Consider the following 72,089-nt stretch of genomic DNA (forward strand, 5'->3'; position numbering starts at 1 on the left):
ACTATGACACAGGATTTACACTAGTGAGAAGGTTTAACAGTAATGTACGGTAAATGTTGGCAGATACCATGAAAATGAGTTCACAGAAGTAAGAAGGTTTAATAGTGATGTACGATTAACTGTGGCTGATACTGTGACACCAGGTTCAGAGTTCGGAGAAGGTTTAATGTGATGTACGGCAGAATGAGGCAGATACAGTTACACCGGGCTCTCAGTGGGGAGAAGGTTTAATGGTGATGTACGATATAATGTGGCAAATACTGTGACACTGGACTCACAGTTGAGAAATAGATCAACGTTGAGGTCCAGCAGACTGAGGCAGATACTGTGACACAGGATTCACACAAGTAGGAAGAAGGTTTAACAGTGATGTACAATATAGCAGAATCTGTGGCACTTGGTTAACAGTGTAGAGAAGTTTTAATGGTGATGTACTGTTGACTGATGCAGATTCAGTGATACCGGGTTCGTAGTGGGCAGAAGTTTTAACAGTGATGTTTGGTGGAGTAAGACAGATTCTGTGACATCAGGTTCACAGTTTGAGAATGTTTTACAGTGTATGATAAATAGTATAAGATACTGTAAAACCAGGATCAAAATGGGGAGGAGGTTTAATTGAGATATATGGGAGATATACAGTAGACTAATGCAGATACTGTGACACCATGTTCACAGTGAGGAGAAGGTTTTACGGTGATGTATGAAATTGAGGTAGATACCGTGACTCCAGGTGCACAGTTTGATTCGTTTTAAAAGTGATGTACGGGAGACTGAGGCTGATACTATGACACTTTGTTCACAGTTGGGAGAAAGTTTAACAGTGATGTCCAAAAAACTCTGGCATATACTGTGACACCAGGATCACAGTGGGGAGTAGGTTTAATGGTGATATACAGGAGACTGAGGAAGATACTGTTACATCGGGTTCACAGTGTGGAGAAGGTCTATGGGTGATGTAAGGTATATTGAGGCAGATATTGTTACTCCAGGTTAACAGTGGGGAGAAGGTTTAACATTGTACAGTGAGCTGTGACCTACTGTGAGACAGGATTTACATTCATGAGAAGGTTTGACAGTGATGTTCTATAAACTGTGTCAGATACTGTGACACCAGATTAACAGTGGGAGGAGGTTTAACGGTGATGTAAAATAAACTGTGCAGATATAGTAAAACAGTGGGGAGAAGGATTACTGGTTATGTATGGGAAACTGAGGCAGATACCGTGACACTGGGTTCACAGTGGGAAGAATGTTTAATGTGATGTACGGATGACTTTGGCAAATATGGTAACACCAAGTTCACAGTAGTGAGAAGGTTTAACAGTGATGTACAATAAACTATGTCAGATATTGTGACACCAGGTTCACAATGGCAATAATGTTTAAAGGTGATGTAAATTAACTGTGGCAGATAAAGTGACACCAGATTCACAGTGGAGAGAGGTTTAATGCTGATGTATGGAAGAATGAGGCAGATACTGTGGCACCGGGTTCACAATGGGGTGAAGGTTTATCAGTAATGTACAATAAACTGTGTCAGATACTGTGACATCAGGTTCACAGTGGGAAGAATCTTTATCAGTGATGAATAATAAACTCTGGTGCATACTGATATACAGAGTTCACAGTGGGGAGTTTGTTTACATGATGTACAATAAACTGTGGCAGATACTGTGACACCGACTTCACAGTAGTGAGAACGTTTAACAGTGGTATACAATAAATTGTGGCAGATAAATTGACACCATGTTCACAGTGAGGAGAATGTTTAACTGAGATGTACGGTGAACTGAGACAGATACTGTGACACCGGGTTCAGAGCAGTGAAAAGATTTAACAGCGATGTATAAAAAATTCTGGCATATACTGTGTGACTAGGTTCATGGTGGAGAGAAGCTTTAATGGTGATGTATGGTGCAGTGAAACAGATATTATGACACCGTGTTCACAGATGGATATCCAACTGCACGAAAACCAACAAGGTTGGGTCAGATACAGCAATGAGCTCTCCGAACCCTTCTCCATTAACAATGGCGTGAAGCAAGGCTGTGTTCTCGCACCAACCCTCTTTTCAATCTTCTTCAGCATGATGCTGAACCAAGCCATGAAAGACCTCAACAATGAAGATGTTGTTTACATCCGGTACCGCACGGATGGCAGTCTCTTCAATTTGAGGCACCTGCAAGCTCACACCAAGACACAAGAGCAACTTGTCCGTGAACTACTGTTTGCATACGATGCCGCTTTAGTTGCCCATTCAGAGCCAGCTTTCCAGCGCATGACGTCCTGTTTTGCAGAAACTGCCAAAATGTTTGGCCTGGAAGTCAGCCTGAAGAAAACTGAGGTCCTCCCTCAGCCAGCTCCCCACCATGACTACAAGCACCCCCACATCTCCATCGGGCACACAAAATTCAAAACAGTCAACCAGTTTACCTATCTCGGCTGCACCATTTCATCGGATGCAAGGATTGACAACGAGATAGACAACAGACTCGCCAAGGCAAATAGTGCCTTTGGAAGACTACACAAAAGAGTCTGGAAAAACAACCAACTGAAAAACCTCACAAAGATTAGCGTATACAGAGCCGTTGTCATACCCACACTCCTGTTCAGCTCCGAATCATGGGTCCTCTACTGGTATCACCTACGGCTCCTAGAATGCTTCCACCAATGTTGTCTCCGTTCCATATTCAACATTCATTGGAGCGACTTCATCCCTAACATTGAAGTACTCGAGATGGCAGAGGCCGACAGCATCGAATCCATGCTGCTGAAGATCCAACTGCGCTGGGTAGGTCACGTCTCCAGAATGGAGGTCCATCGCCTTCCGAAGATCGTGTTATGGCGAGTTCTCCACTGGCCATCATGACCGAGGAGCACCAAAGAAGAGGTACAAGGACTGCCTAAAGAAATCTCTTGGTGCCTGCCACATTGACCACCGCCAGTGGGCTGATATCGCCTCATACTGTGCATCTTGGTGCCTCACAGTTTGGCGGGCAGCAACCTCCTTTGAAGAAGACCGCAGAGCCCACCTCACTGACAAAATACAAAGGAGGAAAAACCCAACACCCAACCGCAACCAACAAATTTTCCCTTGCAACTGCTGCAACCGTGTCTGCCTGTCCCGCATCGGACTTGTCAGCCACAAACGAGCCTGCGGCTAACGTGGACATTATCCCTCCATAAATCTTTGTCCGCGAAGCCAAGCCAAAGAAGAAGAAGAAGAAGAAGAAGAAAGATAATAAACTCTGGCATGTACAGTTATACTGAATTCACAGTGGGGAGAAGGTTTCAGTGTGATGTACGGGAGACTGAGGCAGATACTGTGAGACCTGGTACAAAGTGGGGAGAATGTTTAACATTTATGTAAGAAAATTTGTGGCAGATAGGGTGACACCAGTTTCTCAGTTGAGAGAAGGTTTAATGGTGATGTTCGGTAGACTGAGACATATACTGTGACACCGCGTTCACAGTGGGAGGTTTGTCACTGATGTACAATAAGTTGTGGTAGATACTTTGACACAAGGTTCACAGTGGGTTGAAGCTTTAACTGTAATATACGGATGTCTGAGAAGGATACTGTGACACCGGTTTACATGTGTGAGAAGGTTTGACAGTGAGGTTCAATGAACTGTGGCAGATACTGTGACACCAGGTTCACAGTGCGGTGGGGGTTTAATGGTGTCACGCAATACGTTGTTGCAGGTACAGTGACACAGAGTTCACAGTGGAGAGAAATTTTAATGGTGAATTTCGGGAGATTGAGGCAGATATTATTTCACCGGGTTCACAGTGGGCAGAAGGTTTAACAGTGATGAACTGTGTCAGATACTGTTACACCAGGTTCACAGTGGGGAGAATGTTTAACAGTGATGAACTGTGTCAGATACTGTGACACCAGGTTCACAGAGGGGAGAAGGTTTAACAGTGATGAACTGTGTCAGATACTGTGACACCAGGTTCACAGTGGGGAGAAGGTTTAACAGTGATGAACTGTGTCAGATACTGTTACACCAGGTTCACAGAGGGGAGAAGGTTTAACAGTGATGAACTGTGTCAGATACTGTGACACCAGGTTCACAGTGGGCAGAAGCTTTAACAGTGATGAACTGTGTCAGATACTGTGACACCAGGTTCACAGTGGGCAGAAGGTTTAACAGTGATGAACTGTGTCAGATACTGTGACACCAGGTTCACAGTGGGCAGAAGGTTTAACAGTGATGAACTGTGTCAGATACTGTGACACCTGGTTCACAGTGGGCAGAAGGTTTAACAGTGATGAACTGTGTCAGATACTGTGACACCAGGTTCACAATGAGGAGAAGAATTAACAGTGATGTACAGTTGACTGAGGCAGATAATGTCACAGTGGGGAGAATGTTTAACAGTAATGTATGTTAGACTTTGGCAGATAATGTGACACTGAGTTCACACTAGTGAGAAGGTTTAACAGTGATTTACGATAAGCTGTGACAGATACTGTGACACCATGTTCACCACGGTAGGAAGAAGGTTTAACGATGATGTGAAATGAACTGTGGTAGATAAAGTGACACCAGGTTCACAGTGGGGAGAGGTTTAAAAGTGATGTATGGAAGAATGAGGCAGATACTGTGACCCCAATTTCACAGTGGGGATGAGGTTTAACAGTGATGAACGATAAACTGTGTCAGATATTGTGACATTTGAACAGTAATATACAATAAACTGTTTGATACTGTGACACCAGGTCTAGTGGTTTAAAGGGGGAGAAGGTTTAACAATGATGTATGGTAGACTGAGGCAGATACTAAGATTATGGCTTCACAACAGTGAGAAGGTTTAACAGTAATGTACAATAAACTGTGGAAGATACTGTGACACTGGGTACACAGCACTGAGAAGGTTTAACAGTAATGTACAATCCTTGGGTCGTAGGTTTTATATCGGAGTATACTTCTCCTATCCAGGTTGCTTAACCGGGCTGGAGAGGCCTGCCTCCCCTCTTCGGCTGAACCATACCTGGAGATCCATGGCCGCTGTCCTCAGTCATGGGGTGGAGCGCCCTGGGCTCGGCCTGATTGCTCTATGCTTCCAATCTATATTGGTTCTGCTTTGTGTTCCAGGCATTAATTAAATGGCCCAGACCGGGGCCTCCGCTTGCTTCTCTCTGCCGAGGCCGGGTCCACTGCCTCCACCTCCCCTCTGCCTGGACCAGGGCCGCCGCCTTCCCTCTGCCCGGACCGGGGCCACCGCCTGTCCCTGCCCCTGGCCCAGAGCCGCCGCGTTACACTGCACCCGGAACAGGGCCGCCGCCTGTTTCCTCTCTGCCGAGGCCGGGGTCGTCGCCTCCTCCTCCCCTCTGCCCGGACCGGGGACTCCGCCTGCTTCTCTCTGCCGAGGCCGGGGCCACCGCCTCCACCTTCCCTCTGCCTGGACCGGGGCCGCCACCTTCCCTCTGCCCGGACCAGGGCCGCCGTCTTTCCCTGTTCCTGGACCAGGGCCGCCGCCTTTCACTGCACCCGGACCAGGGCCTCCGCCTGTTTCCTCTCTGCCGAGGCCGGGGCCGTTACCTCCTCCTCCCCTCTTCCCGGACCGGGGCCGCCGCCTTCCCTCATCCCGGACTGGGGCCGCCGCCGTTTCTCTGCCCTGACCGAGGATGCCGCCTCTTTACTTCTGCCTGAACCGGGGCCTCTGCCAGCTTTCCCTCTGCCGAGGCCAGGGCCGCCACTTCCTCCTCCCCTCTTCCCTGACTGGGGTCACCGACTTCCCTGTGCCCGGACTGGGGCCGCCGCCTCCTACTCTTTGCCCGGACCGGGGCCGTCGCCTCCTTCCCGGTACAGGGAAGGTTTTAAGGCCAAACAAACTGCTTTACCTGCACGGACGGCCGCACGGGCGCCGCCATCGAACCATGGGTGTAAAGGGTGGGGCCAGTACTGCGCACACTGTACTCTACCTAAAAGCTCCTTTGCGCAAGCCCAAGGACATATCCACGTCCTCCCCTTCCATGTCCTACCCTTCAAAAGATGCACACAAGCTCAAGCTAGCATGCTGGAACATCAGAACCATGCTAAACAAGGATGACAGCTACCGACCTGAACGTCGGTCTGCCCTCATTGCTCAAGAACTCCTCAGACTTGGCATTGACATAGCCCCTCTCAGCGAAGTCCACCTTGCAGATGCAGGCAGCCTCCAAGAACGTGGCGCGGGCTACAAGCCTATGGCTGAATAACGCCTATCCGGTGTAGGCTTCATGGTCAAGAACTCCATTGTCTCCAAACTCGAAAACCTCCTGACAGGCCAATCTGACTGGATCAGGTCCATGCGACTCCCCCTTCAAAACAAGCGACACATCACCCTCATCGGGGTCTATACCCCAACACTCCAGGCGGAGCCAGCAGAAAAGGACAAGTTCTACACTGATCTGCGCAACCTCATCCAACACACCCCAACAGCTGACAACGCTCGAGTCGGCAAAGACTCAGAAACCAGGCCAGGAATCCTGGGCAAGCATGGTGTCGGCAAGTGCAATGACAACGAGCGCTTCCTGTTGCAGCTCTGCGCAGAACAGTGGCTTGTCATTACGAACACCCTTTTCCAGCAGAGGGAAAGCCTGAAGTCTACCTGGATGCATCCCCGATCCAAACACTGGCACCTCCTGGACTACGTCCTGGTGCGAGAAAGAGACAAACAAGATGTGCTCCACATCAGGGTCATGCCCAGCACGGAATGCCACACTGACCACCGGCTTGTCCGCTGCAAGCTCAACCTTCGCTTCAAGCCAAAGTTCAGGAAGAGTAGAGCCCCCAGAAAGAGGTTCAGTGTTGGAAACCTGCAGTCAGACGAGGTGAGAGGAAACTTCCAGGCAAACCCCCAAGCAAAGCTCGAGGGTCCAAACTGCCTCACGGACACGTCCCCTGAAACCCTCTGGGATCAGCTGAAAACGGCCATACTGCAATCCACTGAAGAGGTACTGGGCTTCTCCTCCAGGAAAAACAAGGACTGGTTTGACGAAAACAACCAGGAAATCCTGGAGCTGCTGGCAAAGAAGCGAGCTGCCCACCAGGCTCACCTTGCAAAGCCGTCCTGGCCAGAGAAAAAACGAGCCTTCTGTCTCACATGCAGCCATCTTCAGCGCAAACTCCGGGAGATCCAAAATGAGTGGTGGACTAGCCTCGCCAAACAAACCCAGCTTAGCGCTGACATTGGCAACGTCAGGGGTTTTTATGAGGCTCTAAAGGCTGTGTACGGCCCCTCACCCCAAGTCCAAAGCCCACTGTGCAATTCAGACGGCAAAGTCCTCCTCAGGAAAAAGATCTCCATCCTCAACCGAAGGTTAGAACATTTCCAATCTCATTTCAGTGCCAACCGCTCAGTCCAAGAATCTGCCCTGCTCCAGCTCCCTCAACAGCCCTTAAGGCTAGAGCTGGATGAGGTCCCTACCCGGGAAGAGACATGTAAGGCAATTGAACAACCGAAAAGTGGCAAAGGAGCAGGTATGGACGGAATCCCCCCAGAGGTCTGGAAGGCTGGCGGCAAAACCCTGCATGCCAAACTGCATGAGTTTTTCAAGCTCTGCTAGGATCAAGGAAAGCTTCCCCAGGACCTTCGTGATGCCATCATCATCACCCTGTACAAAAACAAAGGTGAGAAATCAGACTGCTCAAACTACAGGGGAATCACTCTGCTCTCCATTGCAGGCAAAATCTTCGCTAGGATACTCCTTAATAGAATAATACCTAGTGTCGCCGAGAATATTCTCCCAGAATCACAGTGCGGCTTTCGCGCAAACAGAGGAACCACTGACATGGTCTTTGCCCTCAGACAGCTCCAAGAAAAGTGCAGAGAGAACAAAACAAAGGACTCTACATCACCTTCGTTGACCTCACCAAAGCCTTCCTTACCGTGAGTAGAAAAGGGCTTTGGCAAATACTAGAGCGCCTCGGATGGTTATCCAACTGCACGAAAACCAACAAGGTCGGGTCAGATACAGCAATGAGCTCTCCGAACCCTTCTCCGTTGACATCGGCATGAAGCAAGGCTGCATCCTCGCACCAACCCTCGTTACCATCTTTTTCAACCTGATGCTGAAACAAGCCATGAAAGACCTCAACAACGAAGACGCTGATTACATCCGGTACCGCACGGATGGCAGTCTCTTCAATCTGAGGCGCCTGCAAGCTCACACCAAGACACAAGAGCAACTTGTCCGTGAACTACTCTTTGCAGACGATGCTGCTTTAGTTGCACATTCAGAGCCAGCTCTCCAGCGCATGACGTCCTGTTTTGCGGAAACTGCCAAAATGTTTGGCCTGGAAGTCAGCCTGAAGAAAACTGAGGTCCTCCATCACCCAGCTCCCCACCATGACTACCAGCCCCCCCCACCCCCCACATCTCCATTGGGTACACAGAACTCAAAACGGACAACCAGTTTACCTATCTCGGCTGCAGCATTTCATCTGATGCAAGGATTGACAACGAGATAGACAACAGATTCGCCAAGGCAAATAGCGCGTTTGGAAGACTACACAAAAGAGTCTGGAAAAACAACCAACTGAAAAACCTCACAAAGATTAGCGTATACAGAGCCATTGTCATACCCACACTCCTGTTCGGCTCCAAATCATGGGTCCTCTACCGGCATCACGTATGGCTCCTAGAACGCTTCAATAATCATTGTCTCCACTCCATCCTCAACATTCATTGGAGAGACTTCATCACCTACATCGAAGTACTCGAGCTGGCAGAGTCCAAAAGCATCGAATCCACACTGCTGAAGATCCAACTGCGCTGGGTAGGTCACGTCTCCAGAATGGAGGACCATCGCCTTCCGAAGATCGTGTTATATGGTGAGCACTCCACTGGCCACCGAGACAGAGGTGCACCAAAGAAGAGGTACAAGGACTGCCTAAAGAAATCTTTTGGTGCCTGCCACATTGACCACTGCCAGTGGGCTGATATCGCCTCAAACCGTGCATCTTGGCGCTTCACAGTTCGGCGGGCAGCAAGCTCCGTTGAAGAAGACCACAGAGCCTACCTCACTGACAAAAGACAAAGGAGGAAAAACCCAACACCCAACCCCAACCAACCAATTTTTTCTTGCAACCGCTGCAATCGTGTCTGCCTATCCTGCTTCGGACTTGTCAGTCATAAACGAGCCTGCAGCTGATGTGGACATACCCCTCCATAAATCTTCATCTGCGAAGCCAAGCCAAAGAATGTACAATAAACTGTGGCAGGTACTGTAACACCAGGATCACAGTGGGGAGAATATTTAACAGTGATGTACGAAGACTGAGGCAGATACTGTGACACTGGATTCACAAAGGGGAGAAAGTTTATCAGTGGTGTACGCTAAACTGTGGAAGATACTGTGACACCGAGTTCACATTAGTGAGAAGGTTTAACAGTGATGTACAATAAACTGTGGCAGGTACTGTTACACCAGGTTCACAGTGCGTAGAAAGTTTAATGGTGATGTACAGTAGACTGAGGCAGATACTGTGACCCTGGGTTTACAGTACAGGGAATGTTTAAAAGTGATGTACAATAAAATGTGGCAGATATTGTGAAACCAGGTTCACAGGGGGAAGAATGTTTAAAAGTGATCCACATTACACTATTGCAGATACATTGACAGTGGGTTCACAGTAGGGAGGAGATTTAAGGGTGATGTATGGGAGACTGAGGTAGATACTGTGACACTAGGTTTACAGTGGGGAGAATGTTAAACGGTGCTGGACGGTAGACTGAAGCAAATACTATTACATCAAGTTCACAGTGGGGAGAAGGTTTAACGCTGATGTACTATAGACTGAGGCAGAAACTATGAGACAGGATTCACATTCGTGAGGTTTAACAGTGATGTACGATTAACTGTGTCAGATACTTTGACATCAGGTTCATATTGGGGAGAAGGTTTAATGGTGATGTACGGTAGAGGGAGGCAGATACTGTGACACAAGGCTCATTGTATTGTTCATTTTTCTTAATTACAACATCTAATTTATATCTCCATTTTTTTTTGTGGCAACTTCCAAACATTCCATAAACTTCAATTCTAATCAGATTTTGTTCATTTAAATAGGTCACCACAAAAATCCCAAATCATTTGGTCTCTTAAGTACGCTGCACAAAATTAAATTCTTTACCTGGGTTTGGTTCAATGGCAATTCAGTCTCTTTCATTATTTTTTCAGCCCCTCGTTTTGTGCTTTCTGCTTTGCCCAGCTGATTTACCAAATGAGCATCCAACTCTGTCTTCTCATCTTGACCCAACATCTCCTCTGTAAACTTAAGCAAACCAAGATGACTAAAGTTAAAATTTTCACATCTGCATTTTCAAAAGCAAAAATCACGCTGTGACTTGCAGTTTCACATCATAATCCCACTTGCTAAACTTGCAAGCAACTACACCACATCTTACAGCTGGAAAATTGCAAGAAAACTGCTTGGTTAAAGCAAAGATTCCACCCAGTCACCCCATTAAAGGCCTCCAAGTTAACAACAGATAGCAACCTGAAAGTTAAATACAAAGATCTGTATCAGGAATATTAACAGGGTTTTAAAAAAAATCATGTACATTATTGAAAGAAAACTCCTCAGGGAACACCAGACTCTTGTTGAACAATTCCTGTTGTATTCCTCAAAATGGTTTGAATCTTGATTTCAAGCAGAGTCAGTTGGTGAGATTGTTGGTCCAGAAAAAACCCTGCCCACACATTCCCTTAAATACCTGCAAAGTCCTGGCTCAGTTCTGCTCCATGCTAAAGCTATCAGAGCTTTTCTGAAGAGATAACGGACTTCAGATCCTGGTACATTGAGTCAAAAACACCCTAATGTTTCCCTGAACAACACACCTCTCTCTGAAAAACAACAAGAACCTTCCTGAGCAGTGCTCATTTACCTTTCAAGCACCAAATCCTGGTGAACTTTATACATATATTTTTATTTATATCTATATATATATAGGTCTTTATTCTTTGGAGCGTAGAAGGTTGAGAGGGGATTTGATAGAAGTATTTAAGATTATGAAAGGGATAGACAGAATGGATGTGGATAGACTATTTCCGTTAAGAGGAGGAAAGATTAAAACAAGAGGACATGAGTTAAGAATTAAGGGGCAGAGGTTTAGAGGTAACATGAGGGGGAACTTCTTTACTCAGAGAGTGGTAGCCGTGTAGAATGATCTTCCGGGAGAAATAGTGGTGGCGGAGTCAATTGTATTATTTAAGAAAAGGTTGGACAGGTACATGGATGAGAAGAAGATTGAGGGTTATGGGCATTGTGCAGGGAGGTGGGACTAGAAAGGGGTGTTTGGTTCGGTGCGGACTAGAAGGGCCTAATGGCCTGTTTCCGTGCTGTAATTGTTATGTTATATGTTATGTTACATGTTAAATTCTGTACACAGTATGAATGGCCTGAAACCAGTGAAGTTGGAGGAATGAGAAGTGAGATTGGACTGTGAACCAAAGAACTTTTCTGAACTTACACACACATTACACACACGTGCACTTAAATTAGAAGGTGGGTAAGTTAAGTAAATTAAGTTAAAGTAGTAAAATAGTGATAAGTTAACATGTAAATCCGTGTTCATGTTGAAAGATAATTAAAATCAGCTTTTGTTTAAGTCACCATTTGTCTTGGTGAATATCTATTGCTGCTGTGTTTTGGGATCCTCTGGTCTCGTAACACAGCACCAAGCTTCAGGTAATGATAATAGTCCAAAAAAGGGACCCGGCATCTTTTGAAAATTATTAATTGACTCTTCAATAATTATTGTAAATATTAACAAGACATAATATCATTTCACTGTTGTGTTTGTGTCGTTGGACAATTCCCTTTCCATTCAATCAGAATTAGAGTTTTGGGTGCCGTATTTGAGAAAAGATGTGCTGGTGTTGGAGAAGGTCAGCGATGATTTACTGGAATGATATCAGGAATGAAAGGGTTAGTGTATGAGGAACAATTGTCGACTCCTCGACTGTACTAGTTGGAGTACAGAAGGAGAAGAGAGACCTCAGCGGCATTTCAAATGCTGGAAGGCTTGGACAGAGTACATATGGCAAAGATGATTCCCATGGTAGGAGATTCTAGAACAAGGGACATAATTTCAGGATAAAAGGGTGTCAATTTAAAACAGATGTGGAAAAATTGATTTTGTCAGTGGTTCATGGATCTGTGGAACTGAGGTCATTGGGTGTATTTCAGGCAGAGAATGACGGGTATTTGATTAGTCAAGGAATCAAGGGTTAAGGGGAGAGAGCTGGGCAGTGGGGATGAGTGGAAGAATGGTTGAACAGACTCAATGGGCCTACTTCTGCCCCTGTATCTTGTGATCTATATCCTGCGGAAGACCAAGACAACCCTCCTCTTGTATTCCATTATCAGAAAACAGTCTGCATCATGAGCTTATGTCATGTGAACCCATTTCCTATTGAATCCCATGTTACAAGTGACCCAATACAACTTCTGCATTGAGAGGACTACAGCTTCCTCATTTTTAAAATTGTTATTGAGCAGCTCAAATGAGATTTCTTGGTTCTTTTTTTGAAAGGGAAAAATTGCCATCAAATAAAATAGGAGAGAGAAAGCAGATGAATTCTATATGTGGGTGTAATGGAGGATTAAAACCATGTACCCAGATGCTTTTTGCTTATGTGGAACTGACGACACTGGATCCACACGCAGGTCACCTTACTTTCAGAATTAGCAGATGTAATTAAACTCAGCCATGGGGACTTATCTGAAGATACACTTTGAAATGGAATTCCACTGTGAGGCCCAGGGAAAGCAGTTGTCAAATGCAACACTCTGAAATTGACGAATTGGTCACAACCTGTCTTGCTCGAGAAGTTTTAATAAGTCTTTGTATCTACGAGATAAACCAGGAAATCATAACATCCTGGTTCCATAATAATTAATCTTCTAAATTGTAGAATATAATGTTCAGTTTTGATTTTGACTGACAAATATTAGAAGGAGTAGGCGCATGATTAATTGTTTTTGGGGTATATAAGCCTGTGGTCCTGCTGCTGAAGTTTAGACTCTCCAAGCGCCCTGACAACCTACTACAAGTGTACAGTCGTTGCCTCGCTTCGGCAGTTGGGACCAGCCCAGGCATTGATAAGTATAGTTGGGAAGGGCTTGCATATTGTAGTGTGAAATCAGCTTTTGAATTAGTAATAAACATTAGTATAAACTGAACTGCTCTTGGTGTGTGTGTCTATTTTCTTTCGGTAGCTCAAACACTGTGACCAATCTAAAATGAACAAAATGAGAGGTATAAGTTTACCCAAGACAGTGGGATTCAAAATTAAAGGTCGGTGATAAAAATACACCATTGTTGAAACATATAATTAATATATGGAATAAAACATATGATTAATATATGGAATGAAATTGGTGTAAGTGGATGTACATCACCCAGGATGGCTTTGATTCAAAATCCTCGTATCTTTTTCCAAGGATCATCAATTTCTGGACAGCTGGTTTCATAAGGGAATTATAAATGTTGAAGATTGTTGTGAAAGTGGTCAATTAATGTCATTTGAGCAACTGAAAAATAAATATCGTATAACTCATCGCAATCTTTTTTGCTATTTCCAACTAAGAGCATATTTGAAAGCTAAGTTAGGATCAACCATGTGGTACTGAAATAGAAATTCCTTATAAAGAGGAATTGTTAAAAAATTTACTTCGATTATGTCCTCTTTATTACAAGTAGGAACTTTTAAACGAGGAGTTCATAAGTCGAGACAAAGGTGGGAAATGGATCTGAATATTTTAATTGATTGGCAAATTAGGGCAGGTCCATATAAGGATCTCAATGTAAGATAAAAATTAGTTCAGTTTAATTCTTTTTACATCCGTAATGTAGCATATGTCAGAAAGGATTTTAACTGAAAGCTGCACTTGGAGTCAGGTGACTCAGGCAGTTGGATTTAAAAAGCTCAACATGAAGCTGATTTGGGAATAGAGATCACGTGATCCAGAGGAGTTGTATTAATTCACTTCAACTCAGCATTTTGGATCGATTGACCAGAGTTCCACACTGCAGCAGTGAGGAAGGAATTCATAACTAGTTTTTCTTCTGCAGTTACTTCTTACACCAGAGAAATTGAATAGAATAAAATCAGAATTATCAGATCAATGTTTGAGGTGTGGTGAAGATGTAGAAACTTTCTTGCATACAACTTAGCTTTGTCTTAATGCAAGATCTTTTTGGGGAGAATAACAAATTTTTTTGGAACAAGTTATAGGAGCTGTTTTTCCACAAAATCCAACCTTAATTTTATTAGGAAATATTGAAGGAACAAGGCCCAAATTAAAACTATTAAAGTATCAATTGAAATTTGTTTAATTAATGTTAGCGGTGATGAGGAAATGTATTGCACTTATTGGATATCACATATAATTTTAGGGATGTCAAGATGACATGCAAAAATTCAAAGTTGTCTTCCTTTAGAAAAAAATACTTCAAGCTTGAGAAATGTATACTCTATGCTTTTGCAAATTTGGCACCTGCATATTCAAATATTAGGCTTCAATTTGTAAAAATGCCCTTTCCATCCCTCTAGACATGCTAGATTCTACTCTAAGTTGTAAAATTTTTATTTAAATGTGTTAGATTTCCTCGCCACCAAGAACTCTGGTGAAGCGGAGGACTAACACAGGGGACCAGAAAACAGGAAGACCACACACCATCAACATCTGAGAAGCGGAGGATTCATTCCACAGGTCAGTGACCATGGAAGCAGAACAGTGAGGGGTCCTGCATCTGTAGGACCCACATATCTGACAGGCTGTTGGTAATTTGAGGAGAGAAACCCACGCAGGCTATGGGCTTCTGGAGAAAGCAGTCAAGGAACTCACACTAGGCTGTGGATTGCTAGAGACAGGTTCAAAACTGGCTAAAAGGGTATCAGGTATCAGACTTGGGATACGAGTGGGTGCTAAATGGTTCCTAATTGTGTCAGAGGTTCAAAACTGGATCTTGCATTGTCAATGACTTGCATTCGTCTGTGACCATTGATAGAGAATCCACAGACCCTCAGTGACTTGGCCCAGGGCTTGGGATGGTGGGGTTGGGCAGTGGGGTGGGGTGGGGGGAGAGAGAGAGAGAGCACGACTCTCTTTTGCTTCTTTCTCTCACTGCAAGAGGTATTTCAGGCAATTTCTACCAATGGCGAATGTCTGCCTTAAAGCAGGATAAAAACAATTTTGTGTGATATAACACTTTTAAATTACATGACAGTAAATTGTCTCCTGAAATAGAGAGGTTCAAGTTTCAAACTATTACAAATTCCACTCACCAGAGCTACCTGGATTATACCTCTTCCCACTTTTTCTTTTGCAAGGACACCATTGATTTGATCACAACTCCTCTGCTTCATCTGTCCTGTGACAGATTATATATTTTACATTGTATATAGATATGTTTTTGAAAGAGATGGATTGTTGGAGTCGTGGAGGTCACAAAAAACACAAACACTTCACAAAACAGCTCTTATTTAAATTGCAAGAGCTTTGCTGAGAGTGAGTCATGCAGGCGCCAAGAGCCTTTGCAAAGACAAAACAAGGAGACTGCTTTGCTATAAATTCAAAATTAGGTGTAAATGGATGATTGTTTTTAAAGCAACAGATGAATGGACTCAGAAGTTTGGGTCAGGTGCAGTCATCTGGCTGGTTCCAGTTTGCTGTTCTAAGAAGGTCATGTGGTTTTGCAAGCAGAGAGGAGAGGCCAAATAGGCTTTTTTTCTGAAAGAGAGAGAGAGAGAGATGGCAAGTTGACATCTTGTTGAAACCCCATTTTGAAGACGGGTTGTGAGTTCTCAGTTCAGCCTGTTGAAAAACCTTGTTGCCCATACAAGAGGAGATGACTGGCTAGAAATGGTGTTTCACCTGAAATGAGGGAAAGAAAGGAACTCAATGGTGACCTGCAGAAGAGGTTATCATTTGGAAAACCCTGATGGGGCTAGTTTCTTTGGCAAGACCCCAAAGTGAACGATCAGAGGGAATCAGATTTTGTGTGTCCAATGAGCAAGAAATCCCTCTCTGAAATCAACAAGCGCCTTCCTGGAGGGTAAACATTTACTTTTAAGCACCAGAGCTTGGTAAAAATTCATAAATGTTAAATCTGTGCATAGTATAAGAATTGATAGACACCGGTGAACTGGGGAGTTGTGTCAAAGAACTTTATACATATTAAATACACCTGCGCTTAGAATTGGAAGGGGGCAATGTAAGGCTGTTAAGTTAATAGTGATAAGTTAAAGTTTGAATCTATTTTTTTGTTTAAAGAAATTTAAAAACAACGTTTGTTTAAATAACCATTTGTCTTGATGATTTACTATTGCTGCTAAGGTTTGGGGTCCTCAGGGACTGTAACAGTCCCAGGATGAGGTCTTCTACTCCAGGACACCCAAAATGACTTATTTCTTCAATAAATGCAGATCCCCCATACTGTCTTTGATAAAGCCTACACTCTTATCTCCAATTCTTTTTCTGCCCTTCCCCCACCTCCTCTCTGGCAGAACAAGAACAGAATCCCTCAGGTTTCTCACTTACCACCCATCAGCTGCCACATCTGACACATTATCCTTGAATACTTCCAACTTCAGCACCATCCTCTAACCTGTTACATCTAACCCGCTCCACTCATATCCTCTTTTCACAGGGGCATGTCTTTCTGTGACTCCCTCGACGGCACTTCCCTCTCCACCCATCACCACCTCATGTAGTCCCCATTGGAACTGCAGAAATTGCCAAACTTGTCCCTACATCTCCTGGCACCTCTATCCAAGGCTACAATCAGACCTTCCAGGTGAGGCAGTGTTTCACATGCACCCCATCCAATTTAATCTCCCACATTTGGTAGACTCAGTTGATCTCATTATCAGCAAGACCAATACAGACTGGGTGGCCATTTTGCTAAATACATGTGCTCTGTGGATCTAAACTTGAGCTTCCTGTGACCTACCATATCAATTCTCTAACCCTTCCAGCAACATGTCTATTGGCCCCATCCTTCGCCAGGTTGAGGGCACACAAACTGAAAGAAAACACGTTATATTCCTCCTGGGCAGCCTTAAACTCTATAGCATGAACACGAATGTTTCTAATTAAAGCAGCCACTCACCTCTGTCTGATTTCATTGTTTCATTCTATTGATCTACTGCCCATTTGAATATAATTAGTCCTTTAAGGTCGAAAAGTTGACAGTGCTGTTTTCCCCATATATCTTGCCATTGAACAACTGGCAAAATTAAGTGGCATTTGTTGCGAAATGAATGGTGTTATTGTTCAAAATCTGCCTGTGATCGAAAGTATTCTTGGACTGAATAGACATCTGGGCCAAGTGGCTATTTAAGGTCAATCTGTACATGATTGTACATCCTAAAGTACAATGACTACTTCTATCCACTAAAGATTGTTAAAGAGCAAGAATAGACAATACAATCACATAAAATTTCCATCCATACAGCACACGTATTAATACACAAAACAATCACACCTCCTTATTGGTCAGGAAGTGCCTACACTTCCCAAGGAGACTGAGGAGGTCAAGGCCAACAGCTCTATTCCTGAGATTTTACAGGAGTGCAGTTGAGTCTCCTGTCTGGCTGCATCATTCGATGGTCTAGTAGTTGGTAAGCATCAGACAGGAATGATGCAAAGAGTTGTGAGTATCACTGAGGTCTCCCTTTCTCCTGTAGGTGACATTTACTGGGAGTGTTGTTCAAATAGGGCTCAAGGAATTGTAAAAAGACCATTTCCATCCAATGCACACTACTTCGATAGAGCTACTAAAGCAACACACACACACACACACACACACACCAGGTTAGTCAACACAAGACTGCTTTATTCAGACTTTACAGACTTATTTTATTTACAGCGTGTCCCGGGCTCCATGGGATATCATTATGTGTTTGCTGCCAATCCACGGGACCGCAGGTTTATATTAAACCCTGTGAGTGTCCCGAGCCTTCTGTCAGGAGAGTCCACAGATCAACGTGTTGTTCCTCGGCACACAGCACCACGCGAGTATGGTCAATTAAATGGACACCTGTTTGTCTTATGATTTCACGTGCCCGCCAAAGAACCATGCCCACTCAGCCCATTACACAGCTGCTACCCGACCCCCCCCCCGAACCGTCACCAGAAACTAAAGCACCAGCTGCATGCACCTTAGGTGGATGCCCTCGCCATCTGCGCAGGGGGCACTGAATGGATGAAGTGGGATCCACATGGGCAGGCTTGAGTCTGTCCACATGAAACAGCTACAATGTCCCCCAATGTCCAAAGCATACACAACCCCATCCTTCTTCACCACACAACAATGGCCCTCATACGGTCGTAACGGCACTCGTGGAACCTGTCTGCACACAAAAACAAAATCAGTGTCCAGGAGTGATGGGGGCACATTCTTTTTAGAGGTTCCATGCCAGTGGGTATGAAAAGGTGATCACAACACCACGTTGAAGCTGCTGAAGAACGTTCAGATCAGAGTTGGTTGTGAAATGAATGTCCCAAGAAACTGTAAGGACCATACCATAAACCAACTCTTCAGACAATGCAGACATGTCTTCCTTTGGAGCCGGGTGCACTCCCAATAGAACCCAGGGCAACTCTTCGACCTAATTGAGACCGGAGAATCGGGCCTTCAGTTGCCGGTGGAAACGTTCCACAAGGCCGTTGGACTGTGGGTGAATTGTGTTCCACGGACTGAAGTAATTGTGGGTCGGGAAACCAAACCTAGCCATCCAATTGATGATGAATGTTCTGGCCCTTGTCTCAGTGTCACTGGATGGCAATGGGATGGCCTCTGGCCAGCGCGTGAAACGTTCTATGACTGTTAGAATCTATCTCATGTTTTGAGATACTGGCAATGGTCCGAGCAGGTTCACTTGCACGTGTTACAACAACCTGTGTACCGCCAGGAAAGGTTGAAGAGGTGCCTTAGTGTGGCACTGAATTTTGGCAGTCTGGCAGGAGGAACATGTGCAGACACATTGCGCAATGCCTTTTTTCAGACCATGCCATACATATTTATTTGACGTGAGCTTGACAGATGTTCTGATGGACAGATGAGACAAGCTGTGTATCTGGTCAAAAAGGCATTGCCTCCAAGATGGCGGAATCACTGGTCTAGTGTAGCCCAAAGACATGTCACAAAGTAAGGTTGGCAGCCCAGTTGTGCTGCCACCTGCTGTATGTCCAGGTTGGTCATGGCCGTACTGTATGCCTGAACATCGGGGTCCATTGCCTGGACACTGGCTAATTCCGGAATATCAATGTCACCCTGAATATGATATAGTCAGTCTGATCAGCATATTCGTGACGCCATTGTTTTTACCAGAAATATAGTGCACATCCATGGTAAATTCTGAATTGTATGACAGTGACCCTGCTGTCTTGCCGACCATGGATCCGTTATTTTGATGAAGGCAAAAACGAGTGGCTGGTGGTCTGTGAACACAGTGAAATACTGACCCTCCAAAACAAATCGGAAGTGCCGTGTCGCTTGATACAATGCACTGTATTTCATCTCCAATGGCTATAGATGTCAGCTAAAGAATGCGAGGGGTTGGCAATGGCCATCAACGTACTGCTCAACAACCACACCCAGGGCCGTACTCGAGGCATCAGAACTAAATGTCAAGGAAGTGTCGGGGTTAGGATGGGGGAGCATTGCTGCATTGACTAAAGCATCTTGAGCATCACAAATTCAACCTCTGTTGTCCAGGGAACGTCCCTGTGCTTTGTGGTGAGGATCGGAAACTGTGGACAAAGAATGTCAGCAGCTGTTGGAATGAACCGGTGATGGAAGTTTTTCCTGCCCAAGAATTTCTGCAGGCCCTGATCCGTGGTAGGTGTTGGAAAAGCAGGGACTGCCTTTACCTTGCTGGATAAGGGAAAGACACCGTTGGCTGTGATCTTGTGTCCCAGGAAGCTGATGGTGGATTTGCCAAATTGACATTTGCTAGGGTTGATGGGAAGACCAAATTCCCCCAGCCCTTGGAACAGGCGGAGTAAATGCAGTTGGTGATATCCTGACTGGCTATGAGGACATTATCCAAGTAGATGTAAGGGAACTCTAAATCTCTGCCCAAAGTGCCTATCAGCTGCTGGCAGGTTTGAACGGCATTCTTCAACCCAAGTGGCATCCTATGAAATTCAAAAAGCCTGCGCAGTTTATCAGATGGAAGAGAACGAGTCCTGGTGTAAGTCGGCAGGCCTGAAGTGTCTCTGTAATGGGATACACCCTGGGCCATTTAGGAGGGATTGGAATTTGGTGAGAGAGTACAGGGAAATTCATTGAGGAGAGCAGCATGTGCATCTTTGTGCAGGGTCTGGACCCCGAGATGGGAAACACTCCCTTTGCTGCAGACCAGTGGGTATGTTTGAAAAGTCGTACATGAACCAATTTCCTCCACCTCACATCTACTAGAAAGTCACGGGACCTTAAAAAATCTGCACCCATAATGGGCTGTGTAATGGAAGCCAATACACAATTCCAATGGAATGTCACACCTCCTATCCAAATCGTGACTCGTCGTGTGCCAAAGCAGGCAATTTTCATCCCATTTGCTGTTTGAAGAGCCAGGTGTTGTTATTTATGTGGTTTTTTATTTCAAAATAGGTTGGGTGGGAGCTAACGGACCTCAGCACTCGTGTCTACACGAAACTTGTGCTTACCAGTGTCGTCTTGAAGACACAATGGGCCCGTACTTGTGCCAGATGCCGAGGCCATTAATGGTAGCCGGGTTTTTCATTTCCTACCTTTTTTCTGTAATAGGTACATGCAGGACACATTTATGGGCTTTTATCCCCATTGGCGATGGTAAAAACAGCATTCTCGCCGCCCATCAGTGTGTTCATCCTTCTTTGACTGAACTGTAGATACAGGAGGCTCATAGGAAATGGGATATAGATCTGCTGCAAAAACAGTCTGGACGTGAGCAGACTCTTGCATTGGAGTATAATGGAGCCTATCAGCCTCCCGCGCTACATGGAAATCCATGTTAATGATTGGTATTGCGACACGACCTAGGAGTTTGGACAGGAATTGAGTCTCAAAAAGTATACAATGAGAATGACCATCTGCTAATGCAACCATCTCATTCATTAGGTCGGATAGATTCCTCTCACCCGAGCCCTCCATATTTAAAAGCCGCAAGCTGCGCTCATGTCTAATCAATTCCAGTGTGTCCAGGAGAAATTGGCTAAACCTGGTGTACTGGTTTTCCACCAGGGGATTGGCAACAAATTCTCTTACTTGAGATCCTGTAGCAGCGTCCAATGCACCTACTATGTACCAGAATGTCATGTCCTCTGCCATTATGCCACAACACAAAACTAGGTTTCAGCCTGATTAAGTTATACGCAAGGTTGATGGGTCCAGAAAGGAGGCAAGTGAAGTCCTAACATCGATTGGGAAACAGAGTCAGTGAGAGGTCAGGATGGCTTAGAGTTTAGATAACGTGTTCAGGACTGCATTTTGCAGCAGCATGTGGAGATGTCCACGAGATGGGGTCAGTGTTCGATCTGTGGGAAGAGAATGAAATGGGGCAGGTGGCGGAGGTGAGTGTTAGGGAGAACTTCAGATCCAGTGATCATGGGTCCTTTAGATTTAGCTTAATTATGGAAGGGGATAGGTCGGGTTCAAAGTTGAAGATCTTCGAGTGGGGGTAGGCCAGATTTGAAGAAATGAGAAGAGATTTGCAGAGAGTTGTGTGGGCTGATCTTTTAGTCGAAAATGATCTAGAAGAAAATTGGAGGGTATTTAAAAGTGAGATTTTGAGAGTAAGGGATCTTCATGTTCCAGATCGGCCGAAAGGCAAGACTCCAAGGAAGCCGTGGTTTTCTAGAAAAATTAGGAACGGTTCAGGATAAGAGGGAGGCCCATGCTAAATATAAGAAACAAAAGATTGATCCTTACTTAGATTGCAGAAAGAACCTCAAAAGGGAAATTAGAAAGGCAAAAAGATGGTATAAGGTGTCAATAGCTAATAAGGTGAACGTGAATCATGAGGGTTTTTACAGATACATGAACAGTAAAAGGAGGTTGAAGGATAGAGTAGGTCCACTGGAAAATGATAACGGTGGGCGATGTGTATGTCAAGAGCTGTATGAGATGGGGAAGATATTGAACAATTTTTTTTCTCTTCTCTATTCACGAGGGAAAGGAACACTGGACTATGTGAGATAAATGAGATGAATGCTTTAGTTATGGAAAGGATAAGGATTATTAAAGAGAGGGTTTTGGATCTTCCAGGGTCAATGGAGGTGGATAAGTCTCCTGGTCCTAATGGTACTTTTCTCAGGACGTTAAAGGAGGTCAGGGAGCAAACAGCCGGGGCTCTGATGGTGATTTTACAAAGATCACTGGAAGTGGGTGTGGTGTTGCGGGATTGGAGGGTTGCAAATGTAGTTCCGCTGTTTTAAAAAAGAGCTCAAGGTGTAGGCCAAATAATTATCGGCCAATAAGTTTGAGTTTGGTGGTGGCAAAAGTTATGGAGGGTATTCTTCGAGATAGTATGTACAAATATCTGGATAGGCAGGGAGGGATCAGGGGCACCCAGCATGGGTTTGTGAAGGGAAAATCATGTTCGATGAATCTTGTTGAATTTTTTGATGAGAAAAGTAGATCAGGTGATGAGATCTATTTGAATTTTAGTAAGGCTTTTGATAATGTTCCGCATGTAAAGTTAGTTAGGAAGGTTCAGTCACTAGGGATTAATAGATAGTGAGATGGGTTCAGAGGTGGCTGTGAAACAGACAGCAGAAAGTCATGGTGGACAACTGTCTGTCAGGATGGAAGCCTGTGACGAGCAGTGTGCCTCAGGGATCGGTGCTGAGTCCCCTGTTGTTTATCATTTATATTCATGATTTGGATGCGGGGGTGGTTAATTGGGTGAGAAAATATGCAGAAGATACGAAAATAGTGAGGAAGGTTTTCTTGGTTTGTTTGGAATAGTAGACTGAAAGATGCCAGATGGATTTTAATGTTGACAAATACAGTTAAGGGGAATGAAGAGGAACAGGGGGATCTTGGAGTTATGGTACATGGTTCACTGAGGTTGGATTCCCATGTAGACAGGGCATGCTGGCCTTCATAAATCCTAGCATAGTCTAGAGTATAGCTGTTTAAGGCATTGGTGAGGCCAAGTTTGGAGAATTGTGTTCAGTTCTGATCTCCATTTATTGGAAGGATATAGATAAGGTGGAAAGGGTGCAGAGAAGATTTACAAAAATGTTGCCTGACTAACAACATCAAGAGCACAGAGAAGGATTAAGGAGATTGCGACTTTATTCATTAGAATGTAGATGGTTGAAGGGGGTTATGATAGAGGTATTTAAAATTTTGAAGGGAATAGATAGACTAGATATGAGTAGAGTCTTTCCCCTGAGGGCAGGGGAGGTTGGAACAAGAGGGCATGAGTTAAGGGTAAGGGGTAAAGCTTTAGGAGAAATGTTGGAGGATGCTTCTTCACTCAGAGAGTGGTGGCAGAATGGAATGATCTTCCAGAAGAGATAATTGCAGCAGTGTCCATTCTGTGACTTAAGAGAAGGTTGGATGTGTACATGTATATGAAGGGGTTGGAGGGATATGGGCAGAGTGTGGGAGGGGGAAACTAGTGGAGTTGTTCATGTGAACTGGCACGGACTCGAAGGGCCGATATGGCCTGCTACCGTGCTGTAAACTGTCATATGGGTATAGTGTGCCGGGCTCCACGGGACAAGGTGGGACATCATTAAGAGTTTGCTGCCAGCAGGTTTAAATTAAGCCATGTGAGTATCCCGCGCTTTCTGGCCCATGTATCAAGGACTTCTCCGAGAGGCGGAGTCTCAAGAAAACAACCTCTATCCTCAGGGACCCTCACCACCCAGACCAGGCCTTCTTCACACTGTGATCACCAGGAAAACAGGTCCAGGAGCCTGAAGATGAACACCCAAAGGTACAAACATAGCTTCTCCCCCACTGCCATCAGATTTCCGAATGGACAAGGAAACACAGTCACTCTCACTTACTCTTCATTTTGCACAAATGAATTTCTTTTTTTAAAATGTAATTTAGAACAATATTTGCACCTGTTTTGTTGCCACAATATGACAAATTTTGAGACATGTTCATCACAAAAAAATTTAATTCTGAACACTGTGCATACATCAGAAAACAATCATAGCTCCAAAATCAATTTGAAAAGATTAATGAACAATTTCCATGCCCCCTCCACTTTTACATCTATTTTTCTAAATTCACTCCATGATTGAGACATCTCAACTTAACCCAACCCACATTTCTTCTCCCATTCAAAGCACTCAGTAATACACCAAGAAAGTAAAATAAAATCTCAATGCTGGAAATACTCAGCAGGTCATCTACTGGAAAAATAATCGGAGTTAAAACATTCAGGTCGATAACCTTTCACTGGGATTCTGAAAGATATTCAAACAAACTTGATTCTCTTTGCTGAGAAAAAGAAGAGGAGAAATAACAAACTGAATACGTGGGATGAAAAGCCCGAGCAGCAGAAATGGCAGTGGTGCTGGATGAGTGGAGTCGACTCATTGATCACCACATCTGTCTGGATGGAGGGGGAAAGGATAAACAAGACAAACATGATGCCAACACTGTGAGGTTCAATACGACAGCTGCAGAGAATCTGAAATGAAGGAACGGTGAAAATATTTGTTTTTGGATCAATGTGACAAAATTTGACCTGACAAAAGAAAACAAAATTGCTTTGTTCTGCCAGAACGCTCTAGATCAAGGGGCACAATAAAATAGTCCAGAAGCCAACATTATGAAATTGAACAGCCAAGTTATGGAAATCGGCAGCAAGAGATAAAACACAGTTGCATAATTCCATGAAAGTGGTGTCACAGGATGACAGGGATCTAAAGCCAGCTTTTGTCATCTTGGCCTTCATTAATTAACAAAAAGAAAATAGGAGTTGGGAAGTTATGGTGAGGTTGTATAAGATGATGGTGAGGTCAAATTTGGAGTATTGTGTGCAGTTCTGGTCACCTAGCTACAGGAAGGGTATTAGTAAGATTGAAAGAGTGCAGAGAAGATTTACTTAGACACTGCCAGGTCTTCAGGAGTTGAGCTGAGGGAAAGGTTGAACAGTTTGGGACTTTATTAATTGGAATGTCGAAAAAGAGTAAGAGATTGCTTAAAATGGCACATGAATGAGAAAAAAGGCTGAGAAAGTTTGCTGTCGACCCAATTGTGTCGGAAAAATTTTCCTTGAGAAAAATTGTCATTGGCCCATTTCCTCTGGAGTTATGAAACCACGCACAGAACAAGTCAATGATGTACGATTAAAACAGTGGTTTTCAAACTTTTTCTTTCCAATCATATACCACATTAAGTAATCCCTTACTAACAGAGCACTTCTGGCACAGGGATTAAGTGGAATATGATCCGGGGGGTGGGGGTGGGGGTGTGGAGGAGGAGTTTGAAAATCACTACTTGAGATGAAAAGGTTTCTCCATCTCCATTTTGAGCAGATATCCTTTTATTCTGAGGTTGTGCCCACTGGTCCTAAACTCTCCCACTACTGGCAAAATTCTTTCTATCCAGCCCTTTCACTATTCATCGGATTTCAATGAGGTCCTGCCTCATTCTTCTAAACTCGGGTGAGTCCAGGCCCAGAACCATCAAATGCTCCTCAAACATTATTCTTCTCATCCCCAGAATCATTCTTGTAAACCACCTCTGGGCCATCACATCCTCTCTTAGAAATGGGGCCTAAAATTGCTCACAACACTTACGAGATCAGGACAACCAGAAGGTGGTCACGTGAGGGAAGACAGCTGCAGGACTGCCTAGAGTCCGTGGACTGGATGGTGTTCAAGGAGTCAACTGAGAGGGGGGAGGGAGTGTGGTTGTGGCAAGATGGCGTAGGAAAAAGACATGAGAAGACATCTTTCCCTGACTGAACTGTTCAATACTCGAACTGTAGTGACTTCTTTGACTTTATCAATGTTTTGAACAGTAATTTACTACAGTAGGATTCTGGAAATGAAGAAAGGGAAAAAACAGTGTTGGGCACGACCAGGTGGCCCAATAATCACAGAGACAAAGGCCCAATAATCACAGAGACAAAGACTGAGGGGAACGATAGGCTTTATTAAACACAACAGTGCAGGCACCTGGGTCCAAGTGAGGGAAGTGAAGGGATGGAAGATGTGGGTCGACCTTCATGGCCTGGGTCACAGGGGAGGAGTCCAGGAGAGGATGACATCAGGGGGTGGGGGTGGATCAGCCCATGCCTGTACTGGTCAGTACATACAACACCATATCAAAACAAGCAACTTAGAAAAAACCTAGTTTTTCAACCTGTGAAAAGTGCAGAAGAAGCAAGGCCAACCTCCCAGAAGGGACCTCGGGATCAGTTAGACATGGATCCGAAGCCTCAACATGTAAGTCAGGACCAGCTGGAATAAACGTCTGCATTCTCTGCACATCCGGAGATGCAAGATAGCGCCAAGATCTTTGGCTGGGCCAGGAGGAGTGCAAGCATGGAATTCGACACCAGCCGGGCTTGACGAAGGAGAGTGTGGGGGGGGGGGTGAGTGCCCGAATGCAAGCACGTTTCCGGGAAGGGGTCTGCCTGTATGCAGCGGCACATCTGGAGATGCTCTCACTTGCAGGAAATTCTGGATCCGATCCACAGTCCGACTGCCAGGTATGAGGTGGAAGGGAAGAGGTGGAGGAGGACAACTCAGAGGTTCAAGAAGAAGAAGAGCAAGAATGACTACTTGCTGCAGTTGGACTCAATGAAGGGAGGCCTAAGGCTTGAAGAACATCTCCTTCTCCAATGAAAGCTGTTGTTTCACCACAGACACCTTCCCCAGACTTCAAGGCCCCTGTAACAGGGATGGAAGTCAACCTCATGCCTATAGAACTGATCCAACCAAATGAAAAGATGATGTCTTCTGTGAACTAAGGTTTTGAAACTTTAAATGATCAATTTGCTGTTATGGAGGAAATAAATGGCTGGTATGTGTGAAGAAATTACATTTATTCAAGTTGATATTAATAAGAGCTTAACAGCAGTAGACACTGGACAAGTTCAATTTAAGAGAATAGAAGTTTTTATTGACTGTGAGGACCATTATGCGGAGAGAATGGATCATATTGAGGATTTATTTCCAGGCTGGGATGTCCAGAAGAGAGATTTGTTATAAACATTGATTCGTTGGAAAATCAAAGTTGTCGTAATAACATTAAGAGAGTTGGTCTGCCGGAAGATATTGAAGGTTCAGATCTTGTAAAATTATTTTTGGAAAAGGATTCCAGAGATATTGGGAGTTGAATTTTTTTAGATCGGGCTCAGAGGCCTTTAAGGAGAAAACCTTTTCCAGGTTAAATATCAAGAGCGGTTCTTTTAAGATGTTTGCAATATCAGGATAGAGAAATGAATTTGCGGCTTGTGGTTCAGAAAGCTCGCCTTGATCAAAGCCCTACGATGTATCAAGGAAATAGAGTTTTATTTTATGCTGATTTAAGTCAGGAGATTATTAAGTGATGGAAAGAGTTTAATCTGGTCAAAGCAGAGCTGTGGAAGAAAGGGTATAAGTTTACTTTCGGTATCCATCGGTATTTAAGGTGATTTATGGGCCAGATCAGTCTCAATGTTTTGAGAGTCCTTATGGTGCATTAACTTTTGTGAATTCCTTCCCTGATTTGAAGGAATCGATGGGGAAAATGCCTGAGGTTAAGATTGGGAAGGGAACGGGGAAAAGAATTGGAATCAGAATCGGTGAGTGATGTTTGAAAGATACATTGAATGTAAGAGGAATCTTAAGAGAGGAATTAGGAAAGCTAAAAGAAGGTACGAGAAAACTATGGCAAGCAGGGTGAAAACTAATCCAAAAGAGTTCTACAAATATGTTAATGGTAAGAGGAAAGCTAGAGACAAAGTTGGTCCCTTAGAAAATCAGAGTGGAAAACTGTGTGTGGAACCTAGAGAAATGGGGGAGATATTGAACAGTTTCTTTTCTTCGGTATTCACTAAGGAGAAGGATATTGGGAGATGTGGGATAAAAAAAGCAAATTGGGTAAATATGGGGAATATAGAGATTACAAAAGGTGTAGTTTTAAGGCTTTTGAAGAATATAAAGGTGGATAAGTCTCCGGGACCAGATGGGATCTTCCCCAGGACATTGAGAGAAGTGAAGGAGGAAATAGCAGAGGCTCTGGCGGTAATTTTTCAAATGTCATTAGATATGGCGATAGTGCCGGAGGATTGGCGCATTGCGCATGTGGTTCCGTTATTTAAAAAGGGTTCAAGGAGGAAGCCTGGCAACTATCGGCCTGTAAGTTTGACGTCTGTGGTAGGTAAATTAATGGAGAAAATTCTTAGAGATAATACTTATAAACATCTGGATAGACAGGGTCTCATCAGGAGCACTCAACATGGATTTGTGGGAGGAAGGTCATGTTTGACCAATCTGATTGAATTTTTTGAAGAGGTGACTAGGAATGTGGATGAGGGTAGCGCAGTGGATGTTGTCTATATGGACTTCAGTAAGGCCTTCGATAAGGTACCACATGGAAGGTTAGTTAGGAAGGTGCAGTCTTTAGGTATAAATTTTGAGATAGTCAAATGGATTGAACATTGGCTGAAAGGGAGAGGCCAGAGAGTGGTAGTGGATAATTGTCTGTCAGGTTGGAGGCCGGTGACCAGTGGTGTGCCTCAAGGATCTGTATTGGGCCCATTGTTGTTCGTTATATACATTAATGATCTAGATGATGGGGTGGTGAATTGGATTAGTAAATATGCAGACGATACTAAGATAGGTGGAATAGTGGATAATGAAGAAGGTTTTCAAGGAGTGCAGAGGGATTTGGGCTGCTTAGAAAAGTGGGCTGAAAAATGGCAGATGGAATTTAATCCTGATAAGTGTGAGGTGCTTCATTTTGGTAAGAAGAATCAGAATAGGACATATGTGGTAAATGGGAGAGCATTGAGGAATACAGAAGAGCAGAAAGATTTAGGAGTGACAGTACATCGTTCCCTGAAGGTAGAAACTCACGTGAATAGGGTGGTGAAGAAGGCTTTTAGTATGCTGGCCTTTATCAATCATTGCATGGAATATAGGAGTTGGGAGGTGATGTTGAGATTGTATAAGACGTTGGTGCGGCCTAATTTGGAGTTCTGTGTGCAGTTCTGGTCGCCTAATTATAGGAAGGATATAAACAGAGTGGAGAGAGTGCAGAGAAGGTTTACAACAATGTTGCCTGGGTTTAAGCATCTGGAGTATGGGGAGAGATTGGGTCTTTATTCTTTGGAGCATAGAAGGTTGAGAGGGGATTTGATAGAAGTATTTAAGATTATGAAAGGGATAGACAGAATGGATGTGGATAGACTATTTCCGTTAAGAGGAGGAAAGATTAAAACAAGAGGACATGAGTTAAGAATTAAGGGACAGAGGTTTAGAGGTAACATGAGGGGGAACTTCTTTACTCAGAGAGTGGTAGCTGTGTGGAATGATCTTCCGGGAGAAATAGTGGCGGCGGAGTCAATTGTATTATTTAAGAAAAGGTTGGACAGGTATATGGATGAGAGGAAGATGGAGGGTTATGGGCATTGTGCAGGGAGGTGGGATTAGAAAGGGGTGTTTGGTTCGGTGCGGACTAGAAGGGCCTAATGGCCTGTTTCCATGCTGTAATTGTTATGTTATGTTATGTTGAAGATGAAGCTCAAGCTCAATGTGGGTGTTATCACTGGGATGACTGATGGGTTTTAATGTTCGGTTGGGGGCTGATGGTCATCTCTGCTACTTCTAAAGTCATCTGCCACTTGTGGAATTAACTGCACCTGGTTCACAGAGGGGGGGTCTGACTCTTGAACTCTTATGTTTTTATAGTGTTTTCTTATTGTTTCAAAGGTGGGGGGGGGGTGTTGGTATTTTTTTATATATATAGTTGTAATTGCTGTTAGAAGTGTCAGTCTCAGGAGGAAATTAAGTTATGGCTCATTTAAATTTTGTGATCTTTAATGTTAAATGACTTAATAATCCGATTGAAAGGAAGGAAATATTAAAGAAAATGAAGGTTGATCTTGCTTTTTTGCAACAAACTCATTTGTCTGAGAAAGAACATATGAAATTGAAAAGAGATTGGGTCGGACATGTTTTTCATCTCCATTTAATTCGAAAGCTCGAGGTGTTGATACTTTGGTTCGTAAGAAGATACCGTTTCAGTTGGAATCATTCTCTGCCACATCATTTTCTCGAAGACAATCAAGATAACTGACCTGTTCATGGAGCACTGTGCCTGGACTCAGATTCACAAACTCATCTGGCAAGGTCAGCATACACCCATAGACAAGCTCTACCACTAAACATCCATGATCTGCCCTAACAGCAGTAGGCACGCAAAGGAGAACCATGGCCAAACGTTCGCTCCATGGAGATGCATCACCACCTGCTTTCGATTGTCAATGGAAACGCTCAAAGAAGCTGTTCGCCTGAAATGCTCAGCAGTAATTCAGGTTGTGCCAAGAGGATCAGTGAGAGCTCGGACCAATACCAACTCGAACTGTGACCCTCAATCTGTTGTAATAGTGCCCAGAACACCAAAAGATGGAATCCACAAAAGCACAGGCATTTGTCTCTGCAGAGATGCCAATGTTAGGAATTTCATCCTGCCACCTGGTAGTCCAGTCCTCACACGTGAGCAGATTTGTACATTGCCGAGATGGCGGAAGTGGACCTTGCAAGCCACAAGGTGCACGTGCTGGAAATGGGAATCCAAAACAACAAAATCCCTCAGCTTGAATTTCATGTGCCTGGAGACTTTAGGGTGTTGACCCAGCAAGCGAGTCCTTGCCGATAATCCAACATTCTGTTTAACATAAAGCCAGGTAAAATGTTCCTTAACCAGTTTGATTGATGTTCTTCTACCAGGAAGAGATAGATTGTGAAGAGAAAATCTCCTGCCTCATAGCCACCACACAAACGGCCGAGTCCTTCCTGTTGGGGGAAAAACATCACAGACCAACTTTTCACCCGATTCATCCAGCGTCACATCTTGAAGATGGAGACCAGAGTTGATCTGGTTTCACCGGATGAAATCAGGATCAATGTGCCGTGCATGAGCCATGGCACTGAAATCGATGGCAGTAGTTGTATGTAATGTCGTGCCTGAATAGAGCACCAGCCACAGCATTCACTTTTCATCAGATATGCTGTGTGTCTGATGAAAATTGTAGGATGAAGTCCGAGTGCTGAATCTCTCTGGGCAAGTAGAGATGTGTGCTTCTACTTGCAGTATGCAGAAGAGGCTGGTGGTCTGTACAAATGGTCAAAGAATGACCTTCCAATAAAAAGCTGAAATATCGAATTGGAAATTGGGATTCATGAGAGAACGACAAAGAAATTTATTTCAAAATTGTATCTTCTATTTCAAGAGGAATCTCCAAACCCAGACTTGAATAAATCAAAAGAAAGATGGGAATTGGATTTGGGAACTGAAATTGACCCTTTTTGCTTGTCTGACATTTGTTGGGACAGTAATTAATGTTTTCGATAGATTAGTTAATTACAAATTTATTCATCAATTATATTTAATGCAACATCAATTAATTTATTCCTAATTTTTCAAATTAATGTTTTAGATGTGGCACAGAAATTGGTACATTTATACATTGTCTCTGGAGATGTCTCAAGGTGACATCATTTTGGAAAGATGTGGCCAAGTTTTTGGAACAAATTATAATAATGTTTATCATTAACACCTGAGCTTTTACTTTTGGGAAATGTATATGATTTGGAAGCTGAATTCAAGTTCTTAAAAAAAAACATTAATTATTTTTATAAATTGCATTGGAAATGGCCTGGAGATGTATAACAATTCCATGGAAATCTGAATCCCATCTTAAAATTGATCATGGGGAAATGCAAAATTGTATTCCCTTAGCAAAGGTGACTAATAATATTAGAACTGGGTATGTTACATAATTCAAAATATGGAAACCATATTTAAAAATAGGTTTATATATCTAATGTATTCACTTCTCCACCCCACCACCACTTTTCATTAATCTTAATGGTTGAACCTTATCATGTTGGTCTAATTCTAATATTTTATTAATATCCTGCCTTTCCTTTTGGGAAGGAATAGTTATCACAGGAGCTTCGCACCTAGATCTGCATTTTTTTCTTTTATACTTTTATCTCTTCTCACTTTTATGTGCAGTACAAAATTTATTTTTTATTCTATTTTGATAATTGTAAGTATCATTTGGATATGATTCTATTATTATATTGAACTGCATACAAACTATAAATATTTTTTTAAATGCTGAAATGTTTCACTGCCAGATAGATAGCTAAGAGTTCTTGCCCAATTGTACGATACTTTGCCTGAGCTGGTGACCGCTTGGCTGAAAAAAAAAATGCCAGGGGTTCTAATTGCCCACAGACTCGTTGTTCGAACACTGCTCCCCACAGCACTGACAGATGCATCTGTGATAAGAGAGCAAGGTCTTGCGCATTTGATGTACAACCTTAGTGACATTTGTAAGAACAGTGTTCACATCATGGAAAGCATAAACAGCATGGTCTCCCAAAGATAATGTCTTTTTGAAGCATACATCAGAGCCTTTGAGTCATTCAGCAGTAGGTGCTGTGGCATTCACATAGACCCTGCCTTTATACCATGGCTTATTGCATGTCTGCACACCATTACGATGGGGTCACGAGGCGAGGAAAACACTTGAGCAAGGCTTGGAAAGGGCAGGAGCCAGATTGAAGGCTTGTCAAACAGCAGATGGCATTGGAAGGACAACAAATGCAGCTCACTTGCATTCAAGAGCTGCAGTCCACACAACAGCATTTTTTTTCCAAATACATCACTGAAAAATGTGACAAGAAATCCACTCCCAAAAAGGAATTTGCCACATTTACAACTGAAAATCCGCCCAAAACGATTGTGAAGCTGAAATGAAATGCGAGTGACCTCTGGCCATGTTTGAATAAGAGAATCATTTGTCACTGAAAGAACACATGACATATTAGAAAGTCTATATTCCTCATGGGTTGGAGGGACAGGCACCACTCCAAAGTGACAGATAGTTTTGGAGTTTTACATAGAGATGTCAAACTAATAACCTACTCTAACAACTGCCAAGAATTATTCCATTTTTCTCAGTTGCCTTCAATAAACTCTCTCAAATGAGAACAAGATCTCAAGGCAAAGGACAGAACCAGGCCACAAGTCCCATCGAGTCTGCTCCATAAACCGACACGAAACCACTCTGCACTCCTTCCAATTTCTGGACTTTTCCCATATCCCTTAATGCCCTTACCAACGAGATACTTGTCTATTTCTTGTTTTAAATATGCCCAGTGATCTGGCTTCCACTGCTGTATGAGGCAGCGGTTCCTCAGATCCATGACCCTCTGGCTAAAGAAGTTCTTCCTGATCTCTGTTTTATATAGATAACCTCTAATTTTCTTGTCCTCGATTCACCCAACAAGGGAACCATCTTACCCGCATCCACCCTATCTAAACCTTTCAATATACAAAATGCCTCCATGAGATAACTTCTTTAATTTCCTGTACTCCACTGAATTCTTCACTACCAATTTCACCTGGTCATTAACTTTTAGGTTTCCTTGCTCAAGGACACCCAGGTCTCTTTGCACATCCAAGGTCTGAATTTTCATCCCATCCAAATAGTATGCTTCCTGTTTATTTCCACTGCCAAAATGTACAACTGTACATTTCTCGGTGTTAAATCTCATCTGCCATCATTTTGCCCAGTTTCCTAATCTGTTTATATCCTTCTGCAACTTTACGGTTTCTACACTTCCTACTCTGTCCCCTATCTTGGTGACCTCCGCAAATTTGGCCACAAAACCATTTAAACCACAATCCAAATCATTAATTTCTTTTTACTTGGAATATATCTATCCTGCATTCCTTTTATTACTGCCACATGCCATTCCAGAATCGATCATTACTGAACCTGAACATATTTATTGTGATGAACATCTTCCAATAAATGTTCTGGGTTTAATATTTTTAAATCTTGTTGTGGTTCCTCTTCATCACCTCTTTGCAAGTTGAATTCACAAAATTTTCCAAATATTTTTTCAGCAATAATTCTGTGGTACAGAGGATTACTCATCTTTCCTAAAGGTTAAAAGTTGCATTTTGATTTTCTTGTCTCAACTGAACATTGTACAAGGTGAAGGCTGATTAAAGTGGATTCAGTAACGATGGCCTTCAAATTTTGCATTATTGCTATGGCTACACAGCTTGAATGATAAACTGGTGTTTCTACAGGGAATTAACTCATGGAAATGTTCTAAATACATTCACTGGAGATAGACCTCTGTGAAAAGTTTACTGCCCATTGGCAACAATCCTTGAAAAGAGATGAATCATCACCCAACAGAGCAGCCCAGGAATAGGCCATTTGGTGAACAATGTCTGTGGTGACCATGATACTCATTAAATTAATCCCATCTGTCAGCACATGGTCCAAACACATCACCCATTCCCTCTTGTTCATGTGCCCAACCAAATGCCTCTTAAATCGTGGCGATTTCACCACTATCCTGGCAGCGTGGGCCAGACCCCCAGCACACTGTGCAAAAACCTGCCTCGCTTCTCTCCTTTTCCCCTCTCATGTTCAATATAAGCATCGTAGTATTTTTACATTTCCTACAGGGGGGGGGGGGAGAAGACATCGACCTTCTCCAGGACTATAATAATTAGATACATTTCAACCAGGTCATCTCTCAGCCTCCAAAGCTCCAGAGAAAACTATCCACATTGCCACTTTCAAGGAGCTCGCGCTTGCACCCCAAGATCCCTCATTGCAACACTACTACAAGTCCTCTCAAAGTGCAAGACACTTGTCCAGATTAAACTCCATCTGCCATTTCTCTGCCCACATTAATAAGTCATCTGGTTTGGAAGGGATAATATGAGGGGAACTGGGTGGATCAACAGGTCAGAGAGAAAAACATGGGGGGGGGGGTGGGTGGGCAGGTTACATGAACTTGGAAAATTCCATATTCATACCATCGATTCACAAATGCAATAAGAGATGGTTCCTCTGTATTTGACCTCACCCAGACAATGGAGGAGGCAGAAGACAAAGGTCAGTATGGGAATGGAATGGAACTTAATACAGCTTGTGACCATGAGCCAAGATGGCCATTGTGATCAAAGTGGAGGTGCTCAGCCAATCTGTCATTTACTCTGCATTGGGTTTCCTGCCACAGAGGGCACGGACATGGTTGGAGTAGGTTGCTTCGAAACTTTACCCTGCATGAGAATCCCTGGATGGTGTTAACTGATGTAGATTGCAGGAGAAAATGCCCGAGGATGGGGAGGAATTAGGAGTCTGTAATTATTTGAAAGATCTTACTGCAAGATTCATCACCAACGAGGAGGAAAGCAGCTTCAGTCTATTCTCCCTCTCAGAAAGATTTATGTAATAAACAAAACAATCTTTCAGTACAGCCAGAGGCAAAAGGGCTCTTAATTTAGTCTTACAATCAACAGACTTTGAAGTTAACCAGTGTAAATGACTCAAAATTCAATTTGAGATTCACTTCTGGTGGAAATATAAGAGCCAGTGGCTTGCTTAATCAGATTAGTCTTATTCTGAGTTTCCATTTCTACTTTCACACCATCAAATGCAAGCCTCAGTTGTTGATCCCCAACTATTTTCTATCCTTACCCACTTTGCAACTACACCTACCTGAAATTGGGACAAACAACAGCTAATTTTTCCACGTATAAATCTTCTTTGGCTTGGCTTCGCGGACGAAGATTTATGGAGGGGGTAAAAAAGTCCACGTCAGCTGCAGGCTCGTTTGTGGCTGACCAGTCCGATGCGGGACAGGCAGACACGATTGCAGCGGTTGCAAGGGAAAATTGGTTGGTTGGGGTTGGGTGTTGGGTTTTTCCTCCTTTGCCTTTTTTCAGTGAGGTGGGCTCTGCGGTCTTCTTCAAAGGAGGCTGCTGCCCGCCAAACTGTGAGGCGCCAAGATGCACGGTTTGAGGCGTTATCAGCCCACTGGCGGTGGTCAATGTGGCAGGCACCAAGAGATTTCTTTAGGCAGTCCTTGTACCTTTTCTTTGGTGCACCTCTGTCTTGGTGGCCAGTGGAGAGCTCGCCATATAATACGATCTTGGGAAGGCGATGGTCCTCCATTCTGGAGACGTGACCCATCCAGCGCAGCTGGATCTTCAGCAGCGTGGACTCGATGCTGTCGACCTCTGCCATCTCGAGTACCTCGACGTTAGGGGTGTGAGCGCTCCAATGGATGTTGAGGATGGAGCGGAGACAACGCTGGTGGAAGCGTTCTAGGAGCCGTAGGTGGTGCCGGTAGAGGACCCATGATTCGGAGCCGAACAGGAGTGTGGGTATGACAACGGCTCTGTATACGCTTATCTTTGTGAGGTTTTTCAGTTGGTTGTTTTTCCAGACTCTTTTGTGTAGTCTTCCAAAGGCGCTATTTGCCTTGGCGAGTCTGTTGTCTATCTCATTGTCGATCCTTGCATCTGATGAAATGGTGCAGCCGAGATAGGTAAACTGGTTGACCGTTTTGAGTTTTGTGTGCCCGATGGAGATGTGGGGGGGCTGGTAGTCATGGTGGGGAGCTGGCTGATGGAGGACCTCAGTTTTCTTCAGGCTGACTTCCAGGCCAAACATTTTGGCAGTTTCCGCAAAGCAGGACGTCAAGCGCTGAAGAGCTGGCTCTGAATGGGCAACTAAAGCGGCATCATCTGCAAAGAGTAGTTCACGGACAAGTTTCTCTTGTGTCTTGGTGTGAGCTTGCAGGCGCCTCAGATTGAAGAGACTGCCATCCGTGCGGTACCGGATGTAAACAGCGTCTTCATTGTTGGGGTCTTTCATGGCTTGGTTCATATACAAAATAATTTACAAACATTTTCACATCACTGTAGCCACTGATTGATAAGTTGTGCCCATCAGAAAATTGCACCAACCACTACAGGGTGCTATTTACCTTGGTGTTACTGACTCTTTTCCAGTGTTACTTGCAGACATAATGACATATTCAACATGCACAATATTTCTTTTCTTACTGACCAGAACTATAAAGCATTGTGTAAAAAAGAGAAAAGCTCAAGTCAACCAGGATATACAAACTCCAGACTGCAATGTTGCTGTGCACATTTGCTACATTATTGAAGTCTCACAGAGCTTACAACAGATATTCAAAGTCAAGCAATAACAGAAATAACAGAATATTACAGCACGGTACAAGCCCTTTGGCCCACGATGTGTTGATCTTGATATTTCTAATAAAAAAATAATACCCTGTAGCAGCTACTGCGGTAGATGCTATTCAATAAAGGCAAACACACACAAAGGTAGTCAACTCAAGACTGGTTTATTGCAGACATACACAGACCTTTTATTCCCTGCCTGTCAATGAGAATATTAGTGAAAACATTCTGGTCCACAAGATCAGCTGGTTAACGCTACGAGCCAATAGCGCCCCATGCCTTTCAGCAGGGGCTTCATCTTATCCACTCACTGTACTTTGGTGCCCAGCGCTGTTAGCCCGTGATGTGTCAGGTAAGTCTGGGACCTGATGGTGGTGGTTCGTAATACCGTGCTATGCGTCCGCTACAACCCTGTTTTTCTTTCCCTGTATGCCTGTCTCAGGGTCTCTTAAATGCTCCTTTCGTGATATTGTAATAGATAAATATATTTGGAGAATTTGGTAATATTTGGAATTTTGGTAAGATTTCGAGTAGGTTGCATACACATACACACATACATTTTAAAACATCTTATTTGAAAGACTGAAGAAATATTGAAGATCTCTGGAGAATGTTATTCACATTCACAAGTAGCTGTTAATCAAACTGATGTCATAAAATGAATGACCATTGTTTGGAAATGGAGCCACGATGACTACAAGTACATTTCTGCAGGGTGCTTACAGGAAAGTTCTTCCTAGGTTTTGTTTATCTAACAGCAACTTGAGCAGAAGAAAGAACTCCTGTTGTTTCGAATAAGAGAAATGGAACTCTGTAGTAGCTTTGAGAAAGAAGTTACCATCTGGAAAACCCTCACGGGGCAAGGTTCATCAGTGAGACATTGAGGTGACTAATGGTGGTTCTTCAGTTGTGGAAATCCTGGAACAACAAATCTCTCTCTAAAAACCCTACAAGAACAATCCTGAGCAGTAAACATTTACCTTTCGAGCACCAAAACCTTGTGAAATTTAGACACATTCAATTCTGTGCACAGCAGAAGAATTACCTGCACCAGAAAACTTGGAAGAAGGAGAAGTGAGATTGAACTGTGAACCAAAGAACTTTTCTTAAATTTATACACATTACAAACATGTTCGCTTAGAATTAGAAAGGGGTTAATTTGGGTTAGTTAAGAATAGAGTTAAGTTAAATTTTCATTCTATTTTCAGGTTTAAATTTGATTAAAATAAATTTGGTTTTAAAAACCACTTGTCTTGCTGAATGTCTCTTGCTGCTGGGTTTTGGGATCCTTTGGGCTCATAACAATATCTGCTTGGATAATGACATTGGGCCTGTTTAAAGTAGGAAATGGCTTCTACCAGCAGGAGTTTCTATTTGTGGAAAATATTGATAGGTGGCTGGCCACATACGTTTCCTAAAAATGAATACCCTCTCTCTCCCTAAACCACATTCAGCCCAGTGACATCTTTCTGCATTGTCTTCCTGGGACCACCAAGGACCTGATCCATTTCCCATCTCTCCTTGCAATGCCAATATGGCAGTTGCCATTAAGAACTGACGAATCACTTTTTAATTAAGCAAGCAAGATGAAAATCATCCTGACATACTGCTTAAAAAAGAGTCAACAAACCTTCCTAATTATATTACTTCATTTTTATTTCGATTCCCATGGGGCATTAGTAAAAAAATTATGAGTAAAATCATGATCCCTGTTGATGAAAACCCATAACATTCAATGTTACACATATAATCTAGGAAGAATTCTGTAATAAAGGTGAATGAAACATTGAAAGAATTTCCCCCTTTAAAACATTGAGATTGTAGCGTACCAAGTGAGGAAAAAAAGCCAAATCACATCAACACTTGGAGAGTCCAAGATGGCACGGACTCCCCTTCACTACCAAGAAGGAGCCCACGCCTAGCACCAGGTATGGGCTTAGGAGCCCTACACTTCTGCGTAGCTGCCAGCCGGCCAGAGAGTGATGCAACAATGTCACTGCTGGAAGTCAGGGGTACATCACCAGAAGTAGTCGGGCAAGCGAGCAGAGGTGGGGAATTTAAAACAGTAAAGCCAGTCTTTGTTTTACACTCACCTTGGGTGTCTCTTTATTTGGTAGCGCTGCTGCAGCGGACGCTGCAAATCGATAACTTCTTACTTGCTGCAACCAAACAGGTCTGCAAGATACACCAACCTAAGCAGAAAACATGACCAGAAATCCCAAAGATCATAAATTCAAAAGGATTGGTGAAATCTTTACTCTGTATTGTTAACACCAAAGTCCCTATATTTTTCAAGGCATTCAGACAAGTAACTGTGAATCATTACATTTTAGACAAATGGTACGTCAGGATCAGAAGGATTGGAGCATTATTGTTCAAGTGACACAACTTTAAAAAATAACATCTAACTTGATGAAGAATGTGATGCTACAACAGGAAAAACGGATGGAATCAGACACATTCTATGAGCATTGGGAAGCAAAGAAAAATGGATTGGTTTTCCATCCCTTCCTTAGCGACCCAATGACCCCGACAGGTCCTCCTCGACTTGCGACCGTAATGGAGTCAGATCCCACAATGGACGCAAGTCGGAGTTTTGCCCCCGTGCGAGGACACCTGAAGTCTTAGAGCCTATTTTTAAAATCAAATGATTTGACAAACGCGAACAGAGACACAGGGCACGTAAAACCGAAAATGTGCGGATTGACTCAGCGCCTCGGGGTCCTTCGGCTGGGGGCAGCCATCTTAATATCTGTGCGCATGCGCCAGTCGTCAGTTGGGTTCGCTTTGTTGCCCTGTCGGCACATCCAAATCAGTCGCACATGCGCGAACTCACCACGCATGCGCCAACCAGACTTGCCAAGCTCCTGCCCCCGCCCCCTCCCTCTGCAAGTTACCTCGCGGCCTCCGGCCTCGCCCTGTCGACGCCATCAGGCCTCGCACCGACTCCTCGGCTCCACTCAAACACCTCGCCGGTACCGGCCACTCCCAGGTGGGGCCCAGTGGGCTGCTGGTCGCCCGTTTTCCCTGGACCGCGCGGCTGACGATGATCCCGGCGCCGTCGCCAACTTCTTCTCTTTAGCGCCCGCGGCGACGCGATGGATCCCGAGCTGACGACGACGACGCCAACGTCCCGCCTCCCCACTGCACGAGCCAATCAGCCCGCGAACCTGCCCATCAATCCAACCCGACTTCAGCGTCCAATCAAATAGCAGCCCCTCCGAATCATCCCATTGGATGGCGCATCTGAAGCAAGCGAACACACAGGTGCATCTGAGCGAGCGAACACACAGGTGCACCCAATCAGCTTCGCAAGACAGAAGACAGGCAGTCGAAGGAGCAGGAGCCCCTTCGGCCCTTCCATTTCCAACTACCCCAACAACAATCAAATCCTTAGATTTCATAAGATCACTTTGTCCTGGCTCCAGGATTCCTCTGATCTGAAGAAATACAAGGGAGACTATTTATTCTCAATCTTTCCTTCAAATTTATTACCGCTTCCAATTTAATGTCTGTTACTTTTTTCAAACTATCTGCATCTCAGTTCGATGGATCTGATCCCTCTATGAATTTGTATGACAGTAAACTCATCCCATGGATCCCAATTTTAAATGAACCTTCAACAGGGTAGAGAATTCCAAGGATATTACATTTTCATTGAAGACATTAAAGTCCAAGCAGCTGATCGGTTATTGGGAAATTGTGACACTTGGTGTTCGGCTCCTTTGCATGATCCTCTCTCGATCCGTGCTGCTGTGTCCCCTCATAATGTTGTAATGCCATCTTCCTTTTTTCCAATGAGAAAGAGATCCATATTCAAACTTTCCTTCTATCACCCGGTTAAAACATCCCAGAAACAAATCTGATAATATTTGTGCACTTCTCATTCTTCAGATAAGGAAACTGGACACATGATTCCCGATGTAAGATGAGCAAGACCATTCGATGTGAAATTGGAGTGTGCGCGCTACTGTGAAGGGTGGAAAGAAGGACACACACTCAAGAAATCAAAGTTAAAGACTCCTTTATTACACTGACAGCTCTACTTCTATTCTCTCCCCGCTGCTGTCGACTGGAATTGTGTCATATCAGCGCCGGCCTCCAATTAGTCAGTATTCCTGTCCTTGTTGGTTACTGTTGTGTGGGTTGTCCCCTAAGTCGAAAATTGTTGGTCCCTGTTGATTCTGCGTGGTCATCAGGTTCGTCAGTCATCTTGTGTACAGGGAGGATCCCAGTTAGCATGATCCCCCACCTCCCCAGAACCAGTGATTCTGTTCGCTGCTTTTCGTCGCCTATATCTGCGTCGTGGGGGCTGAGTGGAGACCAATTTGCTGGCTTGAGGTGGTCGATGGTTAAAGTCTCTTGCTTCGCACCAATATCCAGCACACTTACCGTGAAGTGTGGAATGAACGATACACACCCAAGAAGTCGAAGTCGAAGACTGGTTTGTTGAACTGGCAGCTCTGCTTATATGCTCTCCCACTGCTGAGGACAGGTCTTTTGAGACGGCAGAGCCAGCCTCGGATTGGTGGGTGTTCCTGCCATTGCTCATTGCTTCCCGCCGTGCAGGATGTCACCTGGGATGAAGGTTGATGGTTCTCGAGGGATCTGCTCAGTCACCGTGTTTGTGAGCCGTAACAACCATATATTGTGGAAGAATATGGAGCCCATATTTACAAAGGGTGGGTATGAATATTTAAATGAAACTCTGACATTCCCTTTCTCCTTAAGGCCTCAGTTTATGAAAAGGAACATTAAAGTAATCAGCGCTCCTGTTTGGGGGGTCCCTTGTCCTCATTTTGCTTCTTTTTTCCTTTCGCACGGGGATAGAGGGGGGATGGGGTGGTTTATGGGGGGCGGGGCGGAATTTCTTTATTCTTTCTTTTAACATGTATTTATATTTGATTTGTATTATTATTAATTGTGTGAATTCTTTGTGGATTTATAAATTATTTTTTTAAATTATCAGAGGTCATTCCACGGGACGTAAAGTGGCCTAGAGCAACACTGGGGACACCCTCCTGCCCCCCACCACCCCAAATATCAATGTGATCCACTACGATCATTGACAAAATCATCGAGGACCCCTTCACCCGGCCAACAGCATCATCCAGCTATTCCCGTCGGGAAAGAGATCCAGGACTTTCAGAGCCGGTAACACCAGGCCCAGGAACAGCCTCTTCCTCAAAGCAGGGAGAATGTGGAATGATTGATGAGCTGCTCATACAAATACTCCTCAACTCTGCTATTTATTCAACAATATTGAGTTATTTTTCTGGACGTGCTCCACATGTATCATTTGTCTGTTGTATGAGGGCTTGGTTGTGTGTTTGCGTGTGTTTATCCCAAGAACGCTGTTTCATCAGGTCGTTCTTGTGCTATCTAAGGGTAATAAATTTGACCTTGTACTTTGGAGTGGGTGCAGAAGAGATTTCCTGGATCGGAGAAAGTATCTCATGAAGTAAAGTTGACTGAGTAGGGCTTTTCTCATCCCACTACCACCACCCACCCCCCACCACTCAGCAAAATTGACTTTATTCACAAATTATTTCCAAAGAGGAAGACCGTTCCAAGTCTTTTCTCCTCCTCCTGTTGTATCCAGATATTCCCTTCACTGCACATTGCTGCATACGTCTCTGTTTACCTTCATTGCCACCACTTTGATACCGTGTGGTTAGTGCCCCCCTCTGCTGTTGGAGGAGTTCCCCTTGGTCTCAGCCTCTCAATACCCGGTAATGAGAGAGTTATGATCCATCCCCATAGTGCCTTCGTTTTGGCTGTGCCAAGCCTCCATCCATCCCTCAGCATGTACTTCTGTAGCCTGGAATGTGCCAGTCGGCAGCGTACCCTCCCCAACATCTCCTCTTGCTGAAAGACCGACAGGTTTAACATAGAACACGAGAGTACAGTACAAGCACTTCGGCCCTCGATGTTATGCCGACCAATGTATTCCAACCAAAATAAAAATAACTAACCCCTTCCTCCCTCATAACCCTCCATTCGTCTTTCATCCATGTGACTCAGAGACTCTTAAATGCCCCAAAGGTTTCAGCCTTCACCACCACCCCAGTTCTTGGGCTCGTCCTATGTCCCTGACCTGGTAGGCATACACTGAATCCCCTCCCCTTGTCACCCTCCTGCTGCCCCCACCCCGAGCCAGAGGTGAAGGTGATTTGTCAGCCAGGGAGCAGATCCGGGAGATGAACCTCAACTGCATCGAATTCAGGTTCCCGCAGATCAAAGCAGGTCCATGGGCCAAGGTGAGTGACCCGATGGCGAACTGGAGCTCCAGGGGTGGTCTCCTTCCTCTGGCTCCATCCCCAATACTGTCCCCTGTCACCCACCAGGCCCATCCCCAAATCCCCCATCTCCTACCAGGCCCGTCCCCAAACCCCTCCCCCTGCTGAGATTGTCCCCAAATCCCTCCCCCTGCTGAGATCGTCCCCAAAACCCTATTCACCACCGGGCCTGTCAATAAAGTCCCTATCCCCCACCAGTCCCGTCCCCAAAGCCTCTGTCCCCCACTGGGCCCGTCCCCAATGCTCCGCCCATTGCTTGGACTGTCCACAGAGCCCCTGTCTCCCACCAGTGGCTTAAACAAGCCACTGTCCCCCAACATGCCCAGCCCGTCCCCGCAGCCCCACCCCAAATGGCCTGCAACCAAAGGCCCATTCCCCATCAGGTCTGTCCTCCCACCAGACCCGTTCCCTCACTGGGACCCTCTCCAATCGATCACCCATCACAACTACCCCACCCCAGTTCTTGAACCTCCCCCTTCCCCACCCACAGGCCTTGGAATATGAGCTGCTCCTGGGACACCCAGACAGTGGAGATGTGGGGAGGGCAGTGGTCCATCTCCTTCCTGGTGGCAGCATTCCATACGTTCACCAAGTTGGGGAATCCCCTGACCCTTGGCACTGGGTCAATTGACCCATCTGAGCCAGTCCTCTCCCCCCACCCTGGAGAATGTGGCCCAGTTCAGTTGGCTGCTATAGTACACACTGCCCTTCACCTCTTGTCCCAGGACTCCTGCTCCCACTTGTCCTTCAATGAGCTGTGTGACCACAGCCAGGAGCTTCCCCCTCCTCATTACCCTTGGCCCTGTGGGTGTGTGGCATGACGAGGGGGTTGTCGGTCATGGAATTGGGATAAGAAAGTTTGGTTGAAACCTGGGAAAGAGAGTGGTGATCAGCCGGCTGTGATCATCCAGTAAAGATTGTGTCAGGCATTGAAGACGGAGTCAATGCAGTCCCCTGCCGGGTCCATCCCCCACCGGGTCCATCTCCAAAACTTTCCTCCACCAGGTCGATCCTCAATATTATCCCTCGCCAGGACCATCCCCAATCACGTCTGCACTGGGTCCAACCCCAATACCGTCCCCAGCCGGATCTGTCCCAAATACAGTTCCCTGCCGGGTCCATCCCCAATCCTGTCCCTGCTGGGTCCACCAAATTCCCTTCAGCCGACAAGTCCGTCCCCAATCCATTCCCCCACTGCATCCATCCCTAATCTCTTCTCCCACTGGTTCCATCCCCAATTCTGTCCACCGCCGGATCAGTCCCCAATACCATCCCCATTGGATCCGTTCCCAATCGCATCACCAACGGGTCCATACAAAATCCAATCTCCTGTCGAGTCTGTCCACAATACCATTCCCAACATGGTCTGTCACTAATTCTTTTGTTCAACAGGTCCTCCCACAAACGCTGTTCCCCACTTGTCCCTCCCCAAAGCCCCTGACCCCTGCCTGGTCCATTCCCAAAGCCATTGTCCCTCACTGGCTGGTCCCCAAAGCTCCCGCCTCCCCACAAAACTCGTCCTGAAGCCGCAGCCCTCCCCTGGGCCTGTCCAAAAGGCCCATTCCCCATCATGTCTGTCCTCCCACTGCACCGATACTCTCAATTGGCCCATCTCAAATCGATCATGCATCAGAACTGCCTCACCCCAGTTCCTGAACATCCCCCTTCCCCCACCGACAGGCCTTGGAACCTGTGCTACTCCTAGGACCCCAAGACGGTGGAGATGTGGAGAGTGCAGTGGTCCAATCTCCTTGCCGGTGGCAGCATCCCAGACCTTCACTGAGCTGCTGAGTTCCCTGACCCTTTGCACTGGGACATCTGTCCCATCTGAGCCAGTCCTCTCGCTCTCCCCACACCCTGGAGACTGTGCCCCTGTACAGCTGGCTGCTACAGTACACATTGCTCTTCACCTCTTGCCTCAGGACTCCTGCTCTCACTTGTCCTTCGATAAGCTATGTGACTACAGCCTGGGCCTGCTCCCACCTCATTACACTGGGTCCTGTGGGTAAGTGGGTGGAACATGACAAGGGAGTTGTAGTTGGTGGAATTGGGATGAGAAAGTTTGGGTGAGAGCCAGGAAAGAGAGTGATGATCATCCGGCCAGTGAGAGGCAATGGGGACAGAGTCACTGGGGAGGGGTTAGAACCTCAGGGAAACAAGGGCACTGGATTTGGAAGCAATCACAGCTCATGGAAAGAAGGAGGAAGAACCCTGGGAATCATTGAGAGTGGCAAGGTTAGCGTCGCGGTTAGAACAACGCTGTTAAGGGGCCAGCGAGCCGGGTTCAAATTTGACACTGTCTCTGGGGAGTTGTACATTCTTCCTGTGTCTGCGTGCATTTCCACCAGTTGCTCCTGGTCCTTCCACCATTTAAAACGTACCGGGGGTTGTAGGTCATTGGTGTAATTGAGTGGTTGTGGCTCATAGGCTGAAAGGGCCTGTTCCCGGGCTGCATGTGTCAATCTAAAATTTCCATCTAAAATGATACTCCATCCTGTCATGAATTTTTTAAAGATTCAATTCAAGACTGGTCCAGATAGACAACTCCGAAACAGTCCTTTCAGCCCATCTTTTCTGATGGCCAAGCTGCTTGCAAACAGTCCATATCCCTCTCAACCTTTTCATTCCACAGACCCATTCAACTCACATTACATTGTCAATCTCACGGCCTGTGGGAAGAAGTTATTTCCCTATCTGATAGCCTGATTTTGTTCCTCCATATCTCATTCCTGATGGTAGTGGGTCAAAGATGCTGTGTGCTGGATGTCTGCGGGTCTATTTACAGGCCCCATCCCTGGACAATCAGAGGCTCCTTGTCTCGAAGTCCCATCCATGTGACCTCTCACTCAGCTATCTCTGGTCGGTACACAACTACCCCCTCCTTACCTACCTCTACCAGTCCTTAGTATCCTCATGACAGTTCCAGGCACCTGTTATGTCGACCCTTGATGACCTGTGCCAGCTCTAATTTGGACACTGCCTCACCTAAAATATTGGAATAACCAGCGCCTTCTACCCTCGAGAGCCCGAGGGAATCCGCACCCTCAGCAGTGTCCTGTTGGTGCACCATCGAATGCCCTCCATCCCCCTTCCACGGGTTCCCTGCTGTTATCAGGCTCCTGGATGGACCCCACCCTGGCAAAACTATCCATATTTTCACTGATCCCTCTGTACTTCAACATTCCGTCCAGGGGTCAGGGTTGTGTTGTGGGACTGGTGGAGAAAAAAGCACCAATATCAGGAGACAGGGCGCAATGTAGAGACCCCCAGCTCTGTGAGATGGGGAACATTGCAGAGACTCCCAACTCCAGGACACAGGGACTAGCACAGAGACCCCCAGTTCTGGGAGAACGGCTGAGTTGTACACAAGTCTGGAAGTGGCTGGGCCCAGAAGTATACAATGCTATTTTCCAGGGTAAACTGGAACAAACGCGAGGCAATACACTTTGGTAAATCAGTCCACTGTCCTCTTCACAGTCAGATCTGACTACCTGAATGTGTCGGGGAACTGGCTTGGAGGGGCCGAGGCTTGCAACAAGAATTGGTCAGAGCCGATTGTAAAGGTTCACCAGAAATTGGGTCTGTGGGAATGACATTCCCTCTCAGTGATGGGGAAGAACCTGGTCATCAGGTGCAAGGTGCTCTCGGTACTGCTGCATGTGATGCAGGCGTGGCCCATCCCACACACCTCTGCCCTGGCTATTACTCACTGTTATATTTAACACCGGAAAAACTCAAAAAGTTTGGTCTTAGTAAGTCGGATTGCTGTTTCCGTTGTGACCAGATGGCTAATACTTTTTTGCATACTAAGACCAAACTTTTTGAGTTTTTCCAGTGTTAAATATAACTGATGTATAAAATTGTAATTAATCATTGCTAATCTAGCATTAACAAATTTCCTAATAGTATTCTGACAAATTTCCATCCAAGCTTCTTCAGCTATTATGAAACCTAAATCTTTTTCCCATTTCAACTTATCCTTATCCCAATCTTTTTTACTATCAATTTCTTGTAAAATACAATACAAATCAGATATATATCCCTTTTGTGGTATTGAAAGTACATATTCCTCAAAATCAGAATCAGGCGATAAAATCATATGTTGACCACATTTCTGTTTTACAAAAGATCTTAATTGATAATACACAAATACAGAGTTTCCACTAATACCGAATTTCCTTTGTAATTCATCAAAAGAACAAAAAAATCCCTCAGAAAAACAATCGGATAAATTTTTTATTCCCTTCCTTTCCCATTGTTTCAAAGTAATATTGGAGACTGTAAAAGGAACAAGTTGATTGTTATATAATGGCAATCGTCCAGACCATTTATTTTTGAGCCCCAATTTATTAAGTTTACTTCTCCATAAATGTAATAAATGCTTCAATATTGGGACATCATAAGTTCGTAATAAATTTTTATTCCATCGAAACAAAAACTCATGAGAAAATTTTTCTGAATTAACCGCCATTTCTATCTTTGCCCAACTGGGCGGATCATCCATATTCATTAATGCACTAAGAAATTTAAATTGAGCTGCTTCATAATAATGTTGAAAATTCGGTAATCTTAAACCTCCAAATTGAAAATCCCACATCAGCTTTCTCATCGCTACCCTCGGAAATTTTCCCTTCCATAAAAAGTCTCTAATTGCTTTATATAGATCGTTAAAAAATAAGGAATTGATTGAAACAAATATTGTATTCAGGGAAAAATATTCATTTTTATAGTATTAATGCTCCCTAATAGACTCAAAGGCAAATCCTTCCACCTAGTCAAATCTAATTTAATCCTTTTTATTAAAGGAAGATAATTAATTGAATATAAATCTTGAAATTCCGTATTAACATTAATTCCTAAATATTTAATTTGTGTAACGCACTTCAAATTTGTAATACTTTTATACATTGAATAATCATTTTTACAAATTGTTAAAATTTCACTTTTGGTCCAATTTACTTTATAACCAGATAATTGACCATAAATTTCTAAACCTTCTTGAATTGCTGGTAAAGAAATATCCGGATCCACCAAATATAATAAAACATCATCAGCAAATAGATTAATCTTATATTCCTCATTCAGAACTCTCATGCCTTTAACATTTTCATTTTGACGTATTAATTGTGCCAAAGGCTCAATAACTATAGCAAATAAAGCAGGTGACAATGGGCATCCTTGTCTGGGAGACATTATTAAATTAAAAGATTCTGAAATCTGCCCATTGACACCAATTCTGGCCTTCGGACTATTATATAAAGCTTTTATCAATCCAATAAATGAAGAACCAAAACAAAATTTCTCAAGTACTTTAAACAAAACTTCCATTCCACTCTATCAAAAGCCTTTTCTGCATCCAGCGAAACCACTATTGGATAATTCATCTGAGATTTAGATTTATTTATCAAAGTTATTAAATGCAAAATATTATCTGATGCATATCTATTTTTTATAAATCCCGTTTGATCACTATGTATTATTTTAGGCAAATATTGAGCTAATCGATTAGCCATAGGTTTTGCTACAATTTTATAATCTACATTTAACAACAATATTGGTCTATAAGAAGAAACCTATAAAGGAACTTTATCTTTTTTTGGTATAACTGTAATTATTGCATTGGAACAAGACTCGGGTAATCGAAAAGTGTCATAAATTTGTTGTAAAACATTCTTATATATAGGAAATATATCAGCATAAAAAGTTTTATAAAACTCTATAGAAAACCCATCTTCACCAGTGCCTTTCCATTTGGCATATCTCTTATCGCCGTTTCTATTTCCTTTTCTGTAAAGGATTTATCTAACTCCTGTCTATCTTCTTGATTCAATTGTGGAAATTTAATATTTTTCAAAAAAGAATCTATAGCATCCTCAGTTACATCTTTACATTCCGAAATATATAATTTTTTATAAAAATTACAAAATTCCTCATTAATTTCCTTTTGACTAAAAGTAATACCTGATTTCTTTCTAATTACTGCTATAATTCTAGATAATTGTTCCTTTTTTAACTGCCATGACAGAACTTTATGAGTTTTCTCACCCCATTCTTAAAATTTATCTTTAGTTCGGTTCATTAAACATTCAAACTGATAAGTTTGTAATTCATTATATTTAAATGTTAAATTAGTTAACTGATTCTTTTGCATTTCAGTAGCATTTTTAAAAAATTCTTTTTCAGTAACAGTTATCTTTTTCTCTAAATCTTCAATCTCTTAAATTCTCTCTTTCTTTACTTTAGAAGCATAACTAATAATTTGACCTCGGAAAAAAAGCTTTCATTGCATCCCATAAAACAAATTGACTGGAAACAGAATTAGTATTATTACTAATAAATACCTCAATTTGTTGTTTTAAATAACTAATAAATTCCGTTTTTTGCAGTAACATCATATTGAATCTCCATCTTGGAGCTCTCTGAACATCCTGTGAACTCTGATATTCTAATAATAATGAATGGTCCGAAACCAGTCTTGCCTTATAATCCACAGATGTAACCCTATCCTGCAAATGTGCTGAAATTAAAAAATAATCAATTCTAGAAAAAGAATTATGTCGTGACGAATAAAAAGAAAAATCTTTCTCTGTAGGATTAAATCTTCGCCAAATATCAACTAAATTCAAATCTGACATCATATTAGTTACTTGAACTGCCATCTTCGATTTCTTAATTACTCTTGGATACTTGTCCAATAAAGGCTCCAATACCACATTCAAATCTCCCCCATTCATCACATTAGAATTTGATTGTCCAAGTAATAAAGACATATCGACAACAAAAGCTGTATCCTCAACATTTGGAGCATAAATATCAAGCAAAATCCAAGTTTCATTAAAAATTGTACAGTTTAATTTTAATAATCTTCCACCATTTTTCTCTTCATTTTGTAACTGAAATGGTAAATTCTTGTGCACCAAAATTGCCACTCCTTTTGCTTTTGAATTAAATGAAGAATAAAAAAACTTGTCCAACCCATTCACGTTTGAGTTTCAAATGTTCCTTATCTGTCAAATGAGTTTCCTGTAAGAAAGCCACATCAACTTTTAATTTTCTTAAGTAAGCAAGTACTTTCTTACGTTTAATGGGATTATTTAAACCCAGGACATTAAAAGAAGCAAACTTCAATTTAGACATTCCTTACAACAACTCAACACAAGACAATAAAAGAAAGAACAAAAAGAAAAGAAAGAAAAAAAAGAAGAAAAGAAACCCCCAAAAGAAAAAAAACCCTTCCTCTTATTCCCTCGTAAAACTACAATCAAAAACAAATAAAAAAAAAGAAAAAAAATTATTTAAAAAAAGTAATAAAAAAAACTTCACTCCTTAACCCAAAAATTAAGAAAAAAAAAACAGGCAGGAGGTTACTACTACCCCCTCCTGTTTAAACTGCACAATGCGGTAACTCCCACAAAGCACTGGGTGTGAGATAACTCACAAGTAGCTGATGACTTCTGGAAAATAGTGCCCACCCTGTTCCCTCTCCCAACTCCCATTTCATATTAAACTATCATTAATGACTAAGATCTAAAAAAAAATTAAAAAAAAGGTGTATTATTTTTTTAATCAATTTTATCACTTCGACCACCATTGTTTCCATTTCTTCTTGGAATCTGATTCCCATCTTGTATCTCCACTCTCTTTGGAGACCGAGGAGGACTACGTCGTTCTTGAAATTGTGTGATCGGTAAAGATTGAGCAAAGTCCATAGCTTCTTTAGGATTATCAAAAAACTTTGGCTGATATCCATCCTGAAAAATCTTCAATGCCGCAGGGTACCTAAAAGTTGCCTTGTATCCTTTTTTCCACAACAACTCTTTCACAGAATTAAATTCATGTCATTGAAACATAATTTCTTGACTCGCATCCGGATAAAAAAAAACACGATTATTCCGAACCATCAAAGGAGATCTATTTTGCTGAGCGTTTCTAATAGCCGCACATAAAATTGTCTCTCTATCACAATAATTTAAACAATGGACCAGAACAGGTCTCAGATTCTGCCCTGAAAAAGGTTTCCTTCTTAAAGCTCTGTGAGCACGTTCCAATATTAAACCTTAAGGGAACTTATCTTGCCCTAACTCTCATGGAATCCATTTGGTAAAGAATTTTCTTAGATCTGGCCCTTCTATATCTTCTGGCAAACCAACAATTTTTACATTGTTCCGTCTAGATTGGTTCTCCAAATAATCAACTTTTTTTGCTAGATTTTTATTCTGAATCTGCAATGTTTCAATTGTTTTGTTTACATCTTGCAGTTGGTCTTGTACATCAACTAAACCTTGATCACACATATCAAGTCTTTCAGTGGTTTCAAGTTTAAATGCTCCGTAGTTGAGTATTGATATTCACCAATTCATTAAGCTTAGAATAGACCTGGGTCATAGAGCTACCGAGCTGTTTCATTGAAGAATACATCTTAAATTCAAGATTCTTAACAATCATATCAGCAAAAGTAGATTCAGACATGGTAGGATCCTGCTGTTTCTGAGAAACCAAAGGATCTTCTGTCCCTTCCCTTGGTTTAGCAGCCTTTCTTGCAGTATGGCTCCGTGTAGAAACTCCTGCCACAGCCCCCTCAGCAATATCAGGAGGCTGATAATCAGGGTTATCCTTATCCTTAAGCCATATGTCATCAAAAGCCTCCATTATATCCATACCTGGGGAAAATGTCATGACTGGTGGTGCATTTCGCAGCGTCACCGCTATATCAATCGGAGGTCGGCTCTTTAACTCTCCAGCTGGCAGCGCCCCAGCTGATTCAGCTGTCAATTTCTCGGTGACAGCACTCACAGCGGCCGTTGTCTGAAATACACGCACCCGGCCAGCCCTTTGTTCTAAAGGCTGCCGATTGCCATCTTTAGAGAGCCCTACCGGTACAGAGCGGAGCTCCAGTGCTGAATCCTGCATTTCTTCTCCTGGATCCATTCCACGCTGAGTCATGGCTTCTTGTAAACAGGTAGGCTCAGATAATTTTGGGAAATGTAATTTTTTAACAATCTGTTGGTGTTTTCTTTTACTTTTTTTTTAACAAATGTACCATTAGATATTAATTCAACATCTCTTACTATTTTAAAACTTTTTAAAGAATTTTAACAGGCACTTAGAAACAAAACAATAAATCAGAGTCAGGAGAGGACTGGAAGGCATGTCTGTTCCTAACGCCATCTTGCCACGCCCCCCGGTTGGCAGGATATTTGTACTTACCAGCGTCGTCTTGAAGATACAATAGGCCAGTCGGTACTTGTGCCAGCTGCCAAGGCCCCAACTGGCAGCCGTTTTTTAAATTCCCTGCCTTTTTCCTCTAATAGATAAATGGCGGGACACATTTATGGGCTTTTTACCCCATTGGCGATGGTAAAAACACCATTCTCACCGCCTGTCCATGCATTCATCCTTCTTTAACTGAACTGTAGAAATAGGAGGCTTGTAGGACACAGGAGATGGATCTACTGATCAAAGCGGCTGTTTGTGAGCAGATGCTTGCATTGCAGTATGATCAAGCCTGTCAGCCTCCCACGCTACATCATGGAGATGGCAGAAATCCATGTTAACGATTGGTATTGCGACACGACCCGGGAGTTTGGACAGGAATAGAATCTCAAAAAGTAAACAATAAGAAAGGCCATCTGCTAATATGAGCATCTCATTCATTAGATCAGATGGATCCCTGTCACTCAGGCCCTCCATATTTAAAAGCTCATGTCTAGTCAATTCCATGAGAAATAGGCAGAACCTGGTTTAACTGCAGCCGTGGTGGCAGCTGCTGCAGTCGTTGTGTCCATGATCACTGGAGATTCAAGCTTCGGCTGAATCTTGCATTCGGGGGGTCACCATTTCTGGCGGAAACTTCAGTACACCTACTAAAGTCATATACATACCCACGTTAATCAACACAAGACTGCTTTATTCAAACTTTACAGACTTCTTTTATATTCCGCATTACTTGTCAGGGAAGATATTACCGCGGTGCTCAGGCAAGAGACTGGAGGTCTCATCGAGGAAGGCAGTGTGGGCAAAACTAAAAAATAAGAAGGGTGAGGTTACTATTATAGGGGTACATTATAGTCTGGCAAATGGGAAGGGAGAACTTGAAGAGAAAATGTGCAAGGAATTAGCTGACATCTGCAGTAGGAATAGGGTGGTGTGGGTTGGGGATTTCAATTTTCCTAACATCGATTGGGAAACACAGTCAGTGGGAGGGCAGGATGGCTTAGAGATCATGGGTCCATTAGCTTTAGTTTAATTATAGAAGGGGATAGGTCAGGTTCAAAGTCAAAGGTCTTCGAGTGGGGGAAGGCCGCATTTGAAGAAATGAGATTTGCAGAGAGTTGTGTGGGCTGATCTTTTTGCCGGAAAGGATGTAGAGGAAAATTGGAGGGTATTAAAAGGTGAGATTTTGAGAGTACAGGATCATTATGTTCCAGTCTGGCTGAAAGGCAAGACCAAAAGTTCAAGGGTTTTCTTCGAGATAGTATGTACAAATATCTGGATAGCACCCAGCATGCGTTTGTGAAAGGAAATTCACGTTTGACAAACCTTGAGTTTTTCGAAGAGGTGACAAGAAAAATGGATGAAGGTAGGGTGGTTGACGTGATCTCTTTGGATCTTAGTTAGGCTTTTGATAAAGTTCCGCATGCAAGGTTAGTTAGAAAGGTTCAGTCACTAGGGATTAATACAGAGATAGTGAGATGGGTTGAGAGGTGGCTGTAAGATAGACAGCAGAGAGTCAGGATGGAAGCCTGTGATGAGAGGTGTGCCTCAGGGATCGGTGCTGGGTCTCGTTGTTTATCATTTATATTCATGATTTGGATGAGGGGATGGTTAATTGGGTAAGCAAATATGCAGATGATACAAAAATAGGGGGAGAGATGGATAGTGAGGAAGGTTTTCTTGGATTACAGGATTTGGTTTGTTTGGAAAAGTGGACTGAAAGATGGCAGATGAAATTTAATGTCGACAAGTGTGAGCTGCTGCATTCCGGAAAAAAATAACCAAAATAAGACATATGCAGTTTAGGGGAGGGCGTTGAGGAATGCAGAGGAACAGAGGGATCTTGGAGTTATGGTACAGAGTTCATTGAAGGTGGATTCCCAGGTAGACAGGGTGGTTAAGAAGGCACATGGCAAACTGGCCTTCATCCATATGTACATGGATACGAGAGGGTTGGAGGGATATGGACGGAGAGTGGTGGGGGGGAACTAGTGAGTTGTTCAAGTGAACCGGCGCGAACTCAAAGGGCCGATATGGCCTGTTTCCATGCTGTAAACTGTTAAATGGTTAAATGTGCCTGGCTCCATGAGACATGGTGAGACATCATTAAGAGTTTGCTATCGATCCATGGGACCAGCAGGTTTAAATTAAGCCCTGTGAATGTCCTGTACCTACCTGCAGGAAACTCCACAGATCAACATGCCATTCCTCGGCATGCAGCACCATGTGCGTGTGATCCATTAAATGGGTGAGTACCCAGCTGTCTGTTTTATGGTTTTGCACGACGTCGGAGAACTGTGTCAGCGACGGTTCACAATGTGGGCTGTGCGCCCTCTTGGCCCACTACATATATTTATTTAGATTATTCATGTGGTCATTACATGCTGCACATTGTGTGTTTTTGTGCAGGCACCATGGTAGTTTTGTCGGGTTGCAGATGTACGACCAAGTGCATCACTCCATAGATTCACAGAACATTACAGCACCGATACAGGCCCTTAAGCTTTTCTAGTCTGTGCCAAACTCTTATTCTGCCTCGTCCCATTGACAAGCATCCAGTCCATCGCCCTCCATCCCCCTTGTATCCCAAATTCTTCAATGCTAACATTGAGCTCACATTTCCTCATGCAGCTGGCAGCTTGTTCCACTCTCCCACCACCTTGCGTGGAGAAGTTCCCGCTCCTGTTTCCCCTAAACTTTTCCCCATTCATCCTTTGCCCATGTATTAAGGACTTCTCCAAGAGGTGGAGTCTCAAGAAAACAACCTCTATCCTCAAGGACCCTCACCACCCAGGCCAGGCATTCTTCACCCTGCTATCACTAGGGAAACAGGTCCAGGAGCCTCAAGATGAACACCCAATGGTACAAACGCAGCTTCTCCCCTTCTGCCATCAGATTTCTGAATGGACAAGGAGCCACAGATACTCCCTCACTTATTCTTCATTTTGCACAAATGGATTTCTTTTTTTAAAATGTAATTTAGAACAATATTTGCCCCTATATTGCTGCTACAAAACGACAAATATTGTGACATATTCATCACAATAAATTTTTAATTCTGAACACTGCGCGTACATCAGAAAACAATCATAGCTCAAAAAACAATTTCAAAAGATGAATTAACTATTTCCATGCACCCTTCCCTTTTATGTCTATTTTTCTCAACCCACTCCATGATCGAGACATCTCCACTTAACCCAACCCACATTTCTTCTCCTATTCAAAGCACTCAGTAATACACAAAGGCAATAAAATAAAAACTGAATGCTGGAAATACTCAGCAGGTCATCTACTGGAAAAATAATTGGAGTTAAAACCTTCAGGTCGATAACCTTTCACTGGGATTCAGAAAGATGATCAAATAAACCTGATTCTCTTTGCTGAGAAAAAGAAGAGGGGAAATAACAAACTGAATACGTGGGATGAAAAGCCCAAGCTGCAGAAATGGCAGTGGTGCTGGATGAGTGGAGTCGACTCGTTGATCAGCACATCTGTCTGGATGGAGGGGTAAAGGATAAACAAGACAAACACGATGTCGTCACTGTGAGGTTCAATACGACAGCTGCAGAGAATCTGAAATGAAGGAATGGTGAAAATACTTGTTTTTGGATCAATGTGACAAAATTTGACCTGATAAAAGAAAACAAAATCGTTTTGCTCTGTCAGAATTCTCTAGATCAAGGGGCACAATAAAATAGTTCAGAAGCCAACATTACGAAATTGAACAGTGAAGTTAAAGAAATCGGCAGCAAGGGATAAAGCAGAGTTACATAACTCCCTGAAAATGGTAATAAATATGAAGGAAAGTTTGATAATAAATAGTCTCCCTTGCAGTTGGGGTACAATGTGTTTCTTGAGATCAGAGGAATCCTGGAGCCAGGACAAAGAGATCTTATGAAACCCAAGGATTTGATTGAGTTGTTGGGCTAGTTGGATGTGGAAGGGCTGAAGGGTCTCCTGCTCCCTCCACTGCCTCTGTTTTCTGTATTGCGATGCTGATTGGGTGCGCCTGTGTGTTTGCTCGCTCGCTGATTGGTTGCTTCAGTTGCGCAAGCCAATGGGTTGATTCGGTGTGTCCGCTATTGGATTGGACGCTGAAGTCAGGTTGGATTGATGGGCGAATTCATGGGCTGATTGGCTCTTGCTGTGAGGAGGCGGGATGTTGGCGGCGGCGTCGTCTGCTCGGAAGGAAGACAGGGTTCTAAAGACATCTTTTGTCATCTTGGCCTTTATTAATTAACATACTGAAAATAGGAGTTGGGAAGTTATGGTGAGGTTGTATAAGATGTTGGTGAGGCCACATTTGGAGTATTGTGTGCAGTTCTGGTCGCCTAGCTACAGGAAGGGTATTAGTAAGATTGAAAGAGTGCAGAGAAGATTTACTAGGAAGCTGCCAGGTCTTCAGGAGTTGAGCTATGGGAAAGGTTGAACAGGCTGGGAATTTATTCCTTGGAGTGTCGAAAAATGAGTAAGAGATTGCTTAAAGTGGAATAAGAATGGAAAAAAAGGCTGAGAAAGACTGCTGGAGACCCAATTGTGAAGGAAATATTTTGCTTGAGAAAAATTGTCATTGGTCTATTTCCTCTGGAGTTATGAAACCACGCACAGAACAAATCAATGAGATACGATTAAAAAAGTGGTTTTCAAACTTTCTTTCTACTCACATCCCACTTTAAATAATCCTTTACTAACAGAGCACTTCTGGCATAGGGATTAAGTAAAATATGAGCGGGGAAGGGGGGTGGGGGGAGTTTGAAAATCACTTCTCTCGATGAAAAGGTTTCTCCATCTCCGTTCTAAGCAGACATCCTTTTATTCTGAGGTTGTGCCCACTGGTCCTAAACTCTCCCACTACTGGCAAAATCCTCTCTATCAAGCCCTTTCACTATTCGTAAGATTTCAATGAGGTCCTGCCTCATCCTTCTAAACTCGAGCAAGTTCAGGCCCAGAGCCATCAAATGCTTCTCAAACATTATTCCTCTCATCCCCAGGATCATTCTTGTAAACCACCTCTGGGCCATCACATCCTCTCTTAGAAATGGGGCCTAAAATTGATCATAACACTTACGAGACCAGGACAACCAGAAGGTGGTCGCGTGAGGTGAAGACAGCTTCAGGACTGCCTCAAGTCGTGTGTATTGAATGGTGTTTAAGAACTCAGCTGAGGAACTGAATGGCTGCACCAGGACCATTGAAAACTTTATCAAAACAGCTGTGGACGAGGGTGTCCCCACCAAATTGTTCAGGGGATTTTCTCAACCAGAAATCCTGGATGAACAACAATATCTGGAAACTGCTGAGAGCCAGATCACAGGCATTTGAGTTTGGAGATACAGATACACAAGGAGCCAATACGAACCATGGAAAGCCATCTCGCAGGTGGTGGAGATTCAGCATGAGAATGGAAACAACAAAGGATACCCATCAGCTGTGACAGGGGCCTAAATGTCATAAAGTGCTGCAAAAACAAATCTGGTGCAGTGGGAGGCGGCAAAGCCTCACTCCACATGAACTCAATGCCTTCTACACCTGATATGACCACTAGTACAGGGAAGAACCATCACAAATCCCCCCTCCCCCACTACATCTCTTGATGATCTGCTGCTATCAGTAACCAAAGATGACAACATGGGTTGCCATCAGGATAGTGAATCAAAGGAAAGGATCAAGCCTGGATGGAGAACCCAGCAGAGGACTGATAACCTGTGTTGACCAACTGGCCATGGATATCTTCAACATCTCACTCCGACAGGGAGTGGCACCCACCTGTTTCAAATCGGCATCAAACATACCAGTTCCAAAGAGTGGGGTAACCTGCCTAAATGATGATTAATGAGTGACACTCACATCCAGTGATGAGGTGGATTGAGGGGATGGTGTTGAAGTACATCAACTCCTGTCCAAGGGGCGACATGGATCGATTCCAATTTACCAGACCTATGGCAGATGCCATCTTCACTGGCTCTGCCAAAACCCTGAAACACCCAGAAGACAAAGGTGAATCCATCAGAATGCTCTTTATTGACTAGAGTCTGGCATTCTATACCATTCTCCCATCAAAGCTGATGAGCAAACTCCAAAGTCCTGGGACTCCATAACATACTGTGCAATTGGATCCAGAATTTCTTCATCTCCAGACCCCAATTAGTGTGGATTGGCAAGAACAACTCTTCCAAAATCTCCATTAGCTCCCAAACTCCAGAGGGTTGCATATTTCACCCCTGCTCGACTTGCTTTACATCTACAGCTGCATGGCTTGGTATGACGACATCATCTACAAATTCTCTGACGATAGCACAGTCATGAGCTGCATGAGGAATGGCAACGAGTCAGCATTCAGGAGGGAGATTGAAAGCGGGGTTCAATCATGGACCAACAACAACCTCGCACTCAATGCCACCAAAACCAAGGAGATGATTGTCGACTGTAGGAAGAAAAAAGGATGGACATTGCCTGAATTGGAATGGTTTTGGTTTTAATACACACACACACACACACACACACACACACACACACATATTTGTGCAGAGTGGAGTTAGAGTGAAGTAAAAAGTGTTGTTATTAATCTTTACCAATGAAAATTATTGTTTGAAGATGCCATTGTCCTGTGAATTATCATGGACCATTTTGTGCAAATATTAATCTTTAAAGTTACAATAGTTTATATATATTATCAAGTTATTTTGTGGGTTGGATTCAGGGTCCGCTCACAATCCTTTGAGATGCCAGAAGGCAAGCCATGTACAGAGATGAAACGTCTGCTCATTCTGCATCTGAAACCGAAAGAGGAAAACCTTCATGATGGTCCTTGAGATACTGGAGTGTTTGCTTTATTAAAAACGGAAGAATTTGTGTCGTCAGGAAAGACAGCTGATCAAATCGAGAGACCATCTGTTGATTATCTGTGTTCTTAAAATTGAAACTAAGTCAATAGAGTGCTGAGAGATGGCAGCTGTTCGAATAAGCGAGTTCTTGATTCAAGTACCTGCACAGACAGGCTGGAGTCCATTGGCTCATGATTCATACTTTTGAAGAGGTTGAATGGACTTCAAAGGCAGAAATGATGGCACGTGTCATGGGATGAGCCATTATGGAGAAACATTACAAATGAGAGGCAGAAGATGTTGTCCATGCTGTGGGGAAGAGAGGATTGAAGATACAGTCGTCAGAGAAGGTACAGTTACATCGTCTTCTCCTTTCACCAGGAGTAACAAGTGGATTTTGAAGGAGGAAGACCATTTCTAACCGTCTCTTTGAGATCAAGAGAGCAGCCTCGTTGTGACCATGGAAATGGCCACTTTTGATGAATAAAGCCAAAGTAATCTTGCATTTGCAACATAACCATTTTTAAATGGAGACTTAGTTCAGCCCTTGACTGAGTTGATGAAATCTTGGTGGAATAAAATAGCCACTCCACTGTCTCTTTGAAAAGAAAACAGATTTATCATGTGGAACAGATTCTGAAATCTCCCTGCAAGAGAGGAAAATAATCTCTCACAGAGTAAGTTTCAAAGCAATGATTTTTCATCCAAGAAATTCAGACGAGTTTGAAAGAGGACCGATGACGAGGTTTTGAAATCCTTCAGTTGCTTTTCCACAATTTAAAGAAATCGACATGGTGTCAAACGACTCAAATCCAGATACAACCCTTCACAAATTGAGCTCTTCCAGCTCCATTGGGTTCAACCAGCGAAAGATGAGGGGGTAAAGCCACCGCGTTAGAGAGAGTCAGCAGGTCAAACAGACATAGAGCAAAGAGAAAGAGACATCAAACACATTATGGGTTTCTCCCTTCATCAAGGAAAGATGAGGAAGAGAAGGTCAGAAATGGGACCATTAAATTGTGGGGGTGGAGGGCAGGTGGAAGCCAACACACACAGAGAGGGGACTTGGGTACCTGGGGCAAACAGGCGGTTCCCTCCCCCCGCCCTCTCCCCCCCTCTCCCTCCCCTCCCCCCCCCTCTCCTCCCCCACCCTCCCCTCCCCTCCCCCCCCTCCCCTCCCCTCCCCCCCTCCCCTCCCCTCCCCCCCGCCTCGGGGAACCTCATGGAGCAGGCAATCATGGTGAGAAGGTAACTCATCCTGTGGGAGGCCAGTAGTGACCCTACAATGTCATTGTAGATGTGGCTGAACCTATGTGGTGCTGGCTCGAATGTCTGGGGTGGTGCCTTCACGTATGTCTGCATTTTGGTCATCTGGCAGAGTGTGCAGGCCTTGGCCCACTGACAACCTGTTTCTGGAGGCTCAGCAAGACCAACCGATTGACCACCATTTTGACAGTACTGATGGCCGGGTGCGTCAGGTTGTGCACCTCATCATAAAACTGCCATCTCCATGCTGTCGGCACGATGAGGTGGGGTTTGCCATTGGAATGTCGCAGAGGAGCGTCTACTTACCAGGGTCGATGTTAACATCCACCAGCCTGAGCCTGGACACTGCTGTCCTGCTTGCAAGGATCTCAGGGTCGTCCTGCTATCCCCTGCCGAGGGCTAAGTAGTCTATTCACTGGGACAGGGCCTTGATAGATTTGATTGCGGGGATGGGGCAGTGCGTCACCCATGATATGTTGAATGTCTGTAGTGAACTCAGACTCATAGGAGAGGAGTCGCTGCTGCTTGGCCGACCACAGGTCCAACACTTTATGGAAGGCAAAAGTTAATGGCTTCTGGTCCATGAAGACACTGAATTGTCTACCTTCCAAAAATACCTTAAGTGCCTGACTGCCAGATACAGCACCAATTGCTCTCAGTCAAAGACGCTGTATTTGAGTTCAGTAGGCCAGAGGTATCTGCTAAAGAAGGACAGAGGCTGCCATTCCCCTTTGATGAATTGCTCCAGTGCACCCCCTACTGCTGTGCTGGAAGCATCTACTGAGAGAGTGGTGGGTGTCTCTGGCCTGGCGTGTACCACAATAGTTGTGTTGGCCAGTGCGTCCTTGGCCTTCTGGAATGCCTCCAAATCCTCATTCTCCCAGGTAATGTCTTTACCTTTCTCCGCATGATGTGGGCCACGGGGGGCGTGGCAAGATGGCGTAAGGATCAGACGTGCCTTCCAGTTCTCTCCTGACTCTATCTTAATGTTTTGTCTAGAAATGCCCGTTAAAATTCTTTAAAAGTTTAGATAACTTCAGTGTTGTTAATTTAACTTCTGATGGTACAATTGGTGAAAAAGAGCAAAAAAAACGACAACAGCTCATCAGAAAACTACATTTTCCAAAAGTTCAAGTTTTGGAGCCTACCTGTAGAAAAGACACCGGGACTCAGCGTGAAATGGATCCGAGGAGAGAGGTACAGTGTTCGGATGCAGAGCTCTATGTTACATCGGTAGATACCCCTAAAGAGGGCGCCAAACAGACTTTAGAACAAAGTTACTCAGGTTTGCACATGCGTAGTAGCATCTGACGGCAATGTTATGAATGAACCGCTTGTAGTATCATCAGCTGAAGTATTACCAGCTGAAACACCGGCTGGGGAAAGGCATCTGTCAACTGTAGCGGTGGCGCTGCAAACTGCACCTTTTGAGATAAAAAGAACCTATGCAACTTGATGTACTGGGAGAAATTAATACATTCTGGACTGGGGAAAACCCCGGCCAGCGTCCTCCAGTCATTGCTGGAGAGGCTGTGGCTGGGGTTTCCACATGCAGCTATACTACAAGGAAGGCAACCAGAATGAAGGACGCAACATAAGAACCTTTGGTTATGCAGAAGAAGCAGGGATCTATTGAGCCAGAATCTCTTCCAATTGAAAAGATTCTTGTGAATCTTGAATCTAAATGATCTTATACAACGCAGGGATTATCCAAGATTATGACTGAACTTGGTACTAGGTTTAATACTCTGGTGAAAATACATTCTCAACAGATGGATGAGTTTGGAGCTTTTAAGCTTGAAGTGAGAGATAAATTTAATTTGTGTGAAGAAGATAGAGACGAAATACGAGATCATGTTTCAGATGTGACCAAAATGGTCAAAGACTTACAAACTCAAAATAAAAATTTGGTGAAAAAGATTGATTATTTGGAAAACCAATCCAGACGGAACAATATAAAGATTATTGGTTTGCCGGAAGGAATGGAGGGACCAGACCCAAGAAAATTTTTTACTGAATGGATTCCGCAGGTGCTGGGTCAAGAACATTTCCTGGAAGGTATAATACTGGAACATGCTCACAGAGCCTTGCGTAGAAGACCTATTTCAGGTCAAAGTCCAAGACCTGTTTTGGTTCGTTGCTTGAATTATTACGACAGAGAAATAATTTTACGAGTGGCTATTAGAAATGCACAACAGAGAAAATCACCCTTGATGATTCAAAATAATCGAGTTTTCTTCAATGCGGATTTGAGTCAAGAAGTTATGTTCCAATGACGGGAATTCAATCCTGCTAAAGTGTTGTTGTGGAAGAAAGGTTATAAGGCAACCTTTAGATATCCAGCTGTTTTGAAGGTTTTTCAAGATGGTTGCCAACCAAAGTTCTTTGATTCTCCAAAGGAAGCTATAGCATTTGCTCAAGAGCTGCCAATTACTCGGTTTCAACAGAGACGTAGTCCGCCGCGAACTCTAAGGAGACAAGAGATGGAAGAAAAGAGCCGTGCTCCAAGAAGGAATGGTTGTAATGGTGACTCGGCAGTTGGAGCTGATTAAAAGAAGAGTTGTTCTTTTTTTTAATGTTTTTTTTTAAAAAAGGAATATTAAATAATGATGATGTTAGTTTAAGATGAAGTGAGAATTGGGGGAGAGAACTGGATGGGCACTATTTCCTGAAAGTCATCTGCTACGTGTGAGTTATCTCACACCCATTTTTTTTGGGAGTTACCGCATTGCGCGGTTTAGACGGCAGGGGGTATTTTTAACCTCCTACCTGTTTTTTTTTCCTTTTTTTGTATTATTAGATTAAAGAGTTAAGGGTTTTCTTTTGTGTTTAAAAAAAAAAAGCATAAGAAAGTATTTGATTGTTTAAAAAACTAAAAATTCATGTGGTTTTTTTTGTAAAGTTTATTCAGTAGATAAGGAATATTTGAAATTTAAATGTGAATGGGATGGATAAGTTTTTTTTAATATTTTTTCTTTTAACTTTAAGGTGAAAGGAGTGGTAATTCTGGTGTATATTATTTTGCTATTTTAGTTATAGAACGAAGGGAATAATGGTGAAAGTTATAAATTGAATTGTACAATTCTTAATGAGGCTTGAATTTTGTTTGTGGTTTATGCTCCATTTGTTGAAGATATAGATTTCATTGTAGATGTGTTTTTATTATTTGGATATCTGAATTTTAACGTAATGATTGGGGATATTTAAATGTGGTATTGGAGCTTTTATTGGATAATTATTCAAGGTTAAAATGGAAAAATGGTGGAAGAGTACCAAATTTGAATTGTACAATGTTTAATGAGGTTGGAATTTTGTTTTAAGATGGCGGTTTATGTGACTAATATGATGATAGATGTGAAGTTAGTTGATATTTGGTGAACGTTTATCTCTATAGAGAAAGTATTTTTTTCATCTTTTTTTTCTCATGCTACAATTTTTTTTAAAGAATTGATTATTGTTTAAGAATTTTTGATAGACAATGTTACTAATTTTACTAAATGTTTATATTAAGTTTGAGTTAATTATATGTTTCATCTTAACTCTGTTAAATATAAGCATTTAAGTTTGATTTAAATATGTTTTTTAAGTCTGATATCTTAGTATTAATTACTTTTCTTTTTGTTAGTATTTTAATCGGTTATGTTTTTGTTTTTTTTTGTACGTGGGTTTTTTTCTCACATATATTATTAGCTTTATTAATTTTTCACTCTTTATTTTGGGGGGGAAGGGGGGGTTGGACTAATTTGAGTTGGGTTATTAATGTGTAATAATTATTGGGGAGGGTATAGTTTATTTAGATTACTGATACTGTATTGTAATTTTATTATTTTGTTCATAATTTTTTTTAATGTAATTCTATATGTTATTCATGTTATAAAATCTTAAATCAAGTTTAAAAATAAAAAAATAATGTCGGCCACTACCGGTATGAATCGGTGATAAAAATTAATCGTACCAGTGAATTCTTGCAGCCCCTTCATTATGTGGGGTTTGAGGAAGCACTTAACAAACTCTACCTTTTCAAGCAGGGTTTAGTTCCGTGCCTGTTGATTTGACCCCCAAGGAAGGCGAACGTTTCCAACCTGAACTAGCACTTAGCAAGGTTTATATAGTAAGTCCAAATTCCCGCAGGCAGGCGCACAGTCACATTAGATGGTCTCTGTTTAGCTTCATTGCCACCACTTTGACATCTTGTGGTTACTGCCACCCTCTGCTGTTGGAGAATATCCTCCTTGGTCTCAGCCCCTCAATGTAACTAAGAACCCCTAAAATGCCCCTAATGTTTTGGCCTTCATCACTACTCCTGGCAAGGCATTCCTGACACCCACAACTCTGGGTAAAAGAAAATACCCCTGATATCTCCCCTAAATCTTCCTCCCTTTGCTTTGGACAGATGTCTTCTAGTGTTTGCTACTCCCATCTGGGTTTCAGGCAAACTGAAGGGCATCTTTCACCGAGTTTCTGGTTTTCCAGCAGTTCTGGATGTCTATCTCTGGATGCTCTGCTCCGTGGACCACCCCGCAGTATCCCATCTAGTCCTAGAGTCTCTGTGTCAGACATTCTCTGCTGACCACTGCCTGATGGCTTTGTGGTCAAATGTGTTTGTCTATGAAACCATTCCCAGGAAGGTGAAGGGGCAAAGTCCTGCTGACTGGAACATTGTGCAGCACCAGGGCCAGGCCAATCTTTCGCAACACCTGAGCCAGGTAGAACCTCAGCACAGAGCAGCATTTGGTGCCCTTGCACTTTGGTTGCAAGCACAGCCACACACAATTATGGCCATGCTGGTTACACCCTTGTCCCCATTGATTGACGACGTACACGGTCCTTCTCCAGACTCTATCCAGTTTGGACACCCACATAAATAGGAAATTTGTTTTGGGAATTGACAGGGTGGTGTGTGGGGATGGGCCAAACCTGGCCCACGTGCAACAGGACCGAAAGCTCCTTGCACATTGCACCTGATAATCAGGTTTTACCCGAATGACAGAGATGGGCATCTCTGTGGTTCTCCCTGTCTCCTGGACCTAGGGGTCTTTGTACTGCTCCCCATCTCCTTAAGTTGGTGCTTTGTTCTCCACCACCCCCACAAGAAATACAAGACCCCTGGATGGAGGGCAGAGGCGCAGAGAGATCAGTGAGAACACGGGTAGTTTCAACAGGGTGGGGTCCATCCAGGCGCCTGATAACAGGAGGAACCAAGTGGGAAGGAGGATGCAGGGCATTCGATAGCAGGACATTGCGAGAGAGTGGATTCCTCGAACTCTTGAGGGAAGAAGGCGCTGGTCGATCCATCGGTTTAGGTGGGGCAGGGTATAGACATGGCAGCTGACTGGAATTGTCAGCGGGTTACTGAGACCTGGGAAAGGAGGGGAAGGAGGGTGCAGTAGTGTTCTGAGAGTGCTGAGGGAGAGGCAACATGGGTGCCACCTCAAGGCAACGGTCCCCTGATTGTTTGCAGGGATGGGCTCTGTAAATAGACTCATAGATATCCAGCACGGAGCATCTTTGTCCCCCTGCCATCAGGAAGGAGATATGGAGGAATAAAAGCAGAGCAGCCAGGGAGGGAAATAGCTTCTTCCCACAGGCTGTGCGATTGACAAGGCAACATGAACTGGATGGCAGCTAAGAATGAAAAGAGTGAGAGGAATATGGACTGATTACAACAGCTCAGCTAGCAGGGGAGAGGGGCTGAAGGGACTGTTTCTGTTTTGTCTATCTGGACCAGCCTTTTGAGTTCAAGCTTTAAAAAACGCAATCATTTTTAAATTTAATATCAACGGTACAGAATGAATCAAGAGACAAGATGTCTGTCCAGCAGCAAGCGTCAAAGGCACTTCCTGAAACGGAGGCTCTGAAACCACAGGGAGGTTCTGGACGGAAAGAGGCCCAGCTTCTTCTGGAAGGAGGAGAGGAGAGGCACGGGAAATGCGGGGGAAGGGAAGGGGAGGGGAGGGGCTAGGGATGCCGTCCACCATTCACCTCCCCTTTCCTCTACCCCGTTCCCCTCCCCTTACCACTGCCCGTTCCCCTCCCACATCCCCTCCCCCTTCCCTTCCCCAGTTCCCGTCCCCCGCTCGCCTCCCCCATTCCCCTCCCCCTTCCCTTCCTCCTACTCCTAACCCTAACCCCTAACAAAATCCTAAAACTAACCTTAACACTACCGATACCCCCTACCACCACTCCACGTCCCCTAACTCTACCCCCACCCCGTCCACTAACCCTAACTTTATCCCTACGCCTATGCCGCCCCCTAACCCCAACCCTAATGCTACCCACAATCCCCTAACCCCAAACCTCACTCCTCCTCTACCCCCCTGCTCCTACCCCCTTCCTATATACCTAACACAAGCCCACTTCCCCGAACTATAAACCTAACCATAAACCAAGATATAGCCCTACCCCATGTCTCCTAACCCTAATGCTACCTCTACAATGCTCCTAACCCTAACCCTAACTCTACCCAACTTCCCCAACCCAAAACTAAACCCTACCCCTATCCCTTACAACCTACCCCCTTTCCCTAACCCTACCTCCTACCCCTTCCCCATACCCGCACACCCTACAACTACCCCCTTCCCCTAACCCTACCTCCTACCCCTTCCCCATACCCACACCCACTACAACTAGCCCCTACCCTATCCCTTACAACCTACCCACTTCCCCTAACCCTACCTCCTACCCCTTCCCCATATCTGCACCCCATACCACTATCCCTACCCTATCCCTTACAACCTACCCACTTCCCCTAACCCTACCTCCTACCCCTTCCCCATCCCCGCAACCCCTACCACTACCCCCTACCCTACCCCTTACCACAACCCCTACCCTTACCCCCTTCCACTACCCCCTTTCTCCTACCCCCTTCCCCTCCCCCTCCTTCCCCTAGGTTAGGGGTAGGAAGGGGTAAGGGAAGGGGGAGGGGAAGGGGAGGAGGAGAAGGGGAGGGGAAGGGGGAGGGTTAGGGTAGGGGAAGGGGGAGGGGAAGGGGAGGGGGTAAGGGGAAGGGAAGGGGAGAGGGGAAGGGGGAGGTGAAGGGTGGAGGGCTGGGGTTAGGGCATAGGTGTGAGGGCAGGAGAAGGGGAAGGTGAGCGGGAGGGGGTTGGGATGGAGGAGGGGTAGAGGAGAAGAGGGGAAGTGGGTGAAAGGACATGGAAGAGGCAGGGAATGGGGTTGGCAGGGCCAGAGGGAGAAGAAGGGGAGGGGTTCAGGCCATGATGATGTTGTCCGTCCTCTGTTCAACTGGGATGTGAGGTTCTTCTGGACTTGTGTCTTGTCTCTGAGATCACTCCTTCTCCTGGGAAGAGAAATATGACTGATAGAGATACTGTCTCTGAGGCCTGATCACAATGACTTTGGAGGGTCCCAACTCTTCCCCCATCATCCCCCCTACCCCTGAACACTGGAGCCTTTCCCCTTCCTCTGCTTTACCTGAGGAAGTCTGTTTTTGTGAAAACCACAGTCTCTCTCTGCAGAGCTCAGAGCAACGTGTCTCCATCAGGCAACACCCTGGTTCTCCACGATATGGCAGCAAGATGCTAGACAAATCATGGATGGATCGGTCGAGACCGTTCAGCTGATCCATCTGAACCTACCCCACAACAATGTTACCCTCCGCTCCCTCACACCAGTACCCTCCATTTTTCTTTAATTCCTGTCCATATTGAAATCCTTTTCATGCCTTTTTTGGACCAGCCTCCGCTACTACCCCAGCAATGCATTCCAGCCACCCACTACATTCTGTGTGAATAAAATGTACCCCTCACGTCTTGCCTAAAGTTCCCTCAGCTCACCTTATTTAGACGTCCTCTGGTATTCTCGCCCTAGGAATGCACACAATATTCCAAGTGTGGTCTGACTAGAATTTTATACATCTGCAATGTTACTTCTCAGTTCTTGAACTCAATACCCTGACTCCTGAAGGCCAGCACACAATACACCATCTTCAACTCCCTCTCAATTTGCACAGCAACCTTGAGTGATTTATGGAGCAGGATCGAAATATTTCTCTGTCCTGCACACTGTTCATTATCCTGCCATTAACCAAGTGCTCTGCCCACAAATTCTTGTAATCCATATTCAATAAAGATATTGGTCTATAAGAAGCTAATTTTAATGGGTCTCTAACCTTCTTTGGAATAACTGTTATTCGTGCCCTTGAAAATGGCTCTGGAAATAAACCTGGACCAGTTGCTTATTTAAGTACATCTGTATTTACAGGATTGAACTCCATCTGTCATTTCTCTGCAAACTGGATGACCTATGACAACCTTCTGCACTGTCTACAACATCTCTACCTCTGTGTCATCCACTGACGTACCCACCCTTCCACTCCCATCATCATTAATAAAAATCACAAAGAGCAGGGGTCCCAGAGCAGATCCCTTTGGAGATCCACTAGTCATTAATCCATCTACTACTACCGACTGTTTTCTGCAGACAAGCCAATTCTGAATCCACACAGCCAAGGCGCCATGGATCCCATGCCTCCGGACATTCTGAATGAGGCCACTGTGGGGACCTTGTCAAGCATCTTACTAAAATCCTCGTGCAGCACATACAGTCCTTGACCTTCATCTATTTCCTTTGACACCTCCTCGAAAAACTCAATTTGACTCGTGAAGCAGGACCTGGTCCTCACTAAACTATCCATGAGTTTCCCCAGCATGTTTGGGCATTGCCCTCGGCCCCAGCATCTGCAGACTTCCTTACCAGTGCCTCCGTTACCCCTTCCCAGAGCTTCCACATCCATTACAACATCAAGCATTGCTGCCCAGTACAGGCCCTTTGGCCCATAAAGGCTATACTGACCTTTGTCAATGTTCTCCATACCTTTACCTATACCACACCCATAGGAACATAGGAAGTGGGAACAGGAGTAGGACAAAAATGGCCCATCGAGCCTGCTCCACCATTCAATACGATCATGGCTGATCTAATTTATGACCTAACTCCACCTACCTGCCTTCTCGCCATATCCCCAAATTCCTCTATCATGTAAAAATTCTGTTCCCTTACATCCACATGCCCATCTCAGAGACTTTTAAATGTACCTATTCTACCAGCCACTACCACTTTCTCCGGTGACGCATTCAAACCACTCACAACTCTCTGCATAAAAAAAAATCTCCCCTCACCTGAAGCGGATGCTCTCTGGGATTTGCACCTGATACTTTCGGAAAATTTGCTGGCTGTTCATTCCATCTAAGCCCCCCACAATCTTATTTAGAATAAGTTATTAAGCTGTGGAAGGGGCAAGTTGGGAGAGGGAGGAGGGGAGAGAACTGGTGTGGGAGGGGTGAGAGCTGGTGCGGAGGGGACAAGGCCGTGTTGGGGAGAGGGATCAGGACCGCGTTGAGGTGGTGAACGGGCAGACACTACCTGCCGAAATAAAGGAGCAATAAGAAGGCTATCTCGGGATCTGCCAGCATCTTCTGGGGCTTGATGTCTTAATGGCAAACCCCCTGAGGATGGATGTAGGCCAGGCTCTGCTACAGCTGGTACATGAACATCTGGCAACACAACGATATAACATGACCCTCTCTGCCTCCACACTGGCCGGGTCTGGATCCTAAGGGTAAGGGGAGGTGGGTGAAGGGCCCCTCCCTGCCAATCAACATCCATCCTCATCATCCTCTCCACCCCTCTCCCCTCACTACGCTTTCTTTCCTCACCAATACCCATTGAGACCCTCATGCACCCTTCATCGATATCCAGTCCCCAGTGAGACTCAGCCAGTAAACTCCTTCATATCCTCCAACCCCACCATCCAAGCTTGCCCCAGTGGACAACTTGACCACCCAGACCCACAACCACCTTGATGTAGATCATGGGAATGGGCTGCTTGGCCTTGTTGAAGTGCTGGGCCATGCAGTGAACCGTCTCAGGAACATAGTCCAGACCCAGATTCAAATAAACCTCCTCTTTCTCTTGGACACAATACAAACATGTCAGCTGGATTTACCCTCCAACACCCAGCGCCTCTCCCAACAGGAGTGCCAGCCCCTCCTGCTCTCTGTAGGCCTGATGCCCCCAGTGCTCAACATAACGTGGCATGAATCCAAGGGCTCAGCGAGCAGAGCGTCAACAGGCCGTAGTGGACCCGTCCGCTGCCCCATCATTCGGCTTCTGGTGAGACTGCAGAAAATGGGCAGCTCTGACCGCCCTCCCTCGTGAAGCAAGGATTCGCCGGGAGAGAAAAACCATTGACGTTTCGAGATGAGAAATGTTTGCAGCCGGGTGTTGGCTGGGGTCGAACATGTGGAGGCTGAGTTGTTGGGAAAATTCAGAGCAGGCGTTGATTTGGAAGGGCACCAAAAGGTTCTGGGGAAGTGAGTTATGGGGGAAAATACATTCGTGAAATGATTTGTGGAAACAGACTGGAGGGGCTAAGTGGCCGAATTTGGCGACCTTGTCTTGTGGTCTTGGCTGCTGCTGTCTGGAGTTGAAATGGCAAGAGGTCATGAGTTAATGGGTGAGGAGCAGGGCAGCCAGCGTCAAAGAGTCGGCACTGGTCAGAGGGGCAGGATGGAGGCAACAGAGAGGCTGCAGCAAGACAGATTGATTGAAGGAATGGGGAAGGTAGCAGCAAATGATATGCATCAGAGTGGGGGTAGGGTGGGTGCAGGTGGATCTTACCTTGACTACAGTGGAGTAGAAGTTGAGAAGAGGGACGATGATGGTGTGATCCAACTTTCGCACGATATGCAGTTTGCGGTTCTATGGCGAGAGAGGAACATCAGCAAGGCTGGGCGATGGGTCGGGGCCCTGAGGGGCGACTTGTCCAAGTTGAGGGGGGAGGCGGGGAGGAGATTCGTCAAGAGGTCAGAGGTGGGGAACTCCTAGGGAGGCCGAAGTGGGGGACTTTTCGAGAGTCAGTGGGGGGGACTTTTCGTGTCGCTGGAGTGGGGACTCGTCAGGGGGTTCAATGAAGTATCATTTCAGTTTTTATGATTGTTTTCCCAGCTTCTACTAAACAATGAATTTGCAGAAAATCTCTGATATTTGCCAGGTGTGTGTGTGTGTGTGTGTGTGTGCGTGTGTGTGGGGGGGGGGGGGGTGGGGGGTTGTGTGAGGGGATGGGGGGACTGTTGTTGGTTTGTGTGACTTTCTCTGTTTCCAAACCCCATGGCTGCCTTGGTCTCTGTCAGATGCTCCTCTTTCCACCCACCCTTCAAAAATGTGTTTGGGGTGTTGTTTGTCAATTGGGTGTAATTGTGTGAAACGGGCTCATGTGTCGCAAGGGCCTGTGAACGTGATGTAGGCC

At 44.2% G+C, this 72,089-nt stretch overlaps 1 long non-coding RNA gene across 2 annotated transcripts; it reads right to left on the minus strand.

Annotated features, from left to right (window-relative positions):
* Window positions 1–10,136: 10,136 nt before the first annotated feature.
* LOC138750735 (uncharacterized) lies at window positions 10,137–40,350 on the minus strand. 2 transcript variants are annotated; one of them, XR_011349483.1, is made up of 3 exons: window positions 40,119–40,350; window positions 39,315–39,413; window positions 10,137–10,271 (listed from the first exon to the last, which is right to left on the minus strand). It is a non-coding gene; the product is annotated as an uncharacterized lncRNA (long non-coding RNA). The 2 variants fall into 2 exon arrangements; XR_011349484.1 differs by lacking the exon at window positions 10,137–10,271 and adding an exon at window positions 24,584–24,652.
* Window positions 40,351–72,089: the final 31,739 nt, after the last annotated feature.

Source organism: Narcine bancroftii, unplaced genomic scaffold (genome assembly GCF_036971445.1).
Source record: "Narcine bancroftii isolate sNarBan1 unplaced genomic scaffold, sNarBan1.hap1 Scaffold_245, whole genome shotgun sequence".
Lineage (NCBI taxonomy): Eukaryota > Metazoa > Chordata > Chondrichthyes > Torpediniformes > Narcinidae > Narcine > Narcine bancroftii.